The sequence below is a fragment of the Helianthus annuus genome, chromosome 10 (assembly GCF_002127325.2).
Source record: "Helianthus annuus cultivar XRQ/B chromosome 10, HanXRQr2.0-SUNRISE, whole genome shotgun sequence".
Lineage (NCBI taxonomy): Eukaryota > Viridiplantae > Streptophyta > Magnoliopsida > Asterales > Asteraceae > Helianthus > Helianthus annuus.
Genome location: NC_035442.2, coordinates 79,036,721 through 79,108,809, shown reverse-complemented (window position 1 = coordinate 79,108,809; position 72,089 = coordinate 79,036,721).

Below are 72,089 nucleotides of genomic sequence, written 5' to 3'. Positions count from 1 at the left end.
GGACGAAATTCCATATCAACAGGGGGATGATGTGACACCCCAGGAAAACCAGTAAACGATACAACTTACCTAGCTTCCTCAGTAACCGCATGCTAAATTTCGGGATGAAATTTCTTTTAAGTTGGGGATAATGTGACAACTCGAATTTCCAAGATTTCTATTTCGCATTTATTGCACGTTCTTGTATTGTTTAGTTGATTATTTGCACAATTAATTGCTATGGAATTATATGCGTTTTGATACAATGAAGTGTATTGTGTGATTGTGCATGGTTATGTGATAATTGTGATAAACTTGTCAAATATGTAAACTTATGTAAACTTGGTGGTGAAACTATGAAATTGTTAGGAGATGGTGTACATGTGTAAAGTATGATACTTAGGGAGGTAGAGAGTAATTAGTGAAATCTTAGAGATACTTAACCCTAATTCCCTTTTCACTAATCATTCTCACAAAAATCCAAGCACGTACTTTCCTCTAGCAATCATCACCATCATCATCATTGGCACAAGACATTTCCGCACTTTTGATTCATCTTTCTCTAGAATCGTTCAAGGTAATTGTTTGTCGATTATTGCTTATTGATTGTTTGATTATCTTTAATTCATGATTCTTGTAATTCTTGAAACCCTAGTTTATAATATGACGGTTCTGTGTTTTCAATTGATGTTGAATATTGTGATGATGATGATTAGTTGTATGTTTGATGGATTGTTTCCTGTAATGATTATAGGTTGATTATTGATGATCATAAAGTGGATTGATTATGATTCTGCCGTCACTATGTATGATATTAGGGTTAGAAACCAAGAAAAACGTAACTGTTATGATGCAAAAACCAATGATTGAATTGTTTCTCAGAGTTTTGTGAATGAATATGTATGTCTGAGTTTCGTGACCCTGATGTAGCTGTCTGAGTTTTGTAACTGTGATTGATTGTCTGAGTTTTGCAAAGAAAGCATAAAGGCCCGAATTTTTATAACACACATTAAGGTTGGCCGAGTTTCTTCTACATGTAAAGCCTCCGAGTTTTACATAGGATATGAAGTCCGAGCCTTGTAAATGGTATGTTATGGTCCGAATATTTTAAAGGTTATGAGGTTCCGAGGTTAATTAAGCTCATATAAGGCCCGACCTTTTATAATGATTCAATGGTCCGAGTTTCTTAGATGCTTGGAGATGTCCGAAGTTTTATATAAAACATATTAGTTCTGAACTTTGTAAAAAGAATTAAGGTCCGAGCTTTAATCTCCATTATGTGGTCCGACTTTTGTGTTATGTGTGTTGATGTCCGACTTTTGTAAACAAGGATGGGGGTCCGACCTTGTAGATGTCATCATGTCCGAGCTTTGTGAGACTCCCCCTTAGTCCGACTTTTGTTTGTAACAATACACTATGTCCGAGTTTAACCCCCTCCCCCCCCCCCCTTAATTTGGTCCGAGCTTCATGAACAACTCATGTCCGAGTTTCATGAGGGTGACACACTAGTCCGACCTTAAGTGGTAAAATATATATATCCAACTTTTAAATGGTAGGGAGGTTCTTGTCTGACTTTTGTGAAGAAACCCTTCCCCCTTTTGTTCCGAATTCTATGTATATAAGCATTAACATCCGAACTTTAAATTCTTGATGATCTTGTCTGAGTTTGATACGTGATGCTTTGAATGTTTACATATATTCTGAGTTTAAGGTGATACATGATCTAAGCCTCCTGTTAATACTAAATCAAAACCCTGGATGAAGAACATGTTGACTGATACTTGTTACTTGTTCCTGCATGTTAAGATACTGCTTGTTACTGTATGATACAATATCGTATGTGATTGTTTGATCACCGAAGAGTTTCCAACCCTAATTGAATTTATATACTTACGTCAAATATGTGCAATGTATCCTAGGTCGTGTGTAACGGACTTAGACAATTGTTAAACCCTAGAGCATAGCATACCGAGCAAACCAAGGTGAGTTCACACCCTTACTAAGGCATGGGATTCCCGGGGCTTGGGAATGGGTTTTAAAGGAATAAGGTTGAATAGATTCGTACTGACACTATTACTAGACTACCATACCATCGTCCTCGGTTGTGCAGGACACATACGTGCAATCTACGTACACATATACTTACTACTATCCTCGGTTGTGAAGGATACTTTTACATACTACTATCCCCGGTTGTGAAGGATACTTATACATATTACTATCCTCGGTTGTGAAGGATACTTATACACACTACTATCCTCGGTTGTGAAGGATACATATACATATTACTATCCTCGGTTGTGAAGGATACTTATACTTAATTACTATCCTCGGATGTGAAGGATACTCACGTAAGACCTACGTGAATTTATACTTACTACTGTTCTCGGATTGTGAAGAACACATATGGTTACGAATAGTCTAGTGGATATACAACGTGGGAAGCCCCCACCAATAGAACGTACTATCGGCCCAGCAGAGCCACATGTTACAAACGAACTTACTATTATGCATTTACTTTCTGTGAACTCGCTCAACTAGTTGTTGATCCTCTGTTACATGCCTTGCAGGTCGTTAGATACATGGAGCTTGCACATGGAGGAGCTGGTCGTTGTGGGCTTGGATCGTGATTACCTTATTAAACACTTATGACATTTCGTACTTAATTATGTTGGGTTTTGATTATACGCTTCCGCTAAACAATGATAACTTACTTATGATTTGGAACACCTTTCATATGGATTTGGTTTGGTTTAAATGACAATTACTTTTACTATATGTATCGTTCTATATGATTGGTGGCTTGATCCTGGTCAGTCACGCTCCCAAGCGGTGATACTCCGCAGGTGGATTTTGGGGGTGTGACACCGTACACCAACATAAATCCGCCAATTCTTGGGTTTGGCAGGATATTACAGAAGGTTCATCAAGGACTTCTCAAAGATTGCGCAACCTCTCACTTCGCTGACTTAGAAGGGTGTCACCTATCGTTGGGGTGATGCACAGGAATCTGCTTTTCAGCACTTAAAAGATAGACTTTGTAGTGCGCCTATCCTCTCATTGCCTGAAGGCACAGATGATTTTGTGGTTTATTGCGACGCTTCCATCCAAGGACTTGGTTGCGTGTTGATGCAACGTGACAAGATAATTTCCTACGCATCGCGCCAACTTAAAGTTCACGAAAGGAACTACACTACGCACGACTTGGAATTGGGAGCAGTTGTTTTCGCACTTAAGATATGGAGACATTACCTGTACGGTACCAAGTGCACCATTTACACAGATCACAGGAGTCTCGAGCATATCTTCAAGCAAAAGGAATTAAACATGCGACAACATCGATGGGTCGAGCTCTTGAATGATTATGAATGTGCGATCAAGTACCATCCGAGCAAAGCCAATGTTGTGGCCAACGCCCTCAGTCGAAAGGATACTATACCTAAGCGTGTACGTGCGTTACAACTTACCATTCACTCTAGCCTTCCCGCTCAGATACGAGATGCTCAGGTCGAAGCATTGAAAGCGGAAAACATCAGGGCTGAGTCCTTACGAGGATCGTGGCAGCGGCTAGAACAAAAGGAAGACGGCGCCTACTATGTGACAAGGCGCATCTGGGTTCCACTTTACGTAAACTTACGCGAACTTGTGATGGATGAAGCACATAAGTCTCATTATTCAATACATCCTAGTTCGGATAAGATGTACCACGATCTCAAAGCTACATACTGGTGGCCTGGTATGAAAGCCAACTTAGCAACCTACGTCAGTAAATACTTGACTTGTGCTAGAGTCAAGACTGAATATCAGAAACCATCAAGTCTACTTCAACAACCAGAGATACCTAAATTGAAATGAGAGCAAATTTCCATGGATTTCGTTACTGGTCTGCCTAGATCTCAACGCGGAAATGATACCATCTGAGTGATCGTGGATCGACTGACCAAGTCTGCACATTTTCTAGCTATCAAGGAAACGGATAAGTTTTCCACTCTAGCAGACGTCTACCTAAAGGAAGTAGTATCAAGGCACGGAGTGCCAACCTCCATCATTTCTGATCGTGACTCACATTTTACATCTGAATTGTGGTAAGCTATGCACAAGTCCTTTGGTTCTCGATTAGACATGAGCACGACATATCATCTACAGACGGATGGGCAATCTGAACGCACCATCCAAACCCTTGAAGACATGCTTAGGGCATGTGTGATTGATTTTGGTAATGGCTGGGAAAAACACCTCCCGTTAGTGGAGTTTTCGTATAACACCAATTACCACACCAGTATCCAGGCCGCTCCGTTCGAGGCATTGTACGGACGGAAGTGCCGATCACCTCTTTGTTGGGCAGAGGTTGGCGACAGTCAAATTACTGGCCCAGAACTTGTGGTAGACACAACTGAGAAGATTGCTCAGATACGACAATGAATGGCGGCACCTCGTGACCGTCAGAAAAGCTACGCTGATAAGCGCAGGAAACCACTCGAGTTCCTGGTTGGGGATCGAGTGCTACTCAAAGTCTCACCTTGGAAAGGTGTAGTTCATTTTGGCAAACGAGGCAAACTCAATCCGCGTTATGTCGGACCGTTCGAAATCATTGAGAAAATTGGCAAGGTGGCCTACAAGCTGAATCTACCGGCAGAACTCAGCGGAGTTCACAATGTTTTCCATATGTCGAATCTGAAGAAGTGTCTGTCAGATGAGACCCTCATAATTCTTCTCAAAGAGCTCACTATCGACGACCAACAGCGATTCGTCGAGGAACCAGTAGAGATTACTGATTGAGATGTTAAGGTTCTCAAGCGTACCAGAATACCTCTTGTTCGAGTTCGTTGGAATTCCCGTCGTGGCCCAGAGTATACCTGGGAACAAGAAGACCAAATGAAACTCAAGTATCCCCAGCTGTTTAAGAAAAGGGTGCAACCACTACTGAGGCTGAAGCTACTGCAGAATTTCGGGACGAAATTCCAAACTAACGAGGGAATGATGTGACACCCCAGGAAAACCAGGAAACCAACACAACTTAACTAGCTTCCTCAGTAACCACGTGCAAAATTTCGGGACGAAATTTTCTTAACAGGGGGAGAATGTGACAACCTGACGGGTAGTCCGTAGGATAACCCTTAAGTGGTATAAACGATATTAAAATCCAACATTTAATCGGGTAATTGTCTAGAATTAGATAACTACGGTTGTTTGTGTTTTCAGATACAAATGGAGCTTAAAATGGAAGGAATACGGTGAATAAATGAAAAAAAATCAATTATTGGAATTGAAGAATTAAGATGATGACATGATAGGGGATGAAATTACGAGAACGTGGGCGAAAACGGCGAAGAAAACGGAGTTGAAACGAGAAATTTATGCTGAAAACAAAATTGCATGCTTAAGCCTACCATAACTTACGGTGGTACCGTAATTTACGGTGGACCCTGAATTTCCCCAAATCCCACCTTACCTCAGTCTACTTTCACTGTAACACTTTTTGGTCCACCGTAACTTACGGTGGTACCGTAATTTACAGTGGAGATGACGGAGAAATGTGTAACTGCCCTATTTTATGATGTTTTATTGTGTAATTTCAAATCAAATCATTCTCATTTGGTTACCAGCAGTCTAGGGGTGATTTTTGGGTGTTCTTGAGAGCTTGAAACAATTTCTAAACATCTTGTTAGTGTTTTTAATTCCTATGAACATTGATATGTATGTGATGATGATTGTCCAAGTCATGAGTGGCTAAACTTATAGTGATCATCCTAGGTTGAAGGTTTGTCTAAGACATTTGTGTTTTGATTCTTATTTCTAGAATAATAGACTTGCTAAGATGGTTTGTTTATTATGGTGTGTTGTTTGCTTGTTCGTAAATTGTTAATTTGTATTTTAATCTTAGTCTAAACTATACGTTCTTGGTGCCGTTGGCAATCGAGATATCATGGGCGGGATTAGGATTGGGTATTGATTAACTGGTCATCGGGTAACAACCTCGCATTCTAGGAATCTGAGTACTTAGTTCCCTTTCATCACGGCAAGTAATAACACATGAACCATGTCTATGTGGTTCTTTCTAGTTGAATATTAGCATGAATGTCAAAGCAAACCGGAAACTTAGGATGGTCATTGGTCTCTAAATTGTTTACAAAACCAATTCTCACTTCGCAATTTAATTAGTAATCTTAGTTTTAAAAACAATCAAATCCAACTCTTGAATTTACTTTTTATTGCAATTAGTTTTATCTTAGTTAACTTAGATACACTTCTAAATAACACATATTCCACAAATTCCCTGTGTTCGATACCCATTTACCACTATCTACTAGTTGTATTTTGGATTAAATTTGATTGTGACCACGACATCACGTCACAACCCTCATAATTACATGTATCTGTATGATTTATTAATGATAATTAAAGTGCTTGATGACTGTGCTGAGTTACTTAACTGCTTTCTAATTTACTGCGTCACACTTACATGTGCTTGTTAACATACTAGTCTTGTGCAGAAAATTGACTAAATGATCCTGTATGCTTTCTTAAGTGTTGGGAATTAAAAGTGTTACAAAAAGATATATATAGGACACTATATGGAATAACTTAGCACTTTAACGGAACGGTATCTAACCGAACAACCGGACATTACCCAGAACACCAAAATTTTGCCAAATACATTGTCTAATTATTTTTGAGCTAGTCATGATCCCCGAACACCTTAACACCCACTAAATTCTCTACTAACTAACTTATGTAACCGTATACTTGGAATTTGACTAATAATTACCAACTAACCATCAAATATTACAAATAACCCCCCCCCATGCTTGGTTACGGTCCAAAAGAGGACCCACAAAGATCATGCCATACTTCCTAGATTACTTCTCATATTTTATTAGATATTACTTGATTGAATGGAACAAAATATTATATGAAAAGATTATAAGTATGGGCACCAAGATCTCCATCACTCACTCTCTCCCTCTCCTCTCGGCTCCCTCTCTAACCGCCACCATCACCACTTTATCACCACCATGTTCATCCAATTTTAAGCTCCACTCATGTGTTAGAAGATGCTTTGAGAAGCTTGAAGCTTGTGGATCACCAAGGAGCTCACTTACTTGCTTTTTCACACTACTTTCCTCATCTTTTTCACAAGAGTTCTTCCCTAGCTTTGAGCTAGTTGTAAGTCCTTGTTTAACCTTTGTTCACTTCTATTTTAAGTAGTTAAAAGATGTAGTATGATGTATATCACAAGAACACTAAAATGTTTAAACAAGAAACATGAACATAAAGCTTTACATAAAGATGAAACATGATGAAATGATGCTAGTATGATGTTGTTGGGTGTATGTTGATGCTTGCTTATTGATTACTAGAAATATGTTGTTGATCATTATATGAAACTTGTTAACTTATGATTAAAAACATGATTTAACAAGTAGGAGGTGATTAGGGGATTACATAAAAGAATCACATCTATATTTAGACATGAACTTGGTGACAAAATGATTTCTTGTAAAATAACAAACAAAGACGGTTTTCAAAAGATCATGATCCTTACACTATTTTGGAAAAATGCAGATCTTTCACCATGAGTTTTGTTACAAAAATGCAAAGTATCGGAGGTTGAATTTTACAAGTAAAATGGTTAAATATATATTTTATACTAAAACACTTGTGTGGATACTTGTTTATTTTGTGAGATAGCTATATCATTTTAAAGTAAAATAATATAACTTAACAAAGTACCTTGACATTAGAATTTTGTGGTACGTGATAGAAGTAATGAGTAGGTAAACCGTACGTAAGATACGTGTTATGCATGCACGAAAAACTGATTGTTATCTGTACCTTATTAGGACGTGCTTGATTTCTGATCATTAGAGTAACTAATCTAACCGAGCAAACCAAGGTGAGTTCACACACTTTCTAAGGCATGGGATTCCCGGTGGTTGGGAATGGGATTAAAGAATTAAAACGGAACCTACATATCCTCCTTGGGTAGGATATGTACCGCCATCCTCCATGGGTAGGATGCCAATATTAATCCTGCGTATTCTCCTTGGGTAGAATACGTACGTTCGTCCTCCTTGGGTAGGACAACAACCTTAAAACTTACTAGACAAAACTCTATCATTAAGTCCCTCATTTTATATCGACTTAATCGCCGAGGCCAATGGCGAGCGGGTCATTAGTTAATAGCGCTATTAGGTTTCACAAACCTCACACCGTGCCAGTCGGACGGGCGTGTACTAATGGACTATGGCAAACTGTCAATGATGATAGATATTGACGTAGGGCACAACTTACTTTCGTTAGTAGTCGATATGGTAACGGTCTAGTGGTTCACATGGGGAAGCCCCCACTGATTATGGATATGGTTTGGGTAATAAAGAAGGAACTGGTTAATCATAATTTCAACTATGGGGGGTGCCACGGTAAGTAAGCCAGCAAAAGACAAACCATGTTTTCAGAAACAACTTAAAACTAAACAACCAACTGTGAACTCACTCAACTTTGTTGTTGACTCGTTGTTACATGCCTTACAGGTTGTTAGATGCTTATGGAGCTTGCACGAGGAGGAGGTCATTGTGGGATATGGATTGTTATGTCCTGTGCTTAATATTTGAAACTTATGAACTTATAAGACTTGTGTTTTGGTTTCATGTTTTATGCTTCCGCTGTTTAATTTGAACTTGGTTAACTAGCTTTTGATCACCAATTATATTGTGTGGTTGGATTTTATCTATCTTAAATACATTGTTCAATATGATTGGTGGCTTGATCCTGATCATGTCACGCCTCCAAGCGGTGATACTCCACATGGTGGATTTTGGGGGTGTGACAGAATTGCACCATTTCTTCATCTTCTACTCATTCTTTCACGTTTTTAACTGATTTTCGTCAAAGTGAACGGGTTTTTATGGTCCAATTCGGCTGATTTTTTGATATGTTGTGCGAAAACACCTGATCTACAACCCTACCAAGTTTCAGATCCGAATTCCTAGCCGTTTGAAAGAAATCTGAGATTTTGTGTTCGAAATCGCGTGACGTCAGCTTAATTCCGCATGAAATCACTAATTTCGTTTGAAACAGCTTAATTCTGCACGAAAACAGCCTAATTTGGCTTGAAAACACATAATTTCGTTTGAAAAATCTTAATTCCGCTTGAAAAAACATAATTTCGTTTGAAAAACAACTAATTCCGCTTGAAAACACTTAATTCAGCACGAAATAAGCTAATTTCGTTTGAAATAAACATAATTTCGTTTGAAAATTCCTCTGACTTCGCGTGAAGGTGTTAATTTCGTGTGAATTAGGTATTCCGTGTGAAAGGCATATTTCGCGTGAAAGTCATTAATTCCGCTTTAACAGATTATAATTTCGTTTGAATGTGAAATGTCTATTCTCGTTTGAAAGTATCTAATCAGTTCACGTGATTAATATTCATCGATCAAATTAAAATCAATCATTAAAGTGTTTGTCGGCTGTATGTGATCTGATTCAATTTACTTGGCCACTGTGATTCAATTTACTCGGTCCATGTGATATTGTTGTTCAATTAAAAAAAAAAGAAGGTCCAATCAGTGTTTGAACAATTAAAAGTAATCAATAGTTGTCGGCCACATTTAAAAAGTTGGCCCAATCAAGTGAGAACTATATCATCAGCCCATGTGATTAATAAATGCAGTCATCATTTTGCATGTGATTTTAGGGTCGTCATTCAAGATAATAGTTGGTTAAACCATTGTTTGTTGTCGGACTAGTGATTTTTGAGGCCCAATCAAAATTGTTAGCTCATTAATTGTTAAATAAGTTCGGTCCAATAAACATATACATATGTCATAGTGTTTGTCATCCACATCGACTGAATACAAAGCATCGGCCAAATCAATCAATTTAAAATTTAGCGGCCCAATCAAAAAGTTTTTGAATGTAAAGGTTGTTGAAAATTTTAATCAATTCCATGTGAGGATCAATTAGTTTTATCAGCCCATTCATTCAGTGATTTCACCCGAACAAGATTGGAACGAATCCGCAAATCTTCGACACGATTCTTAGATTGATTTCATCAACGCACACTGTTACGTATTCCGTCCATTTAAACTGATTGTTTTTTTTGTTTGTTTGCAGGTGATTTGAGGTGATTTACAAGGCGCAAATACCAAGAAGTTGAAATTTTGTGGACTCTGAGCTAAAAACAATTTTTAAACCAAGTCATTTAACAAATAAAGTTTGGTTAAAATGTTTAACGAGAAGGAAAACGCTAAACTTGGAAGAATTAATGAATGGTTTGATATGAATTGGCAATACAGGAAAGAAGATGAGAAAAAGGATTTTTGGATTATAAGATCTGGATATTTTTTGTGTAGGAAATATGAAAAGTTTGATGACTTGAAAAAGCGGTATGATGAATTAATTGATAATTTGAAAAGGTATGGGATAAAGATATCTGATGCTGAAAAGATAACTATATTTGCAGATGCTTTACCTTTGGAATGGGATGAATTTTTTAGTAAACTGAAAAAGGATTCTAGGTTTTCAAAATTTAGTCCAGATGATTTCATCAGAGAGCTTAGAACACAGAATTATGAAAATGAGAAGAAAAAGAAGGAGTTGATAAAAGAATTAGAAAAGAACTCAGAAAATATAAGTTTAGATGTGTTTCTTGAAAAAATCAAAAGAATTAGAAAAGGTCTTAGCGCAAGATCTGATATGAAATATGATTTCAAGAGGGGTTGTTTTTTGGATGAAAATTTGAATCCTGCTGATATGGTTAAAATTTTTCTTGCAGAAACACAGAAAACAGAGAAAGAAGGAATGACAAAGAATGAAGAATCCAAGAAGGATGAAACTTCAAAATGTGAAGTTGTGTGCTCAAAGTGTGAAAAATCTGAAGCAGACAACGTCAAATTCTTGAAAGATGTGGAGAGTTTGACATTGGAAAACAAAAAAAAATTGAAAGAAAATGAAAAAGAATTTCAAAATAAAATAGAAATTTTAGAAAATGAAAAATTGAAAATTGAAAAAGATTTTGAGAATAAAATAAATACTTTAGAACATGAAGAAGTGTTTTGGGCAAAATTAGAAAATAAGGCTTTAAAAGATAGAGAAACAGTTTTTGATAATAGAATAAAAGTTTTGGAAAATGAAAAATCTGTTTTAGAGAAAAATAAAGTTGAAAATGAAAATGCAATAAATTCTCATCTTGAGAAAATTTCTCAACTTGAAAAAGAAGTTGAGAATGCTAGAAATAAAATTGATGATTTTGAAAAGAAATTGAAAGGTTTTGTGACCACTTCAGCAAAATTTGATCAATTATGTCCAAAACCTATCAATTTTGTTCCAATAAGTGACAATGTCACAAATTATGACAAGGTCATAATTGAAGATTGTGATGATAAAACTGATAATAAAAATGAGAAAAATGAGAAAAGAAAAATATTTTTAGAATTAAAAGAAAAATTTAAAGATACTGTTTTACACTCTACTGAACTAGGTGAATGCTCAAAGCAAAAACCTGTTAAGAAGAATGTAGAACAAAAACAAAAAGTTAAAAATTCGAAAAATTTTCAAAAAGAAAATAAAAGATCATCAGTTCAGTCATCCAATCATTATGAAAAATCACAAAAATTTAAAAATCAAAACTGACAAAAAGTTGGTAATAAGTGGTGCAGGTTTGACCACAGTGCTCAAATGCCAAATCAAGGATACAAGAGGAGACATGATTACCACAAGGCAAATCAATGTTATGATCTGAGTGTGTGGTATGAAAGTGGTGAAAGGTATGATAACAGAGTGTGTTACACATGTGGTTATCAAGGACACATTGCTGTTAACTGCAAAAGTCAGAGTTTTGAGACAAAAAGATGTTATGAATGTCAAATCAAAGGTCATATTGCAAGAGATTGCCCAATGAGATCAAGGAGAGGATCGAGGGCTGAATCTCATAGAATGGTGAAGGAAACAGTCAAAATTGAATAAAAGCCCAAAGAACAGAAAGTGAAATTATCACAAAGGCAGAAAGATAGACTGAGAAAGAAAGCGATAAAGTATCTAGAAAAGATTTTGTCTTCGGAGAAAAGAAAGAAAGAAAGAGATTTAGAAAAGATTTTGTCCTCGGGTACAACTGATAATCCGAGAAAAAGTTCTGATGAATCGATTTGCTCAACTAACAAGGATCAGTCAAGCAAAACGAATTCATCAGATACAAATCTGAGGACAAAAGAAAAGATACAGAAAGAAAAATTAACTAATCAAAACAATGAAAAATCAAAGAAAGTTAATTTTTCAGACAAAGCTTTTATCAAAGTTTTAAAGTATGAAAAAGACTGTGAAAGAATTTATACATCACAGGTTGACAAGTTTGGAAAGCTTAAAAATTGTAAGCATTGGGTTCCAATAGAAAATGGTGATGAATTTGACTTGTCAAAGTCAAAAGAGCCATCTTCTGGCAATGATTCTGACTTGACAAAGTTAGTGGAGCCACGATCAGGCAATGATCTGACTTGTCAAAATCACCTAAGGCTGGTCAGGCTTGGGTGAATCTGTTTAAGTAAAATCCTGACTTGCCGGAGCTTCCAGGTTGGTAAGTGTGAAGCAGGTATCGGCATCTTTCTTGAGAAATTCACGTTTGTGATATTTCGATCTTTCAAGTGGTTAATCAAGGACATTAAGTTGTACTTGAGTTAACTTACTTACAACTGATATTGTTGGTAGAATCTTAAATCGTTAAATTTTTACAAGAGGTTAAAGAGAAAAAAAGTGATGAAGTAATCCCCTAACCTACAAATAGTTTGAAAATTCAACAAAACTAATTTTCAGGAAAAACCATTTTGATTAAAACAAACTTAAGTGTTCTGAAATCATAATGGGAAAATAGTTTGTTGTAAGGGGGAGTTCTGATCGTTTATGCCAAGTGAATGGCGAATTCAAGTGATTCGATATCAGTTTGTCACTTTCCGTGTATAGTTTGTTTTCAAATTTTCCCAGAAAATCAAAATTGAAACATATTTTGATTTTAGGGGGAGAAAAATTTAAAAAAAAATTAGAACATTTGAAAATCTCAAAAACATTGAAAAACAAAAATGAGTTTTGTTGAGACAAGAGGAAATGATAGTAAATCAGTGGACTATCACAGCATGCTAAAGAAATGAAATGTCAAATGTGATAAACGGTTTCACTAAGGATGTGAGGATAGGCTCAGCTAGACTAGTAGATTTGCGATAATGATACAAACTTAAATGAAAAAGCCTAGTTCTAGTGGGAAACATGGTTGAAAGCATAGTACTTAGTTTTGTCCTTCGTGATTGTGTACCTACTCAGTAATCGCTGAATGCTAAAAGAGCATAAAAACTGGTCAGTTTGTGAACTTTCACAACTTGCTGAAAAAGTCACTGTGATTGTGCATTTTATTTTGCAAAGATTTAAACTTGTTTTATTTCTTTATTTTGTTTAAGCATTGGACATCCTCTGCGTATACGTGAGTATCGAACTGGATGTTAGTGCCTAAACGTTCTGCTTTATTTTCTTTGGTGTTTCGTTTAAGCTTTGGATCACCTCTGCGTATACGGAAGTATCGACCTGGTGGTTAAAGCCTAAACAATTTCAACTTGTTTTATTTTCTTATTTTGTTTAAACATTGGACTTTCTCTCCGTATCGAAAGATCGACCTGATTGTTAATGTTTAAACATTCTACTTTGTTTTTGCACATATCACAGTTGATGAAAGTTTAAAAGCATTACTTGAGTCAATGTATTGCATGATGAGGGGATATGCTGAGATCGTGGGGTCCATAAGAATTTAGTGCAAAATTACTATACCTTAACGTATCGGTAAACATTTCGAAAGTTTTAGATTGAGTTTAAGAGGACAATTATATCGTCAATCAACGTGAATCGTTTAGAACTTAAAATGTTTAAAAGATTAATGGTGCTTGTGATGTGTCTCATAAACTGATATGATCCTCTTACACAAACTCACAAAAATATTGTGTCACACCCCGGCCGCGTAAAACAACAAACCGCGGCGGAAACGCCGGGGACGTGAGTGGCGACAGAATTATTGTTTCAACAACCATGGCAATTAAAGTTATGTATTATTAAAATTAAAGTTACATTGTCTTTGAGTTCATACTAAAACTACATAATAACTGTCTTTTAAGTCACTAAGGCCCGAGTCCGCCTAAGTGTAGCACAAGCATCATCATGCATTAGCACCTGAAACACATGTAAAAATAGGTACGTCAGCATAAAAATGCCCGTGAGATACATGGGTTTTGTTTATGCAGATTCATGACTTGTATTTGAAAGAAGTGTTTAATAAAATGTAGTCATGAACCTTGTAAAATGCTTTCCTTTATAAAACCATGTGAAAATTAATGAAAATAAAATGATGATAAAATGATAATGCATGGTTAAATAAACAACCAAGTAAAAGTGAATTTGGATAAAATGTGTACTTTGTAAAACAATGTCTTGTTCTTGTATAAAATGTTTCATGTCTTGCCCAAGTGATTCATATAACGCAACAATGTATAATACAATAAAAGCACTTATATATAGGAAGTACCAGCGGCGTATCCACCATGCTTTTATCATATAACACATAGCCCCGTTACATAAGTCACTTATCAATAACTAACCGAAATGTCATGTTCAATGTCAAAAATGTGTATGTGTAAACCATGTACCATGTCATGTGTGAAATGTTTCATGTATAACCAAATGAAATGCATAGCAAGTAGGAAATCATCTACTTAAACTATGTGATGATGTCAATGTATAAACTGTGTCATGTATGGTGAATAACTAGAAGTTTCTCAACCCCATAGAAAATGTACAAAACAATGTTTTTGAATAAACCTAAGTTTAAATCAAATGTTATGTTTTGCAGAAAAACAATGCTTTATGATTACAAACATTTATGTAGTAATCTAAATCGCGTACATTCAAGCCTTGCGACTGTGGCGACAAACTCATAAACGAATTAAAGGTTTATCTAAATTATGTTGTCGGATTCTGTCATTCCCAACTTCCAAACAAACCTAGGAAGTCGGAAACGGGAGTTGTCAATTCCTATGGTACCATTACATAAGTCCGAGCGGAGTGATAATGTTAATGAATGTATTATTGTCCCGATTTAACATACCAAATGTCATAACCAATGTAAGCATGCTATAAAAACCATGTACTAGGAATGCTAAGTAAACATGCCTAGTAGAAATGTTCATATAAAACAATGTGCTAGCATGCTTATCAAACATACATATCAGAAATGTCATGTAAAAACAATGTGTACATATGCTAAATAAACATATGCAGCAAATGTGTAACAAATCAATGTGCGAGCATGCTTAACATACATAGCAAAACATAATTGAAAACATGTACTATAAGTGTACTAAGTGAAACTAGCATGTTTATGTCATAAAAGCATGAAATGCACAAAAGTAACACGTATGTACATGTGTATCACCCCAAAATATTTGAAAACGGTAAAAGAGGGGAACTATGTACTCACTTGGGATTGCTAATTAGTCTTGAAAATAAGACCAATTTAAGCTCCAAGTATCACGGAATCAACCGGCACCTAGTATAGGTAACTATGTTAATAAACGGATCCTAAATCAGGAGATCGGATAGAATGAGGTTCTATAAATCAAATGAGTAATTGAACTCATATGGTATGATTTAATAGGCCCTACATTCTGATTGGATAGCCTACTTAAGTGCTTTTGACCCGTTTCGACACATTATGGTAACATAAGCTACTATAAGGCGTCGTTAGCGTAAAACCATGTTCGGATGGTTAACTATGTGCTATGCCAAGTCTTACATGCCCAATAATCCCTAAACATGTTACTAAATCAGATTACATATCAAAAATATGTTCACATAATCAAAATATGGATTTTAGCTTCAAAAGGGCATTTTGGTCAGTTCTGTTCTTATGGGCATACAAGCTAACTAGCAAATGACTAACCAATCCTATGTGATCATAAGGTATAACCTCAGTGGTTATTCCCTATGAAACTATGATCACTTACTAAGCTTGGTCGGATCCTAAAGATTGACCAAATGGGTCGGGTTCGGAAGTATAAGCGGTTGTTTAGACCTCTTACCTTATGACCCTAAACAAGCACTAAACTAATAGTGTCGAGTTAGACATGTCAAAACATCTCTAACCTACTGATTTGGTATCAAAACAAAGTGTTTTGATACCCTAAAGTAGTTCCGAGGCAAAATGCGTGCTAAAACGCATTTTGACCGAAACTTTGACTCGACACTACAACTAGCTAACGTGGTAATCAGTGGCTATAATCACAAAGGATTATAACTATCGTGATTACAATCACGTTTCAAAGTTCAATTGAACTTTGACTTAACCAATTGATGGTCAAAACCGAAAGTCAAACTGTTGGCCAAACGTTTGACTTTCTGCACTACATAAGGAAAAAGCCATAAAAAGAATTGTAGGATCGGATTCCGACCTAAACGAGTCGTTTGGAAGAGCTCTAATCCGTTTCAGCGGCGGAAACAAAGAAACGGAAGTATACACAGCTTGAATTACACTTTAATCCTCTTCTATATTGATATAACAACGTTTACAGTACAAGGAAATACCGGCAGCACCTCGGTATCAATTCTGAACTTCGTTACAAATGAATTTGACAAACTACCTATATATAGACGTTGTGAACCGCTTGAAAGACATATGACGTAAAAGCGGTTCAGCCATGTCATAAAGGCGATCCAGCATATTTACCTAAACGCGGTTCAGCTCATTACGTGTTGACATAAAGGCGGTTCCCATCATGTTCTAAAAGCGGTCCATATGGTTGACGTATAAGCGATCCACATGTTACTGAAAAGTGGTCTGACATGTTGACTTCAAATGCTTAACTATTAACTCATTGATCATTTGATAGGCATCTCCCATTGGACCTCATGTTGGTGAGCTCTCATTGGACCACCAATTGGTCCAATCAACACAAACATGGCAACATGTTTTGTCTTCTTGTGAATTCATATTTCTTGTGCCTTTAGACATTTAAACGGCTAAAATCTTTTTTGTGAGTTCATGACATCACTTGTGATGTCACTTGGGTGATGTCACTCGTGATGTCATGCCTGATCAGATCCGCTCCGTAACCGAGACTTGACACTAAGACGAAGCCGACAGATGACTGCACCAACAGACTCCCCCTCAGATGTTGACGAGTCTTAAGTATCGAGTCTTCAACGACTTTAGTCTTTATCAGTCTTTAGACTTCTCCAAGAATTCTGCCTGGATCTAACTTTCTTTGGCTATAACCTTCATCAGACTCCCCCTATCACTCTGCTAGGATAGTTGTCTGGGATTTTGTTACCACCATCGAAATTATCTCCTGGCTTCTCTCTGTTCAGTTCATCATCTCTGGTTCTGATATATCTCCTGGCCATCTGTAGCAACAGGATCAGAAACCTGCAAAACTCAAACACACTATCACAAACCAGAATAATTGTGATTCAATTTAATGAATCAACTTAATCATGTGATACCGTTTTCAATTAATCACTGCTTCACAAATTTGAAACATTTCAATTACTGATTCAACCTACTGAATCATTTTAAACATTTCAAATGTATTAACCAACCTGTATGTTCATCAAGTTTAGCCTTTGAGATTTCGAAAATCAGCTCTTCACCATCAGTTGTCGAAAATCTTTTTGGATTTTTGAAAATATGAAACATAAATGCAAAGACAGAAATTTAAATGCAAAACAAACATATTTTTGTGAGTTTGTGCAAGAGGATCATATCAGTTTTTGAGACATAACACAAGCACCGTTAAGCTTTTAATCGTTTTCAGTTCTAAACGATTCACGTAGATTGACGATATAGTTGTCCTCTTAAATTTTCATACAATTTTCAATCTATTCAGGATACTATTTAGGTTTTTTATGAACTTAGTTCAATTCATGTGTCCCACCTCTTGAATATACTCCCGTATCTAGAATCCCAATATTCAGTCTTACAGGTATGAACACTACAATGATGTCTGTACATAAATTAGGGGAAAGATGCGAGAACTGAGGGATCTCAGGTCAGAACTTCCGTTCAGCAGAGAGATATAAGCTTCGACTTAGCAGTGTGTCCCCTTTAGAGGATCTTTTCAGCTACAACAGATGATTATCAATTTTATTGTCTAATCAGCTGAGGGCTTTATGCTATATTTCAAGCATTTTGTGGAAAGTATTAGCCAAGGACTAGGTCAGAACTACCGTTCAGCAGAAGTCCCGGAATAATACCCCAGACATCATAGAGTATAAACACCTAGTATATCAGAATACGAGACCTTTCAAACGAGATTTCAGGGGTTACCTATATATCCAAGTAGTGTTCCCCACGAATTTCACAAGTTTGAAATTTTAGGTTTATATCCCGAATAAATCTACTAAATGTACAAAAACCTATCGTCACATCATCAGTGAGACCGTTTATCACATTTTACATTACATTTCTTTAGCATGCTGTGATAGTCCACTGATTTACATTCATTTCCTCTTTTTCACAACAAAACTCATTTTTAAATTTTTAATGTTTTTGACATTTTCAAATTTTCTAATTTTTTTAAAATTTTTCTCCCCCTAAAATCAAAATATGTTTCAATTTTGATTTTCTGAGAAAATTTGAAACAAACTGTACAACCTTGACAACCTGATGAGAATCACTTCAATTCTCTATCCACCTGGCATAAACAATCAGAACTCCCCCTCACAACAAACTATTTTCCCATTGTGATTTCAAAACACTTAAGTTTGTTTTAATCAAAATGGCTTTTCCGGAAAACTTAGTTTGTTTACCAAACAGTTTAGGTACGGGGTTACTTCATCATCTTGTTTTCTACACAAAAGTAGGAAAAACCAAGTACAAGTTAATGTCCTTGATTTACCATATGCAGTCCAGAATCCTCTGTACCACTTGTAAAACATTCACAAACACAACCAAACCTCTTTACCGTTTGCATGATTGACGTTACCGTATAAAATTCAAGAAAGATGCCGATTCATGATCCACGATACCATCTTGGGATCTCCGGCAATTCCTGCAAAATCTTCAAGCACAGATTTAAAAAGATGCCGATTCATGCTCCACTCTTACAAACCTGGGAGCTCCGGCAATTCCTGCAAAATCTTCAAACACAGATTTAAAAAGATGCCGATTCATGCTCCACGCTTACAAACCTGGGAGCTCCGGCAAGTCAGGTTTTTTTCTATTTGAAAAGTTTCACCCAAGCCTGACCAGCCTTGGGTGATTTTGAATTCTTGTTCAACAATGGTGGAAAATTTTTCTCATCCATTGTTAAACTAGAATTCTCGACTTTTACCTCAACACATGGCTCCTCTGGCTTTACCATTCCAGAATCATTGCCTGATTGTGGCTTGTCTGACTTTAATAAGTCAGATTCATCGCCGACATGTGGCTCCTTTGTTTTCGAAGAAACAAATTCATCGCCAGGAAGTGAAAACTTCACTTTCTTCTTCTTCTTCTTATCCTCTTTAGTCCTCAGATTTGTATCTGAAGAATTCATCTTGCTTGACTTTGCAGCCGAGGAAGTTGATTCATCAGAACTCTTCTTTGAGCTGTCGGGTGAACCCGAGGACAAAATCTTTTCGAGATATTCTCTCGCTTTCTTCCTCTTCTTTCTCAGTCGGTCTTTCTGCCCTTGAGACAGCTTCACTTTTGTTTCTTGAACTTTAGATTCTTTGACCTTCTGTTCTTTGACATTTTGGCCCGAAGCTTTCAATTCTCTGGGCTTGACAACAACTGGTTTCTTCTTTGCCATTTTCTGAGAATTGGCCCTCAATCTTTCATGCGATCTCCTTGGGCAATCTCTGGCAATGTGACCTTTGATATTGCAATTGTAGCACCTCCTGGTCTCATAACTCCAGTATTGGCAGTTAACAGCAATATGCCCCTGATATCCGCAGCTGTAGCACACCCTGTTATCATACCAGTTACCACCTTTTTCACACCAAATGCTCAGATCATAGCATTGTCTGGCTTGGTGATATTCCTTCCTAAAATGTGCTGGTTTTGACGCTTTTGCACTGTGGTTTGTTCTGCACACAACAAATTTTGAATTTTCATTTTCAATTTTTTGTAATTTTTTCTTTTGATTGGATGATCGCACTGATGAGTTTTTTCCTTCATTTTTAAAGTTTTGATTCTGTTTTACAATCTTCTTCACAGGTTTTTGCTTAGAGCATTCACCTTTTTCAGTTGATTGCAGAACAGTTTTCTGAAATTTTTCTTTCAACTTTAAAAACAATTTTTGTTTTTCTTTCTTAACATTTTCATCATCAGACTCTGTCACAGACTCATCTGCTGAATAAAAATTCTCATTTTCCTCATCAGTTTTATCATCACAATCTTTGACTTTGACTTTGTCAAAGTTCGTAGCCTTTTCACTCATCGAAACTGAATTGATCGGTTTTGGACAAGGAATATTCAACTTGTCAGATTTAGTCGCAAAACTGATCAATTTCTTCTCAAGTTTATCTATCTTGGTCCTGGAATTCTTAGCTTCTTCCTCAAGCTGAGATATTCTCTCAAGATGAGACTTGATGGAATTTTCATTTTCAACCTTCAAACTTTCAAGAACAGACTTTTCATTTATCAAAATTTTGATCTGTTCCTGAAATTTTGATTCATTGGCTTTTAGATTCTTGTTTTCAAGCTTTATCCAGAAATCCTCATCTTCTGACGATTTCTTTTTGCTTTCAAGCTCTTTTACCAACTCTTTGATTCTCTTTTGAGCGCTTTCACCTTCTTTTTCAAGTTCGACAATCTTCTGAAGATGGGAATTTATCATCTTTTGTTTTTCAATGTTGTTTTTACTAAACACATTTTTCCCATCTTCAAGAATTTTCACTTGCCCCTCAAATTCTTGATTTTTCAAAGTCAAACTGTTAAAATCAATCAACAGTTTGTCGTTTTCGGCTTTCAACTTCTCACAATCTTTTTCCAAAGAAAGAATCTGGTTTTCAGCAACGTGCTTCTCGTCTTTCAACTTTTTGACTTCAAATGCCAAACTTTCTATGTCTCTCACAAGTTTGTCATTGTCAGTCTTCAAGTTGTCACATTTTGAACATGCTGATGCTGAGCTTGAAGATCCAAACTCTACAGATTCTTCAATCTTTGGAGCATCCTTTGTTTCCATTCTGTCGATCCCTGCACACAAGAGTTTAACAACATTAAAAGGATTCAGATTATCATCAATATAACATTTCCTTTTAATATCATATTTCAGAGAACTCTTTGTTGCCAGAAAACCACAAACTCTTCGATCAACTTCAATGAGTTCATCCAGCTCCAATCTATGTAAATTCTTTTCCATCTCAGACAAAAATTCCCTCTTTTTCTTTACTTCCTTATACCACTCTGATCTAATTTCATTAAAGAACTGATGCGGAGAAAGCTTGGGGAAGAAATCCTTCTGTTTTAGCTCAACCATAAACTCATCCCATTTAGCAGGTAACGCAGTTGTCAATTTTGAAAGATATTCCTCATTTGACAACTTAATACCCCTATTCCACATATTTTCCGTTAAGAATTTAAACCGATTTTCTATTTCCTTCAACGTTTCCTCCTTTTGGCATATGAACAACTCAAAACCTTTAACCCAAGTGTCCGTACTCACATTTCTATAACCGGTATCCATCGTTCGCATATACCAATTGTTAAAATCCTCTAACATAATGTTTTCTTGTTCGTCAAATACCATTGCCATGTTTTCGCAAAAACGAATCCGACACGTGTTTACCTTCAAATGGTGACACCTCCTGTCCACTACACTAATCAATAATTGGGCCTTCGGCTGCACAAATCTTTTGTCAATATCCAACAGTCTACAAAATGATTTAACAAATGATAAATGATAGTGGGCTTTGAGTGGGCAGTGCAAGTGAGCTTGGAATGGGTGTTTTGGGCGGTTGTCTTAAGGGTTGGGCGGTGGCACTTAAAAGTTTGGGCGGCAGATAAAGGGTATGGGGTGGCAATTATAGTCAAATGGTGGGATGGTTATCAAAAAGTGGGCGGTTATGAATTGGGTGGGGATTGGACAAAAACAATAGTGGGGCGGTGGACAGGAATATTAATAGAACAGATTGACTTGGGCTGTTGATATGGACGGTGGACAAACAATATGATTTGCTCACTTGGGTGGTGCACAACAATCAATAATTGGGCGGTGACACATGATTCAACAAACACTAGGATTGGCCGACATCCTGTAAGATCAGACAAGACACGTGAAGGTGATGACAAAAGAGCGATCTCCTATCCTTTTGAGCGGTTCACACTTTGTCTTAAAAGCGATTCAATAAATTCCGAATAAGCGATCCAACACAATATCTGTTGAGCGGTTCAAGACTTTGACGTATGAGCGGTTCAAGACTTTGACGTATGAGCGGTTCCAACGAAAGTCAGAAAAGCGATTCACACATGTAACTATGAGCGATTCCAGACCTGAAATACGAGCGGTTCCAGATAGTCTTATCAGCGGTTCATAAAGTGTTCCTATGAGCGGTTCCAGACAATATTTTCGAGCGGTTCAGACCTGACGTCAGCAAACACGAACCTATTTCGAGCGAAAGTTCAAATTTAATCAATTTTAAGCCGAATTAAGGTCTGAAAACTTCCAGGTTTTGTTAAATCATCATTCCGCACACAATATGTAAATTTGAAGCAATTTTGACCGTAAAAAGTTGCGTTTCTCGAAAAAGAAAGGTGTAGAAGCAGAAAAAGTGATGGACACGAGCTGTATATGTGAGATCTCCTCCTCCTTGGCTCTGATACCAATTGTAGGATCGGATTCCGACCTAAACGAGTCGTTTGGAAGAGCTCTAATCCGTTTCAGCGGCGGAAACAAAGAAACGGAAGTATACACAGCTTGAATTACACTTTAATCCTCTTCTATATTGATATAACAACGTTTACAGTACAAGGAAATACCGGCAGCACCTCGGTATCAATTCTGAACTTCGTTACAAATGAATTTGACAAACTACCTATATATAGACGTTGTGAACCGCTTGAAAGACATATGACGTAAAAGCGGTTCAGCCATGTCATAAAGGCGATCCAGCATATTTACCTAAACGCGGTTCAGCTCATTACATGTTGACATAAAGGCGGTTCCCATCATGTTCTAAAAGCGGTCCATATGGTTGACGTATATGTGACAACTCGAGTGTTTGACTTTCACTTTCGCATTTATTGCGCGTTGACTTTGACTTTGACTGTTTAGTTGTTGGATTGTGGACTTGAATTATACGAGTTGTTTGCCTATATGTTACTATTTGTGGTGATAGAAAATAATATTAGAATTGTTATTATTATAATATTAACTTTAACCTAGCCCTCGAAGGATGACATGTAGTTCGAAGGATTCGAAGGACCACGAAGGATAACCTTCGACCCCGAAACATATCCTTCGAGCACGAAACATATCCTTCGATATGTTTCGGCCCAGTCTTTCCAATGGGCTTGGCCCATTACTGTGATACGTATATATGGGAATGCATGAAATCAGTAGTTATTTTTCTAAAAACCCTAGAGCATCTTTACTTGTGACGGCAACCACAAACTTACGGAGACTTCTTGCTGATCAATTCCCTGTTTTCAATATCGGTTAGTGTTTAATGTATATGCTTTCATGATTTATCGATCGCCTTACAATATGTTGTTGATCGGACTTGTATGCTAATCGATTATGTATGTTAATGGGATATGAATGTTATAATTGCCTAATCGTTTTGCAATATGTGTTTTTATGATCGGTTAGTATGGATGTTTTGAAAGATACTAGGGTTGTATGTTAATCGGTTGTGCATATTGGTAGGATTTGGATGTTCATCGGATTTGTATGCAAATTGGATCTGTTGTGATTAGGGTTAATGATAAGGCTTGTGGATTGGTTGTGATGTATACACTACGGATTGTTATTGTTCACTGTTCTTGAAAACGGAATCGTATAGGATAAAGTGTTATGCTTGTTAATCAAATTAGGGTTCTTGAGTGAAACCTTGTGATTATGCTTGTTTGATCCTGTTGACAATAACTGATTAGTGAAATTGTGTTAATGGATAAAACGTAACTGCCATGACCGAAAGATATCAATGGCCCGAACCATGGTAGTTTGACCGAACCATAATCTGATCGAACCATAGTTGACCGAAGGATACTGGTTGACCGACAGATAGTTGGACCGAAGGATAGTTAGGACCGAAAGATGTCATGGTCCGAAACATGACATTCGGTCCGAAGGATCATTGTGACACTTGTTTTCGAAAGATGATAGTATGAGTCGAAGGATACTAGGGTTTTGAATAATGTTTGAACAGTGGAACATACGTTGATTTAATTGACATGCCATGCTTAGTGATGAACGTGCAATACTACGTGCCGTGCTGATATGCAAACTGACTGCAATGTGAACAATTAATTGCATGCGTATCATTTTGAACATGAACTGATTTGTTATACGTGCATACACTAGGACGTGATTAATTACTTGTGAGTGCATAACTTAGCATACCGAGCAAACCAAGGTGAGTTCACACAGCCAAGGCATGGGTTCCCAGGGTGGGAATGGGTTGGATGATTACTTGTGCATACTTTGATACTGTAACGAACGACTAAACTGTTGATGCTTACGAACTACTCAACTGCCTTCGCACCCACCCTGGTCGGTAAAGACTATGGTCGCGAACGAACTGATAAATTGCCTTCGCACACACCCTGGTCGGCAAAGACTATGGTCGCGAACTAACGAACATAATCTTCGCACACATGCCGGTGAGGCCGCGATGGAACTGATACGATACGAAACTTAATTGAACAAACGCACTATTACTCAAACTAAACTATAAACTGTGAACTCGCTCAACTAGTTTGTTGATTATCTGCTGCATGCCTTGCAGGACCTTAGGTACTTATGGAGCTTGCACTGGAGGAGCGGGACGTTGTGGGCAGTGGGTTAAGAACGCTATGTTTAAACATTTCGAATAATTGAACTTATGGTTTACTTGGGTTATTTACTTATGCTTCCGCTACTGATACTATGATTGTTTTGAAACGTCAATTGTATTGAACGGGGTTTTACGAATTACTTTATTTATATTATGCTATGTTCAATATGATTGATGGCTTGATCCTGGTCAGTCACGCTCCCAAGCGGTGATACTCCGCAGGTGGATTTTGGGGGTGTGACAGATTGGTATCAGAGCCATTGGTTATAGAGAACTTGGTTTTAATATGGGAAAACGTTTTATTAAAACCAGACTATAACCAGAACAGTGCTCTCAACGATCCACAACGACGCTTCGCTCCACGTGCAAGACTCAACTTCCTAGGTAATAAGGTTTATGTTTATTGCCTACATGCTAGAATTTGCATAGAACTTTGCTCGTAGTATGCTTACATTACCTTGCTCACAACTTGACATTGCATGAGAATACTTATGTGCTTACACTCTTCTGTCATCGCACTACTCGCGAACCTTTCTCACTTATGTTGCCTTTGATGTGAAGATCAATGGCCGCACGAATTACCATGACTCAAGCCCAGCTAGAGGCTCTCGTTGCTGCGGCAGTTGCAGCCGCCCAAGCAGGTAGTGTACCCTGCAGTATAAACACTAGGATCTTTAGATCCTACATTAATTCTCGTACTTAACTTTGCCCTATTCGTACACAATAGGTCAACCCGCTCAGCAACAACCTGGGTGCACATTCAAGAATTTCATGGATTGTCGTCCTAGCTCGTTCAGTGGCACGGAGGGAGCAGTTGGACTCCTCCACTGGTTTGAAAAGCTCGAGTCGGTTTTCGAAATGTGTGAATGCCCTGAGGCTCGCAGGGTGAAGTTCGCCACTGGCACACTTGAAGGGATTGCGCTCACTTGGTGGAACGCACAAGTGCAGATTTTAGGGTTGGCAGCTGCTAACGCCACACCCTGGAATGAATTCAAAGAACTGATCAAGAGGGAATACTGCACTAGAGAAGACATTCACAAGTTGGAGGACGAGTTGTATAACTTGAAAATGGTTGGTTCGGAAATCGAAGCTTACACCAAAAGATCGAATGAGTTGGCTGTGCTGTGCCCAACTATGGTAGATCCTCCATACAAGCGAATTGAGTTGTATCTCAAAGGTTTGGCACCAGAAATACAGAGCCACGTTACGTCGGCTAACCTCAACAACATCCAAGAAATTCAGCGCCTCGCTCATCGCATCACAGATCAGGCAGTAGACCAGGGCAAACTGCCAAAGCGTGTCGGCGCTACTGCTACAGCTGTTACTTCAGTCACTCCAACAGCTGCTACTTCTGCCACACCCAGCGAGAATAAAAGAAAGTGGGACGGGGATTCCAGCAGGGGATCAGCGTCTGTTCAATCCCAAACTCAGCAACGTCGCACCAACGATTACCAGAGTCCGAGTCAGCAGTCATCGGGCAGTCAGGGACATAGTGGTTATAAGGGAAATCACCCGTGGTGTAACAGGTGCAACAAACACCATAGTGGAAGATGTCGCAGGAGTCAATGTCAAAGGTGCCACAAGATGGGCCATGAGGCCAAAGATTGTAGAAGCGCGCGACCAGTGAATCAGAACCAGCAACTTCCACCGCCAGCTCCACAGAATCAGCAGCAGCAGCCACAGCGTGGAAACCGGGGGTGTTTCCAGTGTGGGGCTGAAGGTCACTACAAACGCGATTGTCCCCAGTTGAACCAGAATCGCAATAACAACCACCAGGGCAACGGGAATAACAACAATCAGGGTAATGGTAACAACAACAATGGGGGAAACAACAACAACAACGGCAATGAAGCTCGTGGTCGTGCTTTTGTGTTGGGTCGAGGAGATGCAGTGAATGATCCCAATGTGGTTATGGGTAAGTTTCTTCTCGACGATATTTACGTTACTGTCTTATTTGATTCGGGTGCTGATACAAGTTATATGTCATTGAAAATGAGTAAATTATTAAAACGTACACCAACACCTCTAGACACCAAACACGTCGTAGAACTAGCAAATGGTAAAAGTGTAGAAGCCGCACAGGTAGTCAAGGGTTGTAGTATTGTTCTAGCGGGTCAGACTTTCTCGATTGATCTCATACCCATAGTTTTGGGTAGTTTCGACGTCGTCATCGGTATGGATTGGTTATCCCAACATCATGCGGAGATCTTATGCAAAGAAAAAGTTATTCGTATTCCTCGCTCCAGTCAGGAACCTCTCGAAGTACAAGGTGACAAGAGTGGTGCTGTGGTTGGCATCATCTCTTACTTAAAGGCGCAGAAATGTTTACGAAAGGGACATACTGCCATTCTGGCACTTGTCACTGACGCATCAGCTAAGGAAAAGAAGCTGGAGGATATACCAGTTGTGCGTGATTTTCCTCAAGTGTTTCCTGAAGATTTACCTGGTTTACCTCCTCATCGTCAAGTCGAGTTTCAGATTGAGTTAGCTCCTGGAGCAGCACCAATAGCCCGCGCACCGTATCGTTTAGCTCCAACCGAACTGGAAGAACTGTCGAAGCAGCTACAAGAGCTCTTAGAAAAGGGCTTTATTCGTCCAAGCTCTTCGCCTTGGGGAGCTCCAGTGTTATTTGTGAAGAAGAAAGACGGTACGTTCAGGATGTGTATCGACTACCGTGAACTCAACAAGGTGACGGTGAAGAACCGTTATCCTCTTCCACGCATAGATGACTTATTCGACCAGTTGCAAGGGTCGTGTTACTATTCCAAGATCGATTTGAGGTCAGGGTATCATCAGCTGAGAGTCCGGGATGAGGACGTCTCCAAAACTGCTTTCAGAACTCGCTACGGTCACTACGAGTTTCTGGTCATGCCATTCGGGCTTACAAACGCACCTGCAGTCTTCATGGATCTCATGAACAGGGTGTGCAAACCGTATCTCGACAAGTTCGTCATCGTTTTCATCGACGACATTTTGATTTACTCCAAGAGTCAGGAGGAGCATGAGCAGCATCTACGTATTATCTTGGAACTTCTTCGAAAAGAGCAACTGTACGCAAAGTTTTCAAAATGCGACTTCTGGCTTCGTGAAGTCCACTTCTTAGGCCATGTGGTGAACAAGGATGGGATTCATGTCGATCCATCCAAGGTTGATTCGATCAGAAACTGGCCAGCACCACGTACACCGACGGAAATACGCCAATTCTTGGGTTTGGCGGGTTACTACAGGCGATTTATTAAAGACTTCTCCAAGATCGCGCAACCACTTACTATGCTAACACAGAAAGGTGTCGTTTACAGATGGGGTAATACGCAAGAGACCGCTTTCCAGTACTTAAAGGATAGGCTTTGCAGCGCACCTATTCTTTCATTGCCAGAGGGCACGGATGACTTCGTGGTCTATTGTGACGCATCGATACAGGGGCTTGGTTGTGTATTGATGCAACGTGATAAAGTGATAGCCTACGCTTCTCGGCAACTCAAGGTTCATGAACGGAACTACACGACGCACGATTTAGAGCTGGGAGCTGTTGTTTTCGCGCTTAAGATATGGCGACACTACCTGTACGGTACCAGGTGCACGATTTACACCGATCACAGGAGTCTCGAGCATATCCTTAAGCAAAAAGATTTGAATATGCGTCAACGAAGATGGGTTGAACTACTGAACGACTACGAATGTGCCATCAAGTATCATCCAGGGAAGGCCAATGTTGTGGCTGATGCCCTCAGTCGGAAAGACACTTTACCTAAGCGCGTGCGAGCGCTACAGCTTACCATTCAGTCCAGTCTTCCTGCACAGATACGAGCTGCTCAGATAGAAGCACTAAAACCCGAAAACGTCAAGGCTGAAGCCTTGCGCGGTTCAAGGCAACAAATGGAACAAAAGGAAGACGGCGCCTACTATGTAACGGGGCGTATTTGGGTCCCACTTTATGGCGGTTTACGCGAACTTGTGATGGATGAAGCGCACAAGTCTCGCTACTCGGTACATCCAGGGTCGGATAAGATGTACCACGATATCAGAACAACTTATTGGTGGCCAAACATGAAAGCTCTTATCGCAACTTACGTCGGCAAGTGTTTAACTTGTGCAAGGGTTAAAATCGAGTACCAGAAACCATCAGGCCTACTTCAGCAACCAGAAATACCACAATGGAAATGGGAGCAAATTTCCATGGATTTTGTTACTGGTCTACCTAGATCCCGGCGTGGGAATGACACTATCTGGGTGGTCGTTGATCGGCTCACAAAGTCTGCTCACTTCTTGGCTATCAAAGAAAAGGATAAGTTTTCTACCCTAGCAGACATCTACATGAAAGAAGTTGTTTCGAGGCACGGAGTGCCCATCTCTATTATTTCGGATCGCGATGCACGATTCACGTCAGAACTTTGGCAAGCGATGCACAAATCTTTCGGCTCACGATTAGACATGAGCACAGCATATCATCCTCAGACGGATGGGCAGTCTGAGCGAACTATTCAAACTCTAGAAGACATGCTTCGAGCGTGTGTCATCGATTTCGGCAACGGCTGGGAAAAGCACCTCCCTTTGGTGGAGTTCTCGTATAATAACAGTTACCATACCAGCATTCAAGCCGCTCCATTCGAGGCATTGTACGGACGTAAATGCCGGTCACCTCTCTGTTGGGCAGAGGTGGGGGATAGTCAGATTACGGGTCCAGATATTGTTGTGGACGCCACAGAAAAGATAGCACAGATACGACAACGCATGGCGGCAGCACGCGACCGTCAGAAAGCCTACGCGGACAAGCGTAGAAAGCCATTGGAATTTGAGGTCGGGGACCGGGTTTTATTGAAAGTTTCACCCTGGAAGGGTGTGGTACGTTTTGGTAAACGGGGCAAACTCAATCCGCGGTACGTCGGACCGTTCGAAATCTTAGAAAAGATTGGCAAAGTAGCCTACAGATTAAACCTACCTCCTGAACTCGGTGCAGTTCACAATGTATTTCACGTGTCCAATCTGAAGAAATGCCTATCAGATGAGACCCTTATAGTTCCTTTTAAGGAACTCACTATCGACGAGCGGTTGCAGTTCGTCGAGGAACCAGTTGAAATCACGGACCGGGATGTTAAGGTCCTCAAACACAAGAGAATCCCTCTTGTTCGAGTTCGTTGGAACTCCCAGCGTGGCCCGGAGTATACATGGGAACGCGAAGACCAGATGAAAGAAAAGTACCCCCAGTTATTCGAAACCAATGCATCCACTTCTGAGGCTGAAGCTACTACTACTGAATTTCGGGACGAAATTCCAAACCAACGGGGGGATGATGTGACACCCCAGGAAAACCAGTGAACGATACCTAGCTTCCTCAGTAAGTGCGTACTAAATTTCGGGACGAAATTTCTTTCAAGTTGGGGATAATGTGACAACTCGAGTGTTTGACTTTCACTTTCGCATTTATTGCGCGTTGACTTTGACTTTGACTGTTTAGTTGTTGGATTGTGGACTTGAATTATACGAGTTGTTTGCCTATATGTTACTATTTGTGGTGATAGAAAATAATATTAGAATTGTTATTATTATAATATTAACTTTAACCTAGCCCTCGAAGGATGACATGTAGTTCGAAGGATTCGAAGGACCACGAAGGATAACCTTCGACCCCGAAACATATCCTTCGAGCACGAAACATATCCTTCGATATGTTTCGGCCCAGTCTTTCCAATGGGCTTGGCCCATTACTGTGATACGTATATATGGGAATGCATGAAATCAGTAGTTATTTTTCTAAAAACCCTAGAGCATCTTTACTTGTGACGGCAACCACAAACTTACGGAGACTTCTTGCTGATCAATTCCCTGTTTTCAATATCGGTTAGTGTTTAATGTATATGCTTTCATGATTTATCGATCGCCTTACAATATGTTGTTGATCGGACTTGTATGCTAATCGATTATGTATGTTAATGGGATATGAATGTTATAATTGCCTAATCGTTTTGCAATATGTGTTTTTATGATCGGTTAGTATGGATGTTTTGAAAGATACTAGGGTTGTATGTTAATCGGTTGTGCATATTGGTAGGATTTGGATGTTCATCGGATTTGTATGCAAATTGGATCTGTTGTGATTAGGGTTAATGATAAGGCTTGTGGATTGGTTGTGATGTATACACTACGGATTGTTATTGTTCACTGTTCTTGAAAACGGAATCGTATAGGATAAAGTGTTATGCTTGTTAATCAAATTAGGGTTCTTGAGTGAAACCTTGTGATTATGCTTGTTTGATCCTGTTGACAATAACTGATTAGTGAAATTGTGTTAATGGATAAAACGTAACTGCCATGACCGAAAGATATCAATGGCCCGAACCATGGTAGTTTGACCGAACCATAATCTGATCGAACCATAGTTGACCGAAGGATACTGGTTGACCGACAGATAGTTGGACCGAAGGATAGTTAGGACCGAAAGATGTCATGGTCCGAAACATGACATTCGGTCCGAAGGATCATTGTGACACTTGTTTTCGAAAGATGATAGTATGAGTCGAAGGATACTAGGGTTTTGAATAATGTTTGAACAGTGGAACATACGTTGATTTAATTGACATGCCATGCTTAGTGATGAACGTGCAATACTACGTGCCGTGCTGATATGCAAACTGACTGCAATGTGAACAATTAATTGCATGTGTATCATTTTGAACATGAACTGATTTGTTATACGTGCATACACTAGGACGTGATTAATTACTTGTGAGTGCATAACTTAGCATACCGAGCAAACCAAGGTGAGTTCACACAGCCAAGGCATGGGTTCCCAGGGTGGGAATGGGTTGGATGATTACTTGTGCATACTTTGATACTGTAACGAACGACTAAACTGTTGATGCTTACGAACTACTCAACTGCCTTCGCACCCACCCTGGTCGGTAAAGACTATGGTCGCGAACGAACTGATAAATTGCCTTCGCACACACCCTGGTCGGCAAAGACTATGGTCGCGAACTAACGAACATAATCTTCGCACACATGCCGGTGAGGCCGCGATGGAACTGATACGATACGAAACTTAATTGAACAAACGCACTATTACTCAAACTAAACTATAAACTGTGAACTCGCTCAACTAGTTTGTTGATTATCTGCTGCATGCCTTGCAGGACCTTAGGTACTTATGGAGCTTGCACTGGAGGAGCGGGACGTTGTGGGCAGTGGGTTAAGAACGCTATGTTTAAACATTTCGAATAATTGAACTTATGGTTTACTTGGGTTATTTACTTATGCTTCCGCTACTGATACTATGATTGTTTTGAAACGTCAATTGTATTGAACGGGGTTTTACGAATTACTTTATTTATATTATGCTATGTTCAATATGATTGATGGCTTGATCCTGGTCAGTCACGCTCCCAAGCGGTGATACTCCGCAGGTGGATTTTGGGGGTGTGACAGTATAAGCGATCCACATGTTACTGAAAAGTGGTCTGACATGTTGACTTCAAATGCTTAACTATTAACTCATTGATCATTTGATAGGCATCTCCCATTGGACCTCATGTTGGTGAGCTCTCATTGGACCACCAATTGGTCCAATCAACACAAACATGGCAACATGTTTTGTCTTCTTGTGAATTCATATTTCTTGTGCCTTTAGACATTTAAACGGCTAAAATCTTTTTTGTGAGTTCATGACATCACTTGTGATGTCACTTGGGTGATGTCACTCGTGATGTCATGCCTGATCAGATCCGCTCCGTAACCGAGACTTGACACTAAGACGAAGCCGACAGATGACTGCACCAACAAGAATGAAAGAAGCTCACTTAGGGTCCTTGCTATCTTTTCAACAAAGAAGACAAAGTCCCAATTCAGCTTAGAGAGCTTCCAAGCAGATGTGAATGAGAGAAAGAAGGAATGTGCAAGGAATGAAGTGAACTTAGATGGCTATTTATAGTTGTGTTGATGCTCTAGGATCATCACAAGTGTTTTGTTTGGCCATTAAGCAATAAATCTTGACCCTCTAATTGTCACAAGCAGGTACAAAGCCTTGGTGGTCACTAAACTTGCTTAACATTCCAAAAAATGGCATAAACAGCCCTTAAACTTCAAACAGATTGCTAAATTACAATTTCTGGTCGCTGGGCTGCTTAGGCGCCCCGCGTAAGAGTTGGGGGTGGGCTTAGGCGCCCCGCCTGAGCTCCCCAGATCAGCAAACTTTGAAAATTGGCAGTTTAGGTCCCTGCATGCATTCGAGTCCATTTCAGGCCTTTTTGACCCCCGTTAAGCCATTTTCAAGGCTCTACAAGGTCAATAAAGTTTAGAGGACTCAAAATATGCTCAGAGAAGTCTCGGATGTCAGCTCGTTTGGTCGCACGGTCGCATTGTTCGTTAAATTACGACGAAACTCAAACGGACGTGAAAACGAACCAAATTAAGCGACGAATGGAATTTTTGCATGCCGATCACTAAAATAAAAATATTTTAGTGTGTACAAAAATTTTGGATGTCCAGATGTGGCCAAAACGTAAGATATGCACAAAAATGCAAACTTACGCCGTTTTTTACACTTTTAGTCCTTGTAAGATCATGTATGCATGTTTTCGCACACCGAACCTATCAAAGCTTATTTCTAAGGCATGTTTAGGTTATTTATGGTATGTTTAACTTATGATCAAGTTCTGGACTGTACGTTTTGTCACACCCCCAAAATCCACCCGCGGAATACCACCGCTTGGGAGCGTGACTGACCAGGATCAAGCCACCAATCATATCAAACATAGCATTTAATAATAAAAGTAATCAATGTAAATCATCATGACATGATTGATGTTCCAAAACCAAACATCGTTTAAATAGCGGAAGCATAGTATGTAATCTCAAAGTAATTATAAGTTCGAATAACGTTCATGAATCCAAATCCCACAACGACCTGCTCCTCCCTGTGCAAGCTCCGTAATGTACCTAAGGTCCTGCAAGGCATGCAGCAAATAATCAACAAACTAGTTGAGCGAGTTCACAGAAAGTAAGTTCATAGTGTAATGCATAAGTATAGCTAGTGGGGGCTTCCCATACTAGTGTGTAATAAAGGTGGGGGCTTCCCATGTTCATCCTGGTTAATGAGGGCTTCTCATTAACGGTACTTACTAGACTAACTTCCGACCATGTGTTCTTCTTTACCGAGAACAGGAAAACGTACAGGGTCACGTAGGCTTTACGTGACGTGCCCTTCCCCGAGGACAGTGGTACGCGTGGGGGCTACGTAGGCTTTACGCAGCGTGGCCTTCCGACCTGGAAGCCAGTAGATGGTATTGGGTTACGTAGGCTTTACGTAACGTGTCCTCCCGACCCGGGAGACATAAGGCAAGTATACTGGGTTACGTAGGCTTTACGTAACGTGTCCTGACTAACCTGAGGACGATGGTCTATAGTCTGGTATATGCGTAAGTACGAGTAATCATTCCATATCCATCATATCCAACCCAATTCCCAACCCGGGAATCCCATGCCTTGGCTGTGTGAACTCACCTTGGTTTGCTCGGCAGATACACAGAAAGTACAAGTAGCAAGTAAATGATCACTCACGTCCTATCATGGTTATTATACGAGTCAGGTTCGTATATAGCACGTATATAGTAATCACGTATAGTCATGGCAAACATGTACGCACGTAAACAGATAAGACATAGCATGTGAGGATCCAATTGTTCTAAGTCCATTCATACCCGGCCCAATAGCATAACAGCCCAATATCATAATCAGTTAAACAAATAACCAAGTGTCCGGCCCAAATCAGTTGGGCCTGTAATAGTCCAATAGCAATAGTCCACAAATCAAATCATTGGGCCCGTGACAGTGAAGGCCCAACAGTGTACGCGTAATGGTGGTCTCGACTCGCAACGGAGATCTCGAGTCGCAACCGGAGATTACGAGTCGCAACGGCTGGTTGCGAGTCGCAAATGGAGATCTCGGTTCATCATGGTCTGGTTACGAGTCGCAACGGGACTCGCAACCGTGGTTCCGGCTGGTGCTGTTAGTGGTCTCGAGTGGGGTTCCGACTCGCAACGAGTGATGCCGAGTCGCAACCGCGTGCGTAACTGGTTTCCATAATTCCTGCATTGACTATCCCGTGATTCTAGCAAACATCTACGGCAGTTTCGAAATCAGATCAATCACAGAAATTCATCAACAGTTGATTTAGATTTCATGCATATTCATAACCATTCAAGAACATCGAATCAACGTGAACTGCATTCATATGAACAACAATCTATTTCTATGAGCATGTAACCGTGACTAATTACCTAGCCCAAAACTTAGCATATCCACAAGTTAACATCCGAATCCTATAGCATAACAACAGATTTCATCGAGTTTCATCCGATCCGTATGAACATGTTAACAATCCGAAACACATATTAACATTTGATTTATAACAAAGCACACATGTAAACCGGTTCTATCACAATCAACCATACTAGCATCATCCGAATTACATCATGTAATGTTCAAGAATCATATAAAATCATCATGTAAACGCATAGATCATAATATCATCACATACAATCAAATAACAATGTACACTAACCGGTTGGAATCAAAGAGAGGGTGAGCCGAGAAGTGTTGTTCGCCGTTGGGTTCCAAGTAAACGAGAGAGAGAGAGAGCAAAACTTCTAGGGTTTGTGTGTGTGTTTGTGATTTGCAAAAGTGGTAAAACAAAACCCCTAAACTCAGTTTTGTGGGTTGCGAGTGGGGAGTGGGCCGAGCCCACACGGTTGTCTAATGGACCCGAGAACAAGGAGTGGCCCCAAAGGGCTTGTGCGAGTGGTGTTGTGCGGTTCAAGTTATGTAGCCTTGTGCGGTTTGGCTCGTTTACATACATCCACATATTATATGCACAACACACGTAATAACAAAATCACATAATTATTCAATAAACAACGTTCTCATAACCACGTATCGTTACACAAAGTGAGTCTAAAGTTCGAGTTGTCACATTATCCCCAACTAATTGGAAATTTCGTCCCGAAATTTGGTATGCACTCACTGAGGAAGCTAGGTGAACTGTACCGTTCACTGATTTTCCTGGGGTGTCACATCCTCCCCCCGTTGATCTGGAATTTCGTCCCGAAATTCCGAAGTAGTAGCTTCAGCCTCAGTAGTGGTTGCCTGGTTCCCGAATAACTGGGGGTACTTTTCTGTCATCCTGTCTTCGCGTTCCCAGGTGTACTCTGGGCCACGTTTGGAGTTCCAACGAACTCGGACAAGAGGGATTCTCTTGTGTTTGAGGACCTTCACATCCCGGTCCGTGATTTCTACTGGTTCCTCGACGAACTGCAACCGCTCGTCGATAGTGAGTTCTTTGAAAGGAATGATGAGGTTTTCATCTGATAGGCACTTCTTTAAGTTCGATACATGAAAGACATTGTGAACTGCCCCGAGTTCAGCTGGTAATTTCAACTTGTAGGCTACTTTGCCAATCTTTTCTAAAATTTCGAATGGTCCGACGTATCGCGGATTCAGTTTGCCCCGTTTGCCAAAACGTACCACACCCTTCCAGGGTGAAACTTTCAATAAAACCCGGTCCCCGACCTCAAATTCCAATGGCTTTCTACGCTTATCCGCGTAGGCTTTCTGACGGTCGCGTGCTGCCGCCATGCGTTGTCGTATCTGTGCAATCTTTTCTGTGGCGTCCACTACAATCTCTGGACCCGTGATCTGACTATCTCCCACCTCTGCCCAACAGAGAGGTGACCGGCATTTACGCCCGTACAATGCCTCGAACGGAGCGGCTTGTATGCTGGTATGGTAACTGTTATTATACGAGAACTCCACCAAAGGGAGATGCTTTTCCCAGCCGTTGCCGAAATCGATGACGCATGCCCGAAGCATGTCTTCAAGTGTTTGGATCGTACGCTCAGACTGCCCATCCGTCTGAGGGTGATATGCTGTGCTCATGTCTAACCGTGAGCCGAAAGATTTGTGCATTGCTTGCCAAAGCTCTGATGTGAATCGTGCATCGCGATCCGAAATGATGGACGTGGGCACCCCGTGCCTCGAGACAACTTCTTTAAGATATACGTCTGCGAGAGTGGAGAACTTATCCGTTTCCTTAATCGGCAGGAAGTGTGCAGACTTGGTGAGTCGATCAACTATGACCCATATTGTATCGTTCCCACGCTGGGATCTAGGTAAACCCGTAACGAAATCCATGGAAATTTCTTCCCATTTCCATTGCGGTATCTTAGGCTGTTGAAGTAGGCCAGCTGGTTTCTGATATTCGACCTTGACTCTCGCACAAGTCAAGCACTTTCCAACGTACGTAGCGATGTGGGCCTTCATACTAGGCCACCAATAAGTAGTGCTGATATCGTGGTACATTTTATCCGACCCTGGATGTACCGAATAGCGAGACTTGTGAGCTTCGTCCATCACAAGTTCGCGTAGACCGCCGTAAAGTGGGACCCAAATCCGGCCCGTTACGTAGTAGGCGCCGTCTGCCTTCTGTTCCATTTGCTGTCGTGAGCCGCGTAAGGCTTCAGCCTTGACGTTTTCGGGCTTCAGTGCTTCTGTCTGAGCATTTCGTATCTGTGCAGGAAGGCTAGACTGGATCGTAAGCTGTAGCGCTCGCACGCGCTTCGGTAAGGTGTCCTTTCGACTAAGGGCGTCAGCCACAACATTGGCTTTGCCTGGATGATACTTGATAGCGCATTCGTAGTCATTAAGTAACTCGACCCATCGTCGTTGACGCATGTTCAAATCCTTCTGCTTAAGAATATGCTCGAGACTCCTGTGATCGGTGTAAATCGTGCACCTGGTACCGTACAGGTAGTGTCGCCATATCTTAAGCGCAAAAACAACAGCTCCCAGCTCTAAATCGTGCGTCGTGTAGTTCCGTTCGTGAACCTTGAGTTGACGAGAGGCGTAAGCGATAACCTTGTCGCGCTGCATTAACACACACCCCAATCCCCGAATGGATGCATCACAATATACTACAAAATCTTCTGTGCCCTCTGGCAGTGAAAGAATAGGTGCGCTGCAAAGCCTATCCTTTAAGTGCTGAAAAGCAGTCTCCTGGGGCTCTCCCCAGCGATAGGTAACACCCTTCTGTGTCAGTAACGTAAGCGGCTGAGCAATCTTCGAGAAATCCTTGATAAACCGTCTGTAGTAACCTGCCAGACCCAAGAATTGGCGTATTTCCGTCGGTGTACGCGGTGCAGGCCAGTTTCTGATCGAGTCTACCTTGGATGGATCGACATGGATCCCATCCTTGTTTACCACGTGGCCTAAGAAGTGGACTTCACGAAGCCAGAAGTCGCATTTAGAAAGCTTGGCGTACAGCTGTTCCTTCCGAAGGAGTTCCAATATCAGGCGAAGATGCTGCTCGTGTTCCTCCCGACTCTTGGAGTAAATCAGGATGTCGTCGATGAAAACAATGACGAACTTGTCGAGATAGGGTTTGCACACCCTGTTCATAAGATCCATAAATACAGCAGGCGCGTTCGTTAATCCAAACGGCATGACCAGAAACTCGTAGTGACCGTAACGAGTTCTGAAAGCTGTCTTGGAGACGTCCTCATCCCGGACTCTCAGCTGGTGATAACCAGACCTCAAGTCTATCTTCGAGTAGTAACACGACCCTTGCAACTGGTCGAATAAGTCGTCGATGCGCGGAAGAGGATAACGGTTCTTCACCGTTACCTTGTTGAGTTCACGGTAGTCGATACACATCCTGAACGTACCGTCTTTCTTTTTCACGAAAAGTACTGGAGCTCCCCAAGGCGAAGAGCTTGGACGAATAAAGCCCTTTTCCAAGAGCTCTTGCAGCTGCTTTGACAGCTCCTCCAATTCCGATGGAGCTAGACGATATGGTGCGCGAGCTATGGGTGCTGCTCCTGGAGCGAGCTCGATTTGAAATTCGACCTGACGATGAGGCGGTAAGCCAGGTAAGTCTTCAGGAAACACCTGAGGGTAATCACGTACAATTGGAATATCCTCCAATTTCTTTTCCTTTGCTGATGCGTCTGTAACGAGTGCCAGAATGGCAGTGTGCCCCTTACGTAAACACTTCTGAGCCTTCAAGAAAGAGATGATGCCAACCACAGCACCACTCTTGTCGCCTTGAACTTCAAGAGGTTCTTGACCCGAACGAGGAATACGAATAATTTTCTCGCTGCATAAAATTTCTGCCTGGTGTTGGGACAACCAATCCATCCCAATCACGACGTCGAAGCTACCCAAAACTATGGGAATGAGATCAATAGAGAAGGCTTGACCAGCTAGGATAAGATTACAACCCTGAACTACGTGCGTGGCTTCTAGACTTTTACCGTTAGCTAACTCTACTACATGTTTGGTGGGTAAAAGTGTTGGTGCACGTTTTAGCAGTTGACACATTTTCACAGACATATAGCTTGTATCCGCACCCGAATCAAATAAGATAGTAACGTAAATATTGTCTAGGAGAAACTTACCCATGACAACGTTGGGATCGTTCACTGCGTCGCCTCGACCTAGCACAAAAGCGCGACCACGAGCTTCATTGCCGTTGTTGTTGTTGTTTCCACCGTTGTTGTTCCCGTTGCCCTGGTTATTGTTGTTGCGATTCTGGTTCAACTGAGGGCAATCGCGTTTGAAGTGGCCTTCAGCCCCACACTGGAAACACCCCCGGTTTCCACGCTGTGGCTGCTGCTGCTGCTGCTGGTTCTGTGGAGCTGGTTGCTGAGGCTGCTGATTCTGATTCGCGGGTCGTGGACTCCTACAGTCTTTGGCCTCGTGACCCATCTTAAGACACCTTTGACAACGACCCTTGTTACATGGGCCGTGGTGATGCCTGTTGCAGTTGTGGCACCTGGGTTGACTACCCTGATATCTCCTCTGTCTGTGACAACTAGAGGATTGCTGACTGGGACTCTGATAGTGATCGATCTTCTGCTGCTGAGCTTGTGGCTGGACAGATGCTGAACCTTTGCTGGAATCCCCATCCCATTTTCTTTTACTGTCACCAGATGTAGCAGGAGTAACTGAGGTGGTGACGTTAGCAGTAGCATTAACACGCTTGGGCAGTTTATTCTGATCCACTGCCTGATCAGTGATACGGTGAGCAAGGCGCTGGATTTCCTGGATGTTTTCGAGGTTAGCCGACGTCACGTGGCTCTGAATTTCTGGCGCCAATCCCTTGAGATACAACTCAATGCGCTTGTATGGAGGGTCCACCATAGTTGGACACAAAACGGCCAGCTCATTAGACCGTTTAGTATACGCCTCTATTTCCGATCCAACCATTTTCAAGTTATACAGCTCGTCTTCCAGCTTGTGAATATCTTCCCGCGTGCAGTACTCACGCTTGATAAGTTCCTTGAAATCGTTCCATGGGGTGGCGTTAGCAGCTGCCAACCCTAAGATTTGGACTTGGGCGTTCCACCAAGTCAGTGCTATCCCTTCCAAAGTACCAGTAGCAAACTTGACCTTGCGAGCCTCAGGGCACTCGCACATTTCGAATACCGATTCCAACTTTTCAAACCAGTGGAGGAGTCCCACTGCCCCCTCTGTGCCGCTGAAAGAGTTTGGACGACAGTCCATGAAATTCTTGAAAGTGCAGACAGGCTGCTGCGCGTGTTGACCTATTGTGTACGAGTAGGGCAAAGTTTAAATACAAAAGCTAGTTTAGGAGTGTAGGATCTAAAGATCCTAGCGTAAGTTATAACTACAGGTTATCCTACCTGCTTGAGCAGCCGCAAATGCCGCTGTGACTTGGGCTTGAACGAGAGCCTCTAGCTGGGCTTGTGTCATGTTGATTCTTCCAGACATGATCTTCATAGTAATAAGTAGCATACGTAAGAATGGTTCGCGAGTAGGGCGATGACAGAAAAGCGTAGGCATATAGGTGTTCTCATGTAATCAAAGTATGTGTATCTAAGCGTAATGCGAGCAAAGTTCTAAGCAGTTCCAACAAGCAGACAATAAACATAAACCTTATTACCTAGGATGTCGAGTCTTGCACGTGGAGCGAAGCGTCGTTGTGGATCGTTGAGAGCACTGTACTGGTTATAGTCCGGTTTTAATAAAACGTTTTCCCATATTAAAACCAAGTTCTCTATAACCAATGGCTCTGATACCAATCTGTCACACCCCCAAAATCCACCCGCGGAATACCACCGCTTGGGAGCGTGACTGACCAGGATCAAGCCACCAATCATATCAAACATAGCATTTAATAATAAAAGTAATCAATGTAAATCATCATGACATGATTGATGTTCCAAAACCAAACATCGTTTAAATAGCGGAAGCATAGTATGTAATCTCAAAGTAATTATAAGTTCGAATAACGTTCATGAATCCAAATCCCACAACGACCTGCTCCTCCCTGTGCAAGCTCCGTAATGTACCTAAGGTCCTGCAAGGCATGCAGCAAATAATCAACAAACTAGTTGAGCGAGTTCACAGAAAGTAAGTTCATAGTGTAATGCATAAGTATAGCTAGTGGGGGCTTCCCATACTAGTGTGTAATAAAGGTGGGGGCTTCCCATGTTCATCCTGGTTAATGAGGGCTTCTCATTAACGGTACTTACTAGACTAACTTCCGACCATGTGTTCTTCTTTACCGAGAACAGGAAAACGTACAGGGTCACGTAGGCTTTACGTGACGTGCCCTTCCCCGAGGACAGTGGTACGCGTGGGGGCTACGTAGGCTTTACGCAGCGTGGCCTTCCGACCTGGAAGCCAGTAGATGGTATTGGGTTACGTAGGCTTTACGTAACGTGTCCTCCCGACCCGGGAGACATAAGGCAAGTATACTGGGTTACGTAGGCTTTACGTAACGTGTCCTGACTAACCTGAGGACGATGGTCTATAGTCTGGTATATGCGTAAGTACGAGTAATCATTCCATATCCATCATATCCAACCCAATTCCCAACCCGGGAATCCCATGCCTTGGCTGTGTGAACTCACCTTGGTTTGCTCGGCAGATACACAGAAAGTACAAGTAGCAAGTAAATGATCACTCACGTCCTATCATGGTTATTATACGAGTCAGGTTCGTATATAGCACGTATATAGTAATCACGTATAGTCATGGCAAACATGTACGCACGTAAACAGATAAGACATAGCATGTGAGGATCCAATTGTTCTAAGTCCATTCATACCCGGCCCAATAGCATAACAGCCCAATATCATAATCAGTTAAACAAATAACCAAGTGTCCGGCCCAAATCAGTTGGGCCTGTAATAGTCCAATAGCAATAGTCCACAAATCAAATCATTGGGCCCGTGACAGTGAAGGCCCAACAGTGTACGCGTAATGGTGGTCTCGACTCGCAACGGAGATCTCGAGTCGCAACCGGAGATTACGAGTCGCAACGGCTGGTTGCGAGTCGCAAATGGAGATCTCGGTTCATCATGGTCTGGTTACGAGTCGCAACGGGACTCGCAACCGTGGTTCCGGCTGGTGCTGTTAGTGGTCTCGAGTGGGGTTCCGACTCGCAACGAGTGATGCCGAGTCGCAACCGCGTGCGTAACTGGTTTCCATAATTCCTGCATTGACTATCCCGTGATTCTAGCAAACATCTACGGCAGTTTCGAAATCAGATCAATCACAGAAATTCATCAACAGTTGATTTAGATTTCATGCATATTCATAACCATTCAAGAACATCGAATCAACGTGAACTGCATTCATATGAACAACAATCTATTTCTATGAGCATGTAACCGTGACTAATTACCTAGCCCAAAACTTAGCATATCCACAAGTTAACATCCGAATCCTATAGCATAACAACAGATTTCATCGAGTTTCATCCGATCCGTATGAACATGTTAACAATCTGAAACACATATTAACATTTGATTTATAACAAAGCACACATGTAAACCGGTTCTATCACAATCAACCATACTAGCATCATCCGAATTACATCATGTAATGTTCAAGAATCATATAAAATCATCATGTAAACGCATAGATCATAATATCATCACATACAATCAAATAACAATGTACACTAACCGGTTGGAATCAAAGAGAGGGTGAGCCGAGAAGTGTTGTTCGCCGTTGGGTTCCAAGTAAACGAGAGAGAGAGAGAGCAAAACTTCTAGGGTTTGTGTGTGTGTTTGTGATTTGCAAAAGTGGTAAAACAAAACCCCTAAACTCAGTTTTGTGGGTTGCGAGTGGGGAGTGGGCCGAGCCCACACGGTTGTCTAATGGACCCGAGAACAAGGAGTGGCCCCAAAGGGCTTGTGCGAGTGGTGTTGTGCGGTTCAAGTTATGTAGCCTTGTGCGGTTTGGCTCGTTTACATACATCCACATATTATATGCACAACACACGTAATAACAAAATCACATAATTATTCAATAAACAACGTTCTCATAACCACGTATCGTTACACAAAGTGAGTCTAAAGTTCGAGTTGTCACACGTTTCCTTACGAAATGGCAGACTTTTGCAAGTTGACGCAAATAGTCCCTGAGAGCGAATAAACTTGTTTTTGCCATACCAAAGCCTTTAAAACTTATTTCTAAGTTATGTAAAGGTTATTTAAGGTATGTTAAGTTTATGATGATGTTCTGGAGTGTTTGTCGCGTTAAACTGATCGTGTTTACGCACCAGTTTGCGTAGAACTCTCTAGAAAGTGATATAGAGTTCAAATTCGATCAAAAATCAACACGTGCACAAAACAAAACATAAATGACAAACATTGGGATCAAAACACACTGTTTTATTAATATTGTATTGTTCAGAGTTTGCAAAATGATATCACAAGCACAGATGTCACAGTCTCCCCTACTTCAGGAAATTTCGTCCCGAAATTTATTTAGAGGAAACTTGTGAGAATGGATGCGGATATTTCGCTTTCATCTGATCTTCACATTCCCAAGTAAACTCTGGGCCACGTTTAGATTCCCAACGAACTTTGACCAATTTAATCCGCTTGCCTTTCAACTGCTTAAATGAACGGTCCACTATTTCCACAGGTTTCTCAACAAAATGCATCGTGTTATCAACACGAAATTCATCAAGTGGTATGTGGAGGTTCTCATCAGCTAAACACTTTCTGAGATTGGACACGTGGAATATTGTGTCACACCCCGGCCGCGTAAAACAACAAACCGTGGCGGAAACGCCGGGGAGGTGAGTGGCGACAGAATTATTGTTTCAACAACCATGGTAATTAAAGTTATGTATTATTAAAATTAAAGTTACATTGTCTTTGAGTTCATACTAAAACTACATAATAACTGTCTTTTAAGTCACTAACGCCCGAGTCCGCCTAAGTGTAGCACAAGCATCATCATGCATTAGCACCTGAAACACATGTAAAAATAGGTACGTCGGCATAAAAATGCCTGTGATATACATAGGTTTTGTTTATGCAGATTCATGACTTGTATTTGAAAGAAGTGTTTAATAAAATGTAGTCATGAACCTTGTAAAATGCTTTCCTTTATAAAACCATGTGAAAATTAATGAAAATCAAATGATGATGAAATGATAATGCATGGTTAAATAAATAACCAAGTAAAAGTGAATTTGGATAAAATGTGTACTTTGTAAAACAATGTCTTGTTCTTGTATAAAATGTTTCATGTCTTGCCCAAGTGATTCATATAATGCAACAATGTATAATACAATAAAAGCACTTATATATAGGAAGTACCAGCGGCGTATCCACCATGCTTTTATCATATAACACATAGCCCCGTTACATAAGTCACTTATCAATAACTAACCGAAATGTCATGTTCAATGTCAAAAATGTGTATGTGTAAACCATGTACCATGTCATGTGTGAAATGTTTCATGTATAACCAAATGAAATGCATAGCAAGTAGGAAATCATCTACTTAAACTATGTGATGATGTCAATGTATAAACTGTGTCATGTATGGTGAATAACTAGAAGTTTCTCAACCCCATAGAAAATGTACAAAACAATGTTTTTGTATAAACCTAAGTTTAAATCAAATGTTATGTTTTGCAGAAAAACAATGCTTTATGATTACAAACATTTATGTAGTAATGTTAATCGCATACATTCAAGCCGTGCGACTGTGGCGACAAACCCTTAAACGAATTAAAGGTTTATCTAAATTATGTTGTCGGATTCTGTCATTCCCGACTTCCAAACAAACCTAGGAAGTCGGAAACGGGAGTTGTCAATTCCTATGGCGAGTGGGTTTGGCCGAACTCGTGGGTGAGTAGATTTCCGATTTTGCACCAGCTATCTAATGTAACGTTACTGCCTCATGTGCAAGATAGGACTTTTTGGCAATCTAGAGATGGTAAAGACATGGAGTACAACACTTATGGAGTGTGGAACGATATTCGGCAGATTCAAGAGAAGGTATCTTGGGAGAGTATAGTGTGGTTTCCTCAGGCTATCCCTAGACACTCTTTTCTCATGTGGCTTATTGTTTGCAAGAAACTGAAATCTCAAGATATTATGTGCAAATGGCGATCGTCGGGTAATGCTAACTATAACCTGTTGTGTTGTTCGTTATGTACATCGGGGCCGAACTCTCATGATCATCTATTTTTTGAGTGCGAATATGCATCTAAAATATGGTATGGAGTTCGGAAGAAGGCGGGTATGCAAACAATAGGGGAAAAATGGGAGGAAATTATGGCGTATCTACTGCATCACGCGGAGTAAAACGGGCCATTCACATCATTGGCAAGTTAGTGGTGGCGGCGTCGGTTTATTTGATTTGGCAAGAGCGGAATAACAGATTGCTCTCGTCAAAGAAAAGGAGTGCAACTCAACTGATAGAGGTGATATTTATGACTATTAGAATGAAATTGCACACAATGAAGTTTAAAAGAACAAGTAACATATCTCAAGTGTTGAACGATTGGAGTCTTCCTCGTGAATTATTGATGGATCAAGATGAATGTGGCTGATTCTAGGGAGCGTGGGTTGGAAAGGGCCGTCTGGGTTCGTGTCTTGTCAAATATGACGTGTTTTGCGGTTTATGCGTGATCAGATTTATTTTCTTTGTTTTTAGTTGATGTGTGTACTCTAGCAATGGCATGTCATTCTAGAGAACTGAGGTGTACTCTATTCCTCACTTGTATTTTTTTGGTTGATGAATGAAATTTAACCGGGGTAACCCTTTACCCAAAAAAAAAATGGTACCATTGCATAAGTCCGAGCGGCGTGATTAATGTTAATGAATGTATTATTGTCCCGATTTAACATACCAAATGTCATAACCAATGTAAGCATGCTATAAAAACCATGTACTAGGAATGCTAAGTAAACATGCCTAGTAGAAATGTTCATGTAAAACAATGTGCTAGCATGCTTATCAAACATACATAGCAGAAATGTCATGTAAAAACAATGTGTACATGTGCTAAATAAACATATGCAGCAAAGGTGTAACAAATCAATGTGCTAGCATGCTTAACATACATAGCAAAACATAATTGAAAACATGTACTATAAGTGTACTAAGTGAAACTAGCATGTTTATGTCATAAAAGCATGAAATGCACAAAAGTAACACGTATGTACATGTGTATCACCCCAAAATATTTGAAAACGGTAAAAGAGGGGAACTATGTACTCACTTGGGATTGCTAATTAGTCTTGAAAATAAGACCAATTTAAGCTCCAAGTATCACGGAATCAACCGGCACCTAGTATAGGTAACTATTTTAATAAACGGATCCTAAATTAGGAGATCGGATAGAATGAGGTTCTATAAATCAAATGAGTAATTGAACTCATATGGTATGATTTAATAGGCCCTACATTCTGATTGGATAGCCTACTTAAGTGCTTTTGACCCGTTTCGACACATTATGGTAACATAAGCTACTATAAGGCGTCATTAGCGTAAAACCAGGTTCGGATGGTTCACTATGTGCTATGCCAAGTCTTACATGCCCAATAATCCCTAAACATGTTACTAAATCAGATTACATATCAAAAATATGTTCACATAATCAAAATATGGATTTTAGCTTCAAAAGGGCATTTTGGTCAGTTCTTATGGGCATACAAGCTAACTAGCAAATGACTAACCAATCCTATGTGATCATAAGGTTATAACCTCAGTGGTTATTCCCTATGAAACTATGATCACTTACTAAGCTTGGTCGGATCCTAAAGATTGACCAAATGGGTCGGGTTCGGAAGTATAAGCGGTTATTTAGACCGCTTACCTTACGACCCTAAACAAGCACTAAACTAATAGTGTCGAGTTAGACATGTCAAAATATGTCTAACCTACTGATTTGGTATCAAAACAAAGTGTTTTGATACCCTAAAGTAGTTCCAAGGCAAAATGCGTGCTAAAACGCATTTTGACCGAAACTTTGACTCGACACTACAACTAGCTAATGTGGTAATCAGTGGCTATAATCACGAAGGATTATAACTATCGTGATTACAATCACGTTTCAAAATTCAATTGAACTTTGACTTGACCAATTGATGGTTAAAACCGAAAGTCAAACTGTTGGCCAAACGTTTGACTTTCTGCACTACATAAGGAAAAAGCCATAAAAAGAATGAAAGAAGCTCACTTAGCGTCCTTGCTATCTTTTCAACAAAGAAGACAAAGTCCCAATTCAGCTTAGAGAGCTTCCAAGCAGATGTGAATGAGAGAAAGAAGGAATGTGCAAGGAATGAAGAGAACTTGGATGGCTATCTATAGTTGTGTTGATGCTCTAGGATCATCACAAGTGTTTTGTTTGGCTATTAAGCAATAAATCTTGACCCTCTAATTGTCACAAGCAGGTACAAAGCCTTGGTGGTCACTAAACTTGCTTAACATTCCAAAAAATGGCATAAACAGCCTTTAAACTTCAAACAGATTGCTAAATTACAATTTCTGGTTGCTGGGCTGCTTAGGCGCCCCGCGTAAGAGTTGGGGGTGGGCTTACGCGCCCCGCCTGAGCTCCCCAGATCAGCAAACTTTGAAAATTGGCAGTTTAGGTCCCTGCATGCATTCGAGTCCATTTCATGCCTTTTTGACCCCCGTTAAGCCATTTTCAAGGCTCTACAAGGTCAATAAAGTTTAGAGGACTCAAAATATGCTCAGAGAAGTCTCAGATGTCGGCTCGTTTGGTCGTACGGTCGCGTTGTTCGTTAAATTACGACGAAACTCAAATGGACGTGAAAACGAACCAAATTAAGCGACGAATGGAATTTTTGCATACCGATCACTAAAATAAAAATATTTTAGTGTGTACAAAAATTTTGGATGTCCAGATGTGGCCAGAACGTAAGATATGCGCGAAAATGCAAACTTACGCCGTTTTTGACACTTTTTGTCGCTGTAAGATCATGTAAGCATGTTTTTAGACACCGAACCTATCAAAGCTTATTTATAAGCCATGTTTAGGTTATTTATGGTATGTTTAACTTATGATCAAGTTCTGGACTGTACGTTTCCTTACGAAACGGCAGACTTTTGCAAGTTGACGTAAATAGTCCCTGAGAGCGAATAAACTTGTTTTTGCCATACCAAAGCCTTTAAAACTTATTTCTAAGTTATGTAAAGGTTATTTAAGGTATGTTAAGTTTATGATGATGTTCCGGAGTGTTTGTCGCGTTAAACTGATCATGTTTACGCACCACTTTGCGTATAACTCTCAAGAAAGTGATATAGAGTTCAAATTCGATCAAAAATCAACACGTGCACAAAACCAAACATAAATGCCAAACATTGGGATCAAAACACACTGTTTATTAATATTGTATTGTTCAGAGTTTGTAAAATGATATCACAAGCACAGATGTCACATATTGTCTGTGTATATTTCGTTACTGCATTTTTTTAAATCAAAAATCCAAAAATATCGTGTTTTAGTTTTAAATTCTGAAAAATTCCAAAAGATTTTCGACAACTGATGTTGAAGAGCTGATATTCAAAATTCAAAGTGCTAAACATGATGAATTGGATTGGGAAAGTTTGTTGAAAACTTTGAATGTTATATACAAATGTTTTGAAAGATTGTGTGGTTAGTTAATCAAGGTCATTCATTTGAACTTGATGTAACTATACAGATTGTTGAATGAATGATTTCTACCAGTAAGTTTCTTAAAGACTATGTGTTATAAATTTGTGAAACTTATGTTGAGGTAGAGGATGTGCAGGTTAGATAGGTTTCGAATCCTGAGCAGATGCAGAAAAGAGCCAGGAATTGATCGTGAACTTGTGAACCTGTAAAGGCCAGACTAAGATCCCGACAGCTGAGTCTAAGGGGGAGTCTGAAGAAGAGCTCAACGCAAGAGGAAGCATGGATTGAAAGAGCCAGATAACTATCTTGGAGGAGCTTGTGTCTAGAAAACCAGGTGTCGATCCCAAAAGCACGGAAGCTTGACGAAAGAGGGAGCCTGAAGAAAGTGACTACCGAGAGGGGGAGCAACTGAAGCTAAAGACAGATCCACTGGGATTCTGTTTGAGAAAGAGAAAGAGAAGATGATACGAGATTGACTACGGCAATATCCAAGGGGGAGTCTGTTAGTGCAGTAATGTCTATAGCCTCCGTCAATCCAGTCCGTAGCAGAAACTAAAGAAATCAAGAGTTTTTATTGTAATAGTTAAGAAAAAAGGCAAGGTGGCATTCTTGTAAATAAGGAGGAATCCTTATATCCTTGGCCTATAAATAGGAGCTTCAGTTGTTTTCATTAATGACTTTTTGCTCATTTGAGATCTAGGAGAGTTGTGCTTAGAGAGAGAAAGTCTAGAGAGAGAAAGTCTCCACGTGATTCTCGGCACTTTGTACTCGTCATATTATTCAATAAGAATCACGGTTATAGTACGTTCTTGTGTGTTCGGTCACGTTCGTGTACGGATTCCACACGTTACACGTTCGTTAGAGGAGCAGGACGAGTGGATTCCGGATTGTTTGGGGTTTGCGGAGGTAGACCCCCTGGTCGTGTCGTCGTGGGTGGCTTCTTCTCTGATGGTTAGGATGTCGGATCCCGGGAACCAGGAAGACGTTTTCGGGGAAGACGAGGAGGTGTGGTTGAGAGGAGATGAGCCGGTTGGGTCGTTTTCCAAGAGTGACAGCGATGTTGGAAATCTCAATGGGGAAAATACCAAAGGTCAGTCCTTTTCGGGTTCTGGTGCAGGGTTTGTTTCCAATAATTCTGGTGCTGTGACTAAGGATATTTTCTTTTTCTAGTCTGGGAAGAAACCTAAGAGACATAGGAGGATAGTGGCTAAGGGTTAGGTTAATGACACTAAGGGTAGCCCAAGTTTTGTGTTGGATTCTAGTGAACACATTAGGCCCACTAAGAGGAACAGTGCCCAAGTGGAAGTGGATAGCGACCCATTCTCTCTTGATCACCTGTTGGGCTTATTGAATGAGAAGGTCGCCAAGGATGCTGGTAGACGTCCTTCTGGTCCCAGCGAGTCTGTTTCTCAGCCGCCTCCTCTGGGTGGGGTATCGTTCGATCTTAATCATAAAGCAGCTTCTGAGGATTCCTCTTCTCTTCAGAATCAGGAGACTAGTGGTATACAGTGTTCCGGAGGTGAAGTCAACAGTGGGGGTATTTCGGCCAATAAGGAGGCTTGTGCGACGGTGCTGCTGGGAGTCCGTCTGGGCATGGATCTGGAAGACCATGAAGGATTGGTGAAGAATGTGATCTTGGTAAAGGTATTAATGAGTTTTAATCATGAATTTCTTATCCTTAAATGTTAGAGGGCTGGGGGCGATGAGAAAGCTAGATGGATTAAAGGAATTAAGGTTAAGTTCGGGATTAGTTTTGCTGCGATTCAAGTAACGAAATGTTCTTCCTTAGACGAGACGGTTGTCTCCAGGCTTTGGGGAGGCAGAGATTTCGGCTCTAAGTGGGTGGATTCGACTGGTCAGTCTGGGGGTTTGGTGAGTTTATGGGACAAAAAATTGTTTGATTTCGGAGAATCGATCAAGGACAGGAATTATCATATTATCAGAGGTAAGATCAAGGGGAGTGGGCATCAGTTAAATATCGTGAGCGTCTATGCTCCGTAGGATACCCAGGGTAAGAAAGTGTATGGGATCGGCTGATGAGTGAGATTGAGGGGTCGACGGGTTTGTGGGTTTTGCTCGGTGATTTCAACGCGGTTCGGGCTCCGGAGAAAAGACTCAATACGCGCTTTATCGCCTCTTGTGTCGGTAATTTTAATTCGTTTATCTTTAATGCTGGGCTGTTGGAATACAGTATGAAAGATAGGAAGTTTACTAGATGGGCAGACAAGGGCAGAAAGCTCAGTAAGATCGATAGGTTCCTTGTTTGCCCAGGTTTCTTTGGTTTGTGGCAGGATGCCTGCCTGAGAGCCCTTCCTAGGCAGTTGTCGGATCATAGCCCTATCGTTCTAGTCACCGAGGAGTCTAACTTCGGCCCTAAACCATTCAGATTTTTTAACTCTTGGATCGGGCATCCGCGTATGATGAAATGGTTTGTTGGTGCACTACATCTGCTGATTACGTCTTGTATCGAGTCAGAGTCATAGAATGTTAGATCTGGGCACAATATACGAGAAATAGTGAGATTGTATAGGTTTATAGGGTTTGGACCGCTCATAGGTACATGGTGATAGTGGGCCGCTTATGTGTCAAGGATGTGGACCGCTCATGTGTCAACATGTGGACCGCTTTTATGACATGTATATGGACCGCTTATTGGGCCTGTCCAATAAGCGGTTCCAGTTGCCTATAAATACCATAGGAGCGATCTCATTTGTAACGGTTCCTGATTTTCGTACCAAAGTGCTGCCGGGTCGAAAACAGATTATACTCATCGTCAAATCAATAGAAAAAGAGTTTAAAGTGATATACAAGCTATACCTACGTCATTTACTTGTTTTCCGCACCTGTACTTGACGAAAACACCTCTGAACGACTCGTTCGGGTCAACAAACGATCCTACAAGTGGCATCAGAGCTTCAGGAGGAGGAGTTCTACAGGATATAGCTGGAAATTGTCGAAAATTCTGTCTTCTACTCATTCTTTTTCAGTTTCAGATATTTTTCACGGTCGAAACTTGCTCAAAATCCCTGAGATTGTGCGCGATGGTTTAAAAACAAACCCTTGAAAGTTTGGGGTTGAAATTCGAAGATATAGTGGGTCAAATCGTTGTCCGAATTTGGATCGCTTTTCTGGAACATTCATGGATCGCTTATTGGACCTAGCTTGAACCGCTTATCCATACATGTTTAGGACCGCTTATCCGATCGAGTGACTTGGACCGCTCCAAAAACAATTGTGAACCGCTTATTCATACATTTTCTGAACCACTCGTGCGAACAATTACCTGGATCGCCTATTTGGACCATTTGAATATTTCTTGAACCGCTCGAACAGCACACTTGTGAACCGCTCGAACAAACATACCTTGAACCGCTCATTTGAACATCATATCTTGAATCGCTCCAAGGAACTATATTTGGACCGCTTTTCTGTCAGTTGCTTTGAAAAACGTGTTAAGTCATCATGAATTCTGAATTTTACAACGCCTTTGCTACATCGACTACTCCAGCCGCGATTGCTCAAGCTATGAACCTGGAAAATGAGACTGGAACCACCCAGAAACCCCCGAAACTGATGAGTATTGAAGAATACTATGGGTAGAAAGATCGCTTTGAAAACTGGGTTCAGGCAAATCATCTCAGATCGTGGGAATGCATATTGGAAAAGTACACATTGCCTCGAACAGAATTGCAAGTCATTAAACAGATATCTGAATTCTCAGAACAAGAACGTGCAATGTATAGAGCAGAGAAATTGATGATCAGTTTGTTACAGCAGGCGATTAAAGAAGATATATTCATTCTGCTACAACACGACAAAACTGCGAAGTCAATTTGGGATGCTCTTAAAGTGAAATTCAAGGGTAGTGAAAGTATGATTAAAAGCAAGAAGGCATTGCTTAAGAAGGAATATGATTTATTTAGCAGTTTGCCGGGAGAGGATACTAAAAAGCTGATTGAGAGATACTGCCACTTAGTGCGTTCGTTATCGATGTTGGGAGTTGAAAAAGGTCGTGAGGAATGGGTTGATAAATTGGCTGATGCGTTACCTCAGAAAGAGTGGGGAACGTATTTGATGATACTGAAAAACACGGGTGTTTATGACAAGCTTACAATTGGTCAGTTTATTGAGAAAATTGAGAGTCAGGATCTTGAACAGCAAAAGATCGCGAGGATGAATAATCCTAGTGGTCAACAAGATGTTAAAATGTACTATAAAGGTAGTATTCCAGTTTCTGAAATTGAAAGAAGTCCGAAAATTCAAACCGCTTTCAGTGCTGGTGATTCATCTGAGAAAGTTGATCAGGGTTCGAACAAGAGTAGCAGCGGGTTTTCATCTTTTCCGAGTGTGAATCCGATTGAGACCAACACAAGCTTTCAGTCTCAGAGTACCAAAAACGGAAATGGATACATAATTCAGTGCAACATAGCTCTCAACCTTCCAGAAGGTCAAAGCTTCTCTGAAGACACTGCTAAAGACCACATGGCACTTCTGGGTTCAGTTCTGTTATCCTATGAAGGTCTTGTTGCTGGTCGAATTGGAAATCCTATGCTCACCAAAGAGGATTACGACCAAATAGACGCCGAGGAAATGGAACTTATGGATATCAAATGGTGTCTTGCAAGTGTTCTTCGTAGAGCTGAGAAATTCAAAACCATTACCGGGAGAAATGACTTTCTTGATGCACATGTTTCTACTTTAGGTTTTGACAAATCTAAAGTTACTTGTTTTCGATGCAGGGAGAAGGGCCATTTCAAGAGGGAGTGCAAAGGAAGAGAAGCTAGCGGAGCACAGAATCCATTCGGGAAAGATGATTATTACCGCAAAGCTATCTATCAACAAGTTGGTCAATCCCAAGAACCTCAGACAGCTCATGGGAGAAAGATTGAAGATTCCAAAAGAGCTTGTGTTGTAGATTTCAGCTGGAGTGATTACATATCATCTGAAGTTTCAGCAGAACGTGTTATCGATCAAGATGATGAGAAACTACCAGATGGTTTTAGTTGGGATATGTTCGTAGATGAAAAGGGAGGTTTTAAAGCTTTTATTGCAAAAATTGTCCGAGAGCCAACTTTGTTTGCTACTTGGATGAGATCAATTGGAGAGAATGTGAGAATTGAAGATGAAAAGTCTGTATCATCTGATGAAAGTTTAGATTGTAATGATGAACTTTCAGACAACTCTGGAGATGTTTCAGATAGTTCAGATGAAATTGTACAAGATGAAAATTCTACATGGTTAGAGAAGCGGCCCGTTCGTTTGGGAAGGGTCGGTTGATCTATTTCTGCTAAAGAAGTTCGAGCACATTAAGAATCGGGTGAAGGAGTGGAGGGATGACATGTTAAAGAAGGAAGGCGAAACGGAGTCGGAGGAATTGGAGATTCTGATGGAAGATAGAGAGTTAGGTGAGGAGGAGTGGATTTTGTCGAAAAATAATAGGTTGATGAAAGAGATTGAAGAGAATAAAATGAAAGATTTAAGACAGAGATCGCGGGTTAACTAGGCTAAAGAAGGTGACGAAAACTCTAAGTTTTTTCACGCGATGATTAATTGTTGGAGGGCTAGTAACAGGATTCACGGGTTACAGATTAACGGTTCTTGGTGTTCAAAGTCTTCGATTATCAAAAAAAATGTTTTGGAGTTTTTTCGGGAGAAGTTTAACGAGGATTTGGGTATTCACCCCTCTGTGATTTGCGAGAATATCAAAAGACTTCGTCCGGAGGAGGCCGCTAGTCTGGTTCGGGATTTAGCTTAGAGGAAATCAAAGCCGCTATGTCGGATTGTGGCCGTGATCATGCTCCCGGCCCGGATGGCCTGAATTTTAAATTTCTTAGCATTTTTGGGATATTTTCGAGGCTGCTTTTTTGCAGGTCTTGAATGAGTTTCACATCAGTGGATCGGTCAGCAGAGGGTGTGCCTCCTCTTTCATTATGCTCATTCCGAAAGATAGAGATCCGACTTGCTTAAACGAGTATCGTCCGATTAGTTTGGTTGGAGCTATCAACAAAGTGATCTCCAAGGTTCTTGTGAACTGCTTGAAAAAAGTCCTTGGCTCGGTCATCTCGATGAGTCAATCTGCCTTTTTGAAAGGGAAGTTTATCCTTGACGGGCCCCTTATTATCAATGAAACCACCAACTGGTTGAAAAAGAATAAAAATAGGGCATTTTTGTTGAAATTGGACTTCAAAAAAGCTTATGACAATGTTAAATGGGGCTTCGTTAAGATGGCTATGTCTCAAATGGGTTTCCTCCGTTGTGGTGCAAGTGGGTTCACGGGATTTTGTCTTCGGCTAGAGTTGCGGTTTTGGTCAACGGATCCCCTACGTTCGATTTTCAGTGCCAAAAGGATGTGCGGCAAGGAGATCCGTTATCCCCGTTTCTTTTTCTCATTGTCATGGAGGTTCTCTCATGCTGTTTTGAGAAGGCGGCCGAGATCGGAGCTGTTTCTGGGGTTCGGCTGCCCAATAATGGCCCGACTTTGTCTCATCTTCTTTATGCAGATGATGCGTTAGTGATCGGGGACTGGTCGAAGGAGAGTATTCTTAGCGTGGTGAGGATTCTCAGAGGTTTTCATATATGTTTGGGGCTTAGAATTAATCTGGCTAAGTCGAATATTTATGGTATTGGTGTTTCTGATTCTGAGCAGGATTCGATGGCTGCAGTGGTTGGATGCAAGACGGATCGGTTACCTTTCAAGTATCTTGGGCTAACGGTGGGAGCAAACATGAACCGTATTGCTAATTGGAGACCGGTATTTGAGATTTTCGAGTCTAGGCTTTCGCTTTAGAAGGCTTCGGTATTGTCGATAGGAGGGAGAGTCACTCTAATCAAGTCAATTTTGGAATGTCTTCCCAACTACCTTTTCTCTTTGTATAAAGCGCCTGCTGGAGTAGTGAATCACCTTGAGGCCATTATTAGGAAATTCCTATGGGGCGGCACAGGTAACGAAAAAAAATTGAGTTGGGTTTCTTAGGAAATTCCTGTGGTAGTCTCAGTCTTCAAAATCTTTGTTCCATTAACATCTCGCTGCTTTTGAAATGGGCGTGGATGTTCAAAACCGAAAAAAAAACAATCTTTGGGTGAAAGTCATTTCAGCGATTCACGCGCATAGAAGTACCTGTGAGTTTCTCCCAGTTAGGGCGTCTTTGGGTGGTGTTTGGGGTAACATCGTTAAGTCGTGTCACGGCCGATTTGTGCTAATGATCGGTTTCGGAATTTGATGTGCGGGATCGTTGGAGACGGAAAGGATATCGCCTTCTGGCTTGACTCGTGGTTGAATAAGGATCCGCTTAAGTTTTGCTTTCCGAATCTATTTCAGGTGGAGCTCGACAAGAAATGTTTAGTCCACGATCGGATTGTGAGACCGTTTTCTAATCCGGATGCTAGATGGCAGTGGAAAAGACCCCCGTCTAGCAACGAGGAGTTGGCGGAGTGGTTGTCTTTATGCTCTCAACGTCGTGACATTTCTCTGTCCGATGTCAGAGACAAGTGGCGGTGGATGGGATATGAGTCAGGAGAGTTCAGTGTGAGGTCTATTAAACGTCTTTTGGATTCTGAGAAAGATTTCAGCGCCAGGTTCATCTGGGATTGGTGTAATTGGATTCCTTTAAAATGTAATGTGTTTGCTTGGAGGGCTGAGTTGGAGAGGTTACCTACGAGGGTGGAGCTGAGAAAATGGAACATTCAGATTCCGGACGTCGTCTGTCCGGTGTGTGCTACAGAGGAGGAAACGGCGATGCATTTGTTTACGGCATGTAGTCTTGCTACGTCAATATGGTCTAAGGTTAGTAGTTGGTGCAAGGTTCCTGGAGGCTCACCGTCTCAGTGGTTTAAAAGGGAAGGACCAATTAGCGTATCAAGGTATCGTTATCAATGCTTATTGGATGATTTGGAAGGCGAGGAACGAGCTTGTTTTTTGTGGGAAAATGCCGAAGGCCGAGGAGGTTTTCTGCTCGATCAAATCTCTCGGGTTTCTTTGGTTTAAAAATAGGTCCAAGTGTTTAGATATTTCATGGGAAGCGTGGTGTAAATTTGTATAGTTTGTTGTTGTCCGTTTGGCCGTCCGTTTGTTTTCGGGATGGTCGTTTTTAATGAAGTTCTCCTTTCAAAAAAAAAATTGTTAGTGCATACATCTGTCGACTTCGTCTTGTATCGAGTCTTACTCTAAGAGAGATTAGATCAGGGCACGTTATACAAGAAAATAGGAGGTTTTAGGTTTTTTTGACGTAATTACGCTTGAAAGTGGCAAGTGCACTTTCAAGCGAAATCAGTTTGATGTTATTCTGCTTGAGTGGTAACTGAGGAGATTTCGCTTGAATGGTGATTCCGCTTGAGCATGTTCAAGCAGAATCAGAACACTATAAATAGGTCATTTGTCATTCGAGCGAAATTAGTTAGAACTTTTGTGAACTTGGATACCGAGGTGCTGCCGGTTTATCCTTTGGATGTAATTGTTGTTATATGAATCAGAAGAGTGTTTAAAGTGAATTACAAGCTGTGTCTAAGTCTATTTCTTATTTTCCGCATCTGAAATAGATCAAAACTTCTCTGAATGACTCGTTCGGGTCACGTACACGATCCTACAAAAATAAAAATATACAATTATCCTTAACACGTTATTTTGGGCTTAAAACGTCTAGGTCAAGCATTTTAACGAAATGGTTATTTATTTTTATAAAACCTTTAAAATTTTATTTGATAATATTTATTAAAGACGTTTAGTTACAAAAACATTTTATAAAAAAGATGACAGTTGTAAGGTTTATACCCCTGACTTATGGGTTACAGAAAAAAAATACTTAACCAGTTAACCACTTTACATTTTGCTAAATCTTTTAAGTAATCATCAGGTTATCTTACTTAATAAAATGTTAGCAAGAGGTTTTAAGCATATTACCCTTGTCTTGTAATACGTGTTTTAACCTTGTGAAATAAAGACACTTGTTGTAATTAAACTCGTCCTATGATGAAGTGTTTATTTTATCCGAATTTCATTATAACTTTCAAAGTAAGTAGGTGAAAATCCTTAAAACACCGTTTTATTAACAGTTTTCAGAATCAAAGACCGTCAGAGGTTTGAATAGTGCAGGTAATCTAGCGGAGATGGTATTTGGTAACAGTGTAGAATTGGTTGCTACGAGATTGACGACGAGAAGGTATCTACAAGGATGGTCATATAGAAGGGAATTACGTGAGAATCTAGACACCTACAAAAATCCTAACTACCTAAATCTTAACGTACCTAAGTCCTGAATTATCTAAGTTCTAATCTACCCATTCCTCATAGGCCTAATTATTATGTTTAAGTTTTCTACAAGAAAGAGCCTTTGCTCTGATACCATAACTATAACACCCCAACCTAGAACGACCGACGTGTCACTATAATAGTAATCAAAATACAAGACATATGTTAACTTATTAAAGGTCGCCTGGATTTTATTCTTCACTCTCAATCTCGCCCAGAGTAACATGTGAACCTATTGGGAAAAAGGTTTACGGAATGAGCCGAATGCCCAGTACGGAATAATAGGCTCAAATAGCAGTAAATGAAAATGTAACGAAATCACAATATAACATACAGTAACATGATACGATGCAAAATAAAGCAAACTAGTAAGGTAAATCGTATCATACGGATGTACCCATGAGCCGAACACAACATACTTAAGTGACATGCTAACCGCAACCAGATTCCCCAATTCGTGGGAGGTGGTAATCAAGGTGGTGATAGAGGCGGAGATAGAAGAGGCAACCGAAGACTGGTTGATCAAGAAGCTATGTCACACCCTGAGTTTTGCGGAAGCGTGATTATGTGTGACTTGCTTAATATCATTGCATTCAACCATAACAAACAACTATATGATAAAACTAAAGATGTTCATCCATTGATTAAGTTTAAAACATCACAACAACATTGTTTTCGAATCCAAACATAGACTTCAAATCCAAATTACAATCCATGCAAATTGTTTTAGAGTTCCACAAGGACTTGACAAAAGACACTAATGAAAACTAGGCTTTGAATTATGTATCTTATCCAGGATAAGACACACAATCCAAACCCTTAGACTCCGGATGACATCTCTTATTCCCAACATTAATATGTGTGACGTGATGCAGGAAGGCTCAAACCTAGCGGATTTTGCATTGGGTTTCCGGCTGTAAGACATAGTTACCTCATGGGCCAAACCCCGGTCCACATGGGTGTGGGCTTGCTACACCCAAATAGATCTATCACTCATGTCCCTCAGTCCTACTACGAGTATTAATGGTCTTAAGCGTTGTACCCACCACTCACATGATCTAGCCGTACCTTTCCTTAGCTAACCATACCACATATAAACGTTTGTAAACAGTTTGTAACACGTACTTCACCCCCGAAGTTATAAAACCGAAAACAGTTAAAAGAAAAAGGGGGACATGAACTCACAGTTTTGCGTTCTTCGTATCTGACTGTAACTCAAAGTTTCCTCTGGTGTACACGACTACCTACAACGTACTACGGTTTATTAGACGAGCGGGTCGTGCCTTGACTTAGTATTAATTAGTGTCTTTGAGTTACGTTTCATTGTGTCTTCGATATTATTCCAAGTTATATAATTATTTGTTAAAATAATAAATATTTAACTTAAATTATATTTATTAAATTTTGGAATAATAGTTAAAATAATATATTTTAACTTGTTACTTTTTATGTATTTATACATGTATATCCTTCCCAAGGATTGGCGTATTTATGCTTGTATTCTAATTCTTGTATATTTTTGCCAAGTATCGATGGCAAATTCCGGTGTGTATTTATACGTACGAGAATACGTATTTTCTTGTAATTATTAAGTATTCTTATACTTTATTTTTGTATTAACTTTTCCGGAATAATATTTCTAATAAAAATTCATCAATATATATTCTCAAAATATATATTTAAGAGATATTACATAGAAAAATTATTTATACTTTTTCCTTTGGCAAAAATAATTGTGTTTTCATGTAAGCTTCGAAAATAATTTCCAACTTAGAAAATATATATATATATAAATCCATTTTTCATCCAAAAATAATATATTTCAAGTTTATTTAAGAAAATACATTTTCTCCCAAAAATAATGTCTTCTAATAATTTCAAGAAAATATATATTTTTATCTACCCAAAAGTGATATATTTTCTCCTTGTCAAAAATATGATATATTTTGTAATAATTGTAAAAATCATATTTTTGGTTCTCTTGTGTCCAAAATACTAATTACTAAAATAGACTTACGAATAAAATTTTCGGAATATTTTTGTGAGTTATATTCCTTTGTTCGGTTTCTCCAATATTGTGGGTTTAATTTATATATTCATTCTCTTGGAATTTTGGTAATATTTTGGATTGTAATTTCTTAGTATTTTGGTGAGTTATATTATTTCAAGTCCTAAAATAATATAACTAATACACATAATATACAAATAATCACACACATGGTGACTTCTAAATATATATTTCCTAAATACATATTTAGTCACTTTTATTTATAAAAACCAACCTCCAATATTTATAATTTTTGTAACAAAAATTATGGCAAACCCTATGTGAAAATTCATGGTTTAAAATATACTTGTAAATATTTGTTTAAAAATATTTTTTTTCTAAGTGTTTAATTTTTAGAAATTTTTTTTCATAGTTTCTCCTAAAAAAGGAGGTTTCCATGCTTCCAAGACATATCATTTTCTTTTATAATTCACCATAATCAACAATAAACCAATCAGCACTTACCAATTTGCCAAAATCATGCATAAATTACTACTTCATGAACTTGAAAATTTACAAAAAATTTGTAGTAACTTACTAGTGTGTTTAGTAAGCTTAGTTACCCTTTAAAGTGTGGTTGTTTATTTAAAAACTTCATTTTTGAAGAAATTAGATCTTCACAACTTGTAAATCATTTTTCTAAAAATATTTCTTCTTGGATTTTTCTTGTTATATACATGATCCTACACTTGATTAACCACTAAAAATGTGGTTAATTTCTTTAAGAACCAAGATTAAGTAAACTTTGTATTTTTAACTTGATTTCTTGAAAAATCATTCTTGAAATCATAGATTTACAAGACTTTACACTCACTTTGTTCATCACTTTACAAGAAAAACAACTTATACTTTCAAGTTCATGATTTACATGAGGATGATCTATTGATCTTCAACATAATCATCCTCTATCTTGCTAGATTATGTCTTTAATCACTATCGAGCAAGATCATATGATGATCAACATCAATAACATGAGCAAACAACAATCAACAAGCATAACAACACATAAACATCATGATTTCTTATGTATTTAGTCTTATGTTCAACTTTCAAGTTCAAGATTCTTAGTGTTCTTCTTGATTAACAACTTGTATCTTCTTTTAACCACCAAAACAAGATGTAAAATGAAGAGTAGAATGTTCTTACTGTTATGGGCCATTTTCCAAACGTATATCCTGTCTAATATTCTGCTTCTGATTGTTTATTTGAGATCAGGATACCGGATCAGGATATTGGTAACATCCTGAAACGATATCCTGGTAATAACTGATTTAACCACATGCAGATTAAAGGGTATAAGTCTCCAACATTCGAGTGGACTTCTTCTCCTTGAGACTCGGGCAAAATAGTTGGGAGAAAGATGTTGAAGCCGAAAGATGTGGATTACAACGTTCATGTGTGGAATATTCGCCGGATCCCGGAATAATAGGATAGCTGGTTGCTTTCTTTTTAGTATAAATAGATTGATCGGATCTGATTAAGTCACATACACTCTTTCGCACACTTTGCTTTCTAGTCTCTAGCAATCATTACGCACAAACACTTGTACTCAAATCTCATTGTAACACTTAGTTGATCCATATCATATCCTGCACTGTATCCTGAAGTTGAAAGAAATAAGAAGAACTAGGCAGCTGCGATTGTCAGCTCCCGAGGTTTTATGCCGGCGATCTAGATTGATCAAGGGCTTTCCTCGTACATCTCGTGTCATTTCCTTTACTTTTTGCTCATAGTTTGATCGTAGATACTGCTCAATATCCTGAGCCGTATCCTGAAAACTGTTTTTCCTAAACAAGTTAACAAGCATATTTTCAACACACTTTTCTAGCACACTACCTCATTTAACTAATTTGATCACTAAATTGCTTCGGTAATTTTTGACCAAAACAATTTGGCGCCCACCATGGGGCAAGTGGTGCTATCTTTACTAAAAATCTTTGTGAAATCATTAATTGGTTTTCTGTTTTCAAAACTTTTTGCCACATTATTTGCAATGGCCACAAGATCAAGCATGAGCCTCCACTGTGTCTGTTACAGCTTCTGCTACTACTGGTTCGGTGCTTCCACCACCTCCTCCAAGGATGCCCGCTCCTTCACAACCTCAGGATATTATCCCTACTCGGAGTATTCAAGGATCTGCTCCCGTTTTAGCTTCTAATGATGAAATTCTAACCTTATTCGGAAGTGTGTAGGAACAAATGAGGCAGCAACAGGAAACAAACCAAATGCTGTTAAGGGAAATACAAATCTTATGTGACAACCCTCACAAAACCAGGTATCTGTCACACCCCGGCCGCGTAAAACAACAAACCGCGGCGGAAACGCCGGGGAGGTGAGTGGCGACAGAATTATTGTTTCAACAACCATGGCAAATAAAGTTATGTATTATTAAAATTTAAATTTTACATTGTCTTTGAGTTCAAACTAAACTAACATAATAACTGTCTTTTAAGTCACTAAGGCCCGAGTCCGCCTAAGTGAAGCACAAGCATCATCATGCATTAGCACCTGAAACACATGTAAAAATAGGTACGTCAGCATAAAAATGCCTGTGAGATACATAGGTTTTGTTTATGCAGATTCATGACTTGTATTTGAAAGGAGAGTTTAATAAAATGTAGTCATGAACCTTGTAAAATGTTTTCCTTTGTAAAACCATGTGAAAATCAATGAAAATCAAATGATGATGAAATGATAATGCATGGTATGAATAACCAAGTAAAAGTGAATTTGTATATAATATGTAATTTGTAAAACAATGTCATGTTTATGTATGAAATGTTTCATGTGTTGCCCAAGTGGTTTATATAATGCAACGATGTATAATACGATAAAAGCACTTATATATAGGAAGTACCAGCGGCGTATCCACCATGCTTTTATCATATGACACATAGCCCCGTTACATAAGTCACTTATCGATAACCAACCAAAATGTCTTGTTTCATGTCAAAATGTGTATGTGTAAACCGTGTACGATGTCATGTGTATCAGGTATAACCAATGAAATGCATAGCAAGTAGGAAATCATCTGCTTAACTATGTAATGATGTCTAATGTGAAAACAAATGTCATGTATGGTGAATAACTAGAAGTTACTCAACCCCATAGAAAATGTACAAAACATGTTTTTGAATAAACCTTAGTTTAAATCAAATGTTATGCTTTGCAGAAAAACAATGCTTTATGATTACAAACATTTATGCAGTAATGTTAATCGCATACATTCAAGCCTTGCGACTGTGGCGACAAACCCTTAAACGAATTAAAGGTTTATCTAAATTATGTTGTCGGATTTTGTCATCCCCAACTTCCAAACAAACCCAGGAAGTCGGAAACGGGAGTTGTCAATTCCTATGGTACCATTACATAAGTCCGAGCGGCGTAGCTAATGTTAATGAATGTATTATTGTCCCGATTGAACATACCAAATGTCATAACCAATGTAGCATGTGAAAACCATGTACTAGGAATGCTAAGTAAACATGCCTAGTAGAAATGTTCATGTAAAAACAATGTGCTAGCATGCTCAGTAAACATACATAGCAGAAACGTCATGTAAAACAATGTGCTACATATGCTAAGTAAACATATGCAACAAATGTGTAACAAATCAATGTGCTAGCATGCTTTACATACATAGCAAAACACAATGGAAAGCATGTACTATATGTGTACTAGGTGAAAGTAGCATGTTTATAAAATCATGAAATGCACGAAAGTAACATGTATGTACATGTGTATCACCCCAAAATATTTGGAAACGGTAAAAGAGGGGAACTATGTACTCACTTGGGATTGCTAATTAGTCTTGAGAATAAGACCAATTTAAGCTCCAAGGGTCACAGAATCAACCGGCACCTAGTATAGGTAACTATGTTAATAATCGGCTCCTAAATCGGGAGATAGGATAGAATGAGGTTCTATAAATCAAATGAGTAATTGAACTCATATGGTATGATTTATTAGTCCCAACATTCTGATTGGAAGGCCTACCTAAGTGCTTTTGACCCGTTTCGACACATTATGGTAACATAAGCTACTATAAGGCGTCGTTAGCGTAAAACTATGATAGGATGGTTAACTATGTGCTATGTCAAGTCTTACATGCCCAATTATCCCTAAACATGTTACTAAATCAGATTACATGTCAAAATTATGTTCACATAGTCAAAATACGGATTTATGCTTCAAAAGGGCATTTTGGTCATTTCCTATGGGCATACAAGCTAACAAGCATATGACTAACCAATCCTATGTGATCATATGGTATAACCTCAGTGGTTATTCCCTATGAAACTATGATCACTAACTAAGCTTGGTCGGATCCTAAAGATCGACCAAACGGGTCGGGTTCGAAAGTCTAAGCGGTTGTTTAGACCGCTTACCTTACGACCCTAAACAAGCACAAACTAATAGTGTCGAGTTAGACATGTCAAAACATGTCTAACCTACTGATTTGGTATCAAAACAAAGTGTTTTGATACCCTAAAGTAGTTCCGAGGCAAAATGCGTGCTAAAACGCATTTTGACCGAAACTTTGACTCGACACTACAACTAGCTAACGTGGTAATCAGCAGCTATAACCACGAAGGATTATAACTATTGTGATTACAATCACGTTTCAAAGTTCAATTGAACTTTGACTTGACCAATTGATGGTCAAAACCGAAAGTCAAACTGTTGGACAAACTGTTTGACTTTCTGCTTAAACATAAAGAACAAGCATGAAAGAAGACTTACAAAGGGTCCTAGCTATCTTTTCTACAAAGAATAAAGTTCCAAGCAGATTAGAAAGCTCCCAAATCAGATAAGAGATGAGAAAAGAGAGGAATGAGCAAAGAATTGAGGAGTTTGGCCAACTATTTATACTTGTTGGTGATCAACAAGATCATGACAAGTGGTTTGTTTAGCCATTAAGCAATGAATCACAACCATACAAGTGTTAGGAGCAGGTGCAAAGCCTTGGAGAGGTGGTAACTTGGCTACCACACAAAGAAATTGCAAGATTGGCCCCTGAATTTACAAACTGATGCTGAAAACAAACTTTCTGCCCAGATGTGATCGTCGCATAGCGCAACGAAATAGGCAGGGGATGGTCGCGCTACGCTACCATGTGTCTGATTCAGCAAAGTTTCAAAAATGACAGAAATGGTCCCTGCACGTGTTTAAGCTTGTTTTTGACGTTTTTAACCTCCGTTAACCTCATTTCAAGGCTCTACAAGGTCGTTAATGTGTAGGGGACCTGAAATATGCTTGAAAACATCTCGGATGTCGGTTCGTTTGGTCGTACGATCGCGTTGTTCGGTTAATTATGACGGAACTCAAACGGATGCGAAAACAAACCAAATTAAGCGACGAATGGAATTTTTGCATGCCGATCACTAAAATAAAAATATTTTAGTGTGTACAAAAAATTTTGGATGTCCAGATGTGTCCAGAACGTAAGATATGCGCGAAAATGCAAACTTACGTCGTTTTTGACACTTTTAGTCCCTGTAAGATCATGTAAGCATGTTTTTGCACACCGAACCTATCAAAGCTTATTTCTAAGCCATGTTTAGGTTATTTATGGTATGTTTAACTTATGATCAAGTTCCGGACTGTATGTTGCCTTACGAAACGGCAGACTTTCGCAAGTTGACGCAAATAGTCCCTGAGAGCGAATAAACTTGTTTTTGCCATACCAAAGCCTTTAAAACTTATTTCTAAGTTATGTAAAGGTCATTTAAGGTATGTTAAGTTTATGATGATGTTCCGGAGTGTTTGTCGCGTTTTACTGATCGTGTTAACGCATCAGTTCGCGTATAACTTTCCAGAAAGCGATATAGAGTTCAAAATCGATCAAAAATCAACATGGGCACAAAACCAAACATAATTGACAAACATTGGGATCAAAACACACTGTTTTATTAATATTGTATTGTTCAGAGTTTGTAAAATGATATCACAAGCACAGATGTCACAGTCTCCCCTACTTCAGGAAATTTCGTCCCGAAATTTATTTAGAGGAAACTTGTGAGAATAGATGCGGATATTTCGCTTTCATCTGATCTTCACGTTCCCAAGTAAACTCTGGGCCACGTTTAGATTCCCAGCGAACTTTGACCAATTTAATCCGCTTGCCTTTCAACTGTTTAAACGAACGGTCCATTATCTCCACAGGTTTCTCAACGAAGTGCATTGTATTATCAACACGAATTTCATCAAGTGGTATGTGGAGGTTCTCATCAGCTAAACACTTTCTGAGATTGGACACGTGGAATGTTGGATGAACATTTCCAAGTTCAGGAGGTAGCTCAAGTCTGTAGGCTACTTTTCCGATTCTTTCAACGATCTTAAATGGTCCAACATAACGAGGTGCAAGTTTTCCTTTCTTCCCAAATCTAATCACACCTTTCCAGGGGGATACCTAGAGTAGGACGTGATCACCAACTTGGAATTCCAAGGGCTTGCGTCGTCGATCCTCGTAACACTTCTGACGGCTTCTAGCTGTCTGAAGGTTTTCACGAATCTTCTTGACCTTATCTGTAGTCTCTAGAATGAGTTCAGGTCCAGCAAGCTGAGCTTCACCTATCTCATTCCAGCAGACCGGAGAACGACATTTTCGACCGTATAAAGCTTCGAAAGGAGCCATATTGATGCTAGAGTGATAACTGTTGTTGTAAGAGAATTCGATCAAAGGTAGATGCGAATCCCAACTACCACCAAAGTCAATCACACACGCTCTAAGCATATCCTCCAGTGTCTGGATTGTTCTCTCAAATTGACCATCTGTCTACGGATGGTACGCTGAGCTTAAATGAAGTTGAGTACCCGTGGCAGATTGCATGGTTCTCCAAAAGCGAGACGAGAATCGAGCATCTCTGTCTGATATAATGTTCAAAGGAACACCATGTCGAGATACAATCTCATCAACATATATCTTGGCAAGATCGTCAGCAGATAGACTCTCACGGATTGGCAAGAAGTGTGCTGACTTTGTAAGACGATCAACAACAACCCAAATGGCGTCATGACCCTTCTTAGTGCGCGGTAACTTGGTAATGAGATCCATAGAAATGTTTTCCCATTTCCAAACCGGAATCTCTGGTTGCTCCAATAATCCAGAGGGATGTTGATGTTCTGCCTTAACCTTAAGATAAGTAAGGCATTTTGAAACATATAAGGCGATGTCTTTCTTCATACCCGGCCACCGGTACTGGGTTCAAAGATCCTTATACATTTTGTCTGCACCAGGATGAATAGAATAACGAGACTTGTGAGCTTCATCCATAAGCAAAGTGCGAACATCGTCTATACTTGGGACCCACAAACGGCCTGTGTAATAGAAAATCCCAAAATCTCTTAGTTCAAGCTCAGGATTAGTATGACATGGTAACTCTTTACCCATCAAGTCTTGTGCAACACAAGTATGTTGAGCCTGAATTATGCGAGATTGAATGTCAGATCGAACCTGAACACAGTGAAGCTTGACACGTTCCTTACGACTTAATGCGTCAGCCACGACATTCGCTTTACCAGGATGGTAGTGAATTTCGCAATCGTAGTCGTTTAGGAGTTCAACCCAACGTCGTTGCCTCATGTTTAGTTCTTTCTGATTGAAGATATGTTGGAGACTCTTGTGGTCAGTAAACACTACACACTTTGTACCGTAAAGGTAGTGTATCCAGATTTTGAGAGCAAAGACTACTGCACCTAACTCAAGATCATGAGTGGTGTAGTTCTTCTCGTGCACTTTCAGCTGTCTTGATGCATAGGCTATAACTTTGTTTCTTTGCATAAGAACACAGCCTAGGCCTAAGTTGGATGCATCACAGTACACGACAAAGTCGTCGTTACCCTCGGGCAAAGATAGAATAGGTGCATCACAACGCTTCTGTTTCAAGGTCTGGAAAGCTTCTTCCTGTTTGGATCCCCACTCAAAAAGTTTGCTTTTCTGAGTTAAAGCAGTGAGAGGAACCGCAATCTTGGAGAAGTTTTCTATGAAACGGCGGTAGTAACCCGCTAGACCAAGAAATGAACGAACCTCGGTAGGAGTAGTAGGAGTATCCCAGTCCTTAATCGCACTGATTTTGGCGGGATCTACATGAATACCTTGTTCGTTGACGATGTGCCCCAAAAATTGAACTTCCTTAAGCCAGAATTCGCACTTGGAGAATTTGGCGAAAAGCTGTTCTTTCTTTAGAAGCTCCATTGTAAGACGAAGATGTTGTTCATGATCAGCTCGAGTCTTAGAATAGATCAAAATATCATCAATGAAGACGATAATGAACTTGTCCAAATAAGGCTTACAAACCCTATTCATCAAGTCCATGAAAATAGCAGGAGCATTTGTTAAACCGAAAGGCATAACAATAAACTCATAATGACCATATCGAGTACGGAAAGCTGTCTTGGGAATATCTTCTTCGAGAACTCGAAGTTGATGATACCCAGAACGTAGATCAATCTTTGAAAAGCAAGTAGCACCCTGTAGCTGATCAAAGAGATCATAAATGCGAGGTAGGGGATATCGATTCTTGATGGTAAGCTTGTTAAGCTCACGGTAATCGATACACATCCTAAAAGATCCATCTTTCTTTTTCACAAATAGGACAGGAGCACCCCAAGGTGAAAAGCTTGGACGGATGAATCCTTTGTCAGATAGCTCCTGAAGCTGCTTAGACAACTCTTGCATCTCAGACGGTGCAAGACGATAAGGTGATTTAGCAATGGGATTTGCACCAGGTACAAGATCAATGCGGAACTCAACTTGGCGCACAGGGGGTAAACCAGGTAATTCTTCAGGAAATACCTCTGGATAATCCCGAACAACAGGGATATCTTGGATTGTCTTACCCTTGCCTTTATCCTCTACGACATGTGCTAAGAAAGCAACATATTTCTTGCGTAGATAATTGCGGGCTTGGGTACATGACATGAGTTTAACGGGTTTCTCCCCATGAACTTCTAAGATCTCACCAGTCGAAAGCGGTATACGAACCAACTTCTCAAAACATACCACCTCAGCATGGTACTTGGATAACCAATCCATTCCAACTATAACATCAAAGCTCCCGAGTTGCATCGGTGTGAGGTCGATAGGGAAAAGATGGTCATTGAGATTCAACTGGCAATTTCGAAGAACAGAGTCGAGGACAACAGGTTCACCACTAGCTACTTCTACTGTCAAGGGCTTTCCTAGTTTTGTTCTAGTCATCGCAAGCAAAGGCTCAAATGCTAAGGACACAAAACTCTTATCGGCACCCGAATCAAATAAAACAGAAGCAGGATGGTTGTTAACAAGGAACGTACCGTTCACCACTTCGTTATCCGCACGCGCCTCATTTGCATTCAGATTAAAAGCTCTACCACGAGCTGGTGCCTGATTTGCATTTGCCAACCTCGGGCAATTGTTCCTATAGTGGGTCAGATCCCCACAGTTGAAACATGAACCAGGCGGAAAGTAAGGTCGTGCAGGATTCTGGGCAGGGTTTTGCACTGCTGGGTTTTGAGCTGCCTGATTCTGATTAGGACCAAAGCGGCAGGTGTTTGCAAGATGACCAGACTTGCCACAATTCGTGCAGATACGGTATTGCATCTGTGGCTGGTGGTGGCTGTTACATCTGTTGCACAGAGCTGCATTTCCCGCATACTGCCTCTTGGCAGCAGGTTGTGCAGCCTGATTCTGTGCTGCCTGATTGGTAGCAGCCTGGTTAGTCTGAGCAGTGACCGCGAAATTCTTGGAAGCCTTACGCTTCCTAGATTTCTTTGAAGACTCAGCAGCCTTCTTGCCCTTATTCTCCTTGGCGCTATCAGACTCTTTCTGTTTCTTGTCACCTTTCCTGTGGAGTTTACCCTTCTTGATTTGGGATTCAGTAAGGGTAGCAGCTAGCTCAATGGCCTGTCGGACGGTAGTAGGGTGACTGCCAGTTACAATATCTTGAAAAGGATCTGGCAAACCGTCTATATACCTCTCAATAGCCTTATCCAAAGGCGTGACCATAGTCGGACAGAGCAAGCTTAACTCCTCATATCTGTCAGTGTAAGCCCGGTGTTCACCACTGACTTGCTTCAGATCATTGAACTCATCTTCGAGTGCCCTCTGCTCATGTCGAGGACAAAATTCTCTCATCATGAGAGTCCTAAGTTCCTCCCAAGTCTGACCCAAAGCAACATCAGCACCTCTATCTCTCATTACCCCATTCCACCAGGTAAGAGCCCTCTTCTGGAATACACTCGAAGCAAACTCGACCTTACGGTTGTTTGGACACTGAACATGGCGAAACGTGCTCTCAAGACTCTCAAACCACTGGAGAAGCCCAGTTGCTCCTTCAGTACCACTAAACTTGAGCGGTTTAGCCGAGTTAAACTGTTTAAAGTTGCACGGAGCAGGTGCATTAACATTGTTATTGGTGGCTTGGTTTATTTGAGTTATGAGACCAGGTAGCATAGCAGCCATCTGCTGTGCTATAATAGCTGCCAGTTCGGCATCAGGTTGGGGAACGTTACGTCGAGGAGGCATTCTAAAAGAGGAAACATGAGAGAAAACGAGTGAGATGATGTGATGAAAATGAGATAACAATAAAATTGACAAAAAGCAAGGAAGGTGGTCATTTGTTTGTTACCACAAAGCAAACACACAACACACAGTGACAAATCAAAGTAAATGAGTCATAATAATGTATCGCGAAGACATGCTCGCCTATAGGTGAACACTCACCCCAAGAGTTCCCAGGTAAGAGTGACTGGTCCGATACTGCGGATTTGTACGAACACTCTAGCCTTAGACAGAAAACTCAGGTTACAGGCATTCACTCTTCCAGTTTGCACGTGTTCACATTATTTAGACCCAAAACTTTGACGAGATTTTGAAAAATTGGAAGGCACAAGGCCAAAAAGAAATCATCTAAGGATAGATGATTGATTTCAAAATCCTTTTGGAATATTATGTTCAAGTTTTGGTAATCACCTAAGGATAGGTGACAGGTATTGTTTTAAAATCTAAACACAAGTAAACTTGTGTTAGGGTCCTAGAAAGTTATAGTCTAGGTCAAAGCATTGCTAATAACCTAATTCCCTATAACCATTGGCTCTGATACCAACTCTTCTGTCACACCCCGGCCGCGTAAAACAACAAACCGCGGCGGAAACGCCGGGGAGGTGAGTGGCGACAGAATTATTGTTTCAACAACCATGGCAAATAAAGTTATGTATTATTAAAATTTAAAGTTTACATTGTCTTTGAGTTCAAACTAAACTAACATAATAACTGTCTTTTAAGTCACTAAGGCCCGAGTCCGCCTAAGTGAAGCACAAGCATCATCATGCATTAGCACCTGAAACACATGTAAAAATAGGTACGTCAGCATAAAAATGCCTGTGAGATACATAGGTTTTGTTTATGCAGATTCATGACTTGTATTTGAAAGGAGAGTTTAATAAAATGTAGTCATGAACCTTGTAAAATGTTTTCCTTTGTAAAACCATGTGAAAATCAATGAAAATCAAATGATGATGAAATGATAATGCATGGTTAAATGAATAACCAAGTAAAAGTGAATTTGTATATAATATGTAATTTGTAAAACAATGTCATGTTTATGTATGAAATGTTTCATGTGTTGCCCAAGTGGTTTATATAACGCAACGATGTATAATACGATAAAAGCACTTATATATAGGAAGTACCAGCGGCGTATCCACCATGCTTTTATCATATGACACATAGCCCCGTTACATAAGTCACTTATCGATAACCAACCAAAATGTCTTGTTTCATGTCAAAATGTGTATGTGTAAACCGTGTACGATGTCATGTGTATCAGGTATAACCAATGAAATGCATAGCAAGTAGGAAATCATCTGCTTAACTATGTAATGAT